The 72089-nt window shown below is 42.0% G+C and overlaps 3 protein-coding genes across 3 annotated transcripts; all 3 read right to left on the minus strand.

Moving 5' to 3' along the window:
- Positions 1–1449: 1449 nt before the first annotated feature.
- LOC115357848 (scavenger receptor cysteine-rich type 1 protein M130-like) lies at positions 1450–38595 on the minus strand. Its single transcript, XM_030049591.1, has 13 exons — positions 38489–38595; positions 38296–38384; positions 30982–31287; positions 30581–30886; positions 27149–27454; positions 26749–27054; positions 22856–23152; positions 22243–22554; positions 20067–20372; positions 3607–3912; positions 3197–3526; positions 1669–1754; positions 1450–1569 (listed from the first exon to the last, which is right to left on the minus strand). Exons 1-13 carry the CDS (start codon positions 38593–38595, stop codon positions 1450–1452), a joined length of 3177 nt encoding a protein of 1058 aa, XP_029905451.1.
- On the minus strand, positions 12548–14305 carry LOC115368523 (uncharacterized). Its single transcript, XM_030064650.1, has 3 exons — positions 13443–14305; positions 13209–13328; positions 12548–12911 (listed from the first exon to the last, which is right to left on the minus strand). Exons 1-3 carry the CDS (start codon positions 14235–14237, stop codon positions 12642–12644), a joined length of 1185 nt encoding a protein of 394 aa, XP_029920510.1. The 5' UTR covers positions 14238–14305; the 3' UTR covers positions 12548–12641.
- A 1083-nt stretch (positions 38596–39678) lies between the features above and the next one.
- On the minus strand, positions 39679–49756 carry LOC115357853 (scavenger receptor cysteine-rich type 1 protein M130-like). Its single transcript, XM_030049605.1, has 12 exons — positions 49729–49756; positions 47157–47462; positions 46756–47061; positions 46271–46576; positions 45870–46175; positions 44887–45183; positions 44259–44567; positions 43239–43544; positions 41597–41902; positions 41187–41516; positions 39898–39983; positions 39679–39798 (listed from the first exon to the last, which is right to left on the minus strand). Exons 1-12 carry the CDS (start codon positions 49754–49756, stop codon positions 39679–39681), a joined length of 3006 nt encoding a protein of 1001 aa, XP_029905465.1.
- Positions 49757–72089: the final 22333 nt, after the last annotated feature.

The following is a 72089-nucleotide window of genomic DNA, read 5'->3' on the forward strand; positions in this document are numbered from 1 at the left end:
CCCCCCACCCCACCGACCCACCCCCCCTCCAGCTTCCCAGTGAATGAATGGATGCTTTGTTTGAGGATCCTGTCCCAGTCTGGCTGCAGGCCTATAGAGAACAGGACTGCTGCTGCTGCCTTGCTTAAACCAATTACAACCTTTAAAACGTAACTCAAACCCAGTCAAATGTTTATTTCCAATGTGTACAAATTAATTTGAGGAAACAGTGGGCATATTTTAAAAGATGGGTATTTGGTTTGCATTTGTATCAGACTTGATGTAAAAGATGAACTACGGTGTTAACAGATAGGGCCCCACTCACCAAAACTCTGACTGATCAGTTTTCATTAATAAACATTGCCCCAAATTATCCTACAAAAAAAATAATTAAAAAATATAATTGCTCCCTTTTCCAAGACAGTAATGCAAATTTCCTTTCTATATGTATAATATTTACACAGCAAAAGGTTTAGTAAGCTGTGAGAGAAATTTCTGAATGGCTGCTCAGCCTACCTGAATCAGAGCACTGAAAGAGAAACTTTTTGTTTGTTTGTTTTTTACATAAATTTTATTGCCACATTGCAAATTAACATTCAATACATCTTTGTACATTACAGTATCAAAAAAAACCAAAAAACCAAAAAACAAAACAAACAAAAAAAAAAAACAGAACAGGATATATGACTGCAACATATGAACTAAAAAGATAATGTTAAACATAAAAAACAAACCAAACGCACAAACCATCCCAAAAGAGGCCATTTAGGTTACAGGAGCCATTAACAGCACATAACCTATTTCCAGCTTTCAAACCTTTCCATTTAAATGTTAACATTTAATTAGGCTATAGTCTATTATCTATGATTAGCTCTTTACAAGCAATGTGCACGAATAGGTGTTTTTTTTTTTTTTTTTTTTTAAAGCAGAAAACAAATTAATTACTTCAAACACAGATACCCCACTGGGCCTGCTGGTGGCGCAAGAGGGAAGGTCATCATGTCACCAAAATTGACAGGTTTTACCCTGTAGATAAAATAAATGTTGTAACCAAAGTTCAAGGCGATCCACCCAGTAGATTTGGAGATACAAGTGCTGACCCACTGACTCAAGTTTGTGCCCTGTGTTGCATGTCATCCCTTGGCTTTTTGTCTTTCCTCTCTCTCTCTCTCTACTGTAACTATCCAAAGCAGAAATGTTAAAAACAAGTCAACAAACTGCTCTTCTCTATGCACAGTTGATGCACATATTTCTAAGCATTGTTGGTAACTGAGTCCTGGACTTTTGTCACATCATCACTTTTTCCTGGCTATCTCCACTGTCAACTACTGAGTAAAGGCAAAAAAACAGCTTCATAACAATATGAAAAAATGAAAAATTAACTGGATAACTGTAAAATCCTCAACTGAGGTCATGGAGGGCTGTGTGTTGAGCAATCCATCTGGATGTGAGATGACTTCCTTGGAAATCCTACGTTGTCCCCAGAGCTGCTGCCGTGTCACCCGGCTCACCTTCAGCCTCAGCGCCACCAACATTATAGTAATCCAGCTCAATGTTCTCCACTGCGCCTGGCTGCTGCCCCCTGGTGGCCTGGAGAGACATGGCAGTACCCATTTCTCAGTTAGTCTAACCACAGTCCAACTACTTGGTTTAATCCAGTCTCCTATTGAGAGAGAATGTGTACTGTACCGTGGAATAGAAACGGAGGGCAGTGATCAGCAATGTCATAGCCAGCAGCAGGACAAGCAGTCTGATGAGGAAATCTGTTGGACTGACTGAAAAAGAATCATCACTTAAGATCATGTTACACCCCTCAAAAAAACAGTTTAAGTCATTTTAACCCTCCTGTCAAATTCAGGTTTCAAAGAATGTGCAGGGGTCTGAAACTAACTTCTTGCTGAGACAGCCACTCTGGCTTTTTCAGCTCTGGCTGTCTAAACAAGACCATGAATGGCATGAACATTCTTCATTCCCATGTTCATATGCATTTTCATTATTTTTATTTTTAAACTATGCTGCATGCGTGCAGCTACAGAGCTCGCTACCCAAATACACACCTTTCTGGCCACCGGCACAGTGGAGAATCTTGGGATCCTAGGAAATGTTTTTATAATAATCCAGCTTTGGACAACAACATCATGTTTCTGGGGCGGTGGCTCACCAGCTAAGAGCGTGTACCAAGTACCAGGGCTCAGTCCCAATTGCAGCGACCGGGGTTCAAATCCGACCTCAGGCCCCTTGCTGCATGTCATCCCTTGCTACACTGACCACAGATACTGCACACACTCATGTGGATCTAACACTGCAGATCTCTGCTTTCACTCTGTGTGCAGCTATGTGGCTCTCCAACAGGGGAGAACATGGTTGGCATGCAGCCAGTACACATCACAGGTAGCAGGTAAAAAATAATGGATGTGGCCAACGTGACAGGCCACGTCTGTGCCTGGTGTGTTTTATATGTTACATGTATATTTTGGGGATTTTGTGGCTGCTTGATTGCTGCAGGACAGTGTGTCTGGTAAACTCGCTCTATCTGCATCTGGCAGGTGGTCAGGTGCTACTTTCAGACCATGAATGTGGTAAACTGCACTCTAATGCCCCTTTTCCACTAGTACCTACTCAGCTCGACTCGGCTCGACTCTACTCGGTTTAAGAGCTTTTCCATTAGGTGGTAGTACCTGCTAGCAGGTCCCATTTTGGGACCTACTCAGCCGGGGTTCCAAGCGAGCTGAGTCGAGCTGAAAATGTGACGTAAACGCCATGCAGGCAACTGATTGGACAGGGAGTGACGAGAGCGACTCCTGCACGAAAACAAAACCCGACATTTAAAAAAAAAAAAAAAAAAAAAAACGGCAACAGCGGCCGTGCGCATTGATCGTCAGTGAAGTTGTCAAAGTCGGAAAATGGCAAGCAAACCGAGACTTCTGAGCTTGGTGGCGACCCAAAGAATCCAGAGGGAGCTGGACGGTGCGCTGCCTTGCTATGACAACTCCACCCACGGCGAGGTGCTACTCAATTGTAATGGAAAACCACCTAAACCGTGTCGAGGCGAGTAGAGTCGAGCCGAGTCGAGCCGAGTAGATACTAATGGAAAAAGGCCATTAGACATATATAATATATAGTTGATGGACATAGTTGTTTTCAGGAGTGGGAGAAAGCCTGCTTGTCTTGCTGAAATAATAAAACAGATTGTTGTCACATATTGGATTCTGGTTACCTAAGACGGTGAGAGAGAGGGGCCTGCTCTCAGAGGAGAAGTGATGAGAATAAACATCGATGTGATAAACACAGGTGTAGTTCCCCTGGTGCTCTTGGTCTGCAGCAGTAAACAGGAAGTGGGCAGAGTGATTGACAGCTGGCTTGGTTTGTCTGAGTTTCATGTTGGAGGAGGCGAGCAGGATGTGGAAGGAGCCTCCGGGGTACTGTGGCTGGACGGAGCAGCTGATGGTGAAGGCGGAGCCGATGAACACCTGACGCTCCAGCTGCTGGTCCTCATAGACCCCGTCCATGGAAGGAGACAGGGAGATGATTGGCTTAACTAGAAGATCTGTAAACAGAGAGGGAGATGACGAAGACTTCGTAGACTAGTGAACACACAAGTAGATGCAGATGTGATGTCAGTGTTACCTGAGCAAATCACCTCCAATATGTAAGAGGTAGAGGCTGAGTCCATCTTTAACATGCACTCCCTCAGTGCAGACTCAGAGCCATAACAGCGAGGTATTATTCTCCTTGCCAAGTGATCTGTAGGAGCCTCTCTGATTTCTGTAGAGACAGCAGAGCCACAGCCCAGCTGGCCACACACGACAGCAGCTGCCTTTAGGTTCCAAGGAGAGAAAAAGTCTATCACTGGTTGCCAGTCTCCATGTTGTTCCATCTCCAGTGTACCAGCACAGCGGCTGGGTTCTCCTGCCAATCTGACATCTTCAGGCTCTGGAGACAGACAAGACGGTAACAGAGACACTCACTGTCTTTACATGCACTTTAGTAATCAGCTTACTTGCCTTGCATGAGCAGTTCTGATTTCTCAAATGTCATCTAAACTAGAAAGCCGGTTTCATAGTTGAGTTAAGGAACTCAGAGGAATCAGCATATGGCAGCTAGATTACTCCTGGAGAAATTTGATTATTGTGCCACGTACAAACCATTGCAGTGATTTCTGAACGCCTTTTTAGTAGTGTGTATGTGCAAGGGGAGAGAGTGGATAAGGAAACTTGACAGGATAAACACAATAAATACACACATCCAGGAGAGTCACAGTCAGAGGGGGTCACAGTTCTACATTCATTGACTGACCCTTAATAATTAACAACATTTTGTCTGATGAAAACGTCAGGAAACAAAAAACACATTTGCCACCCCCATGTGGGAAATCCCCACAAGAGGCCAGCTGTCCGGTGCTCTCTGCTGGCTGCAGGTTGGCTGAAGCACCACTGTCACCATGGTAACATTGGGGGAACATCAAGTTCAACCTGGGTACTCACAGTAATCTGATTTCTGGTGTAAACATAGTAATTGTGATTATAAAAGGGAGACAATGCATTCTGACAGTTTACGATGGGGGGTGGGGGGTGGGGTCGTCTCTTCATTTTCAATTCAGAAGAAAATAGTAGCTCAGATGTCAATTTTATTTTCCAGCTGAATGTAAGACTAAAATATGTTGCTCAAAATTTTTTAGGGCAAGAAATAAATTGTACTGCTGCTGAGTCTTGACTGCATTTTCATAAAGCTAAGTTTATACAAAAAACATTTCTGCATAGACCTTGGGCTGCCACAAAATATGGAGCAGAATATGGTAATCTTTTGCTTGGGGCTGTGGATAGCACTGTGTTGTAAGCCTCAGTGCGTGTAAAATATAATTTTTATGTGGGATTGTCCTTCAGAACAAATTTCACAGGAAACAGGGTTTTGGGAGTCACTAGCCTAGCTCCTGTGGGCCGAGGAAAAAGCATCTTTTAGCATCCTCAATCATCCTTTAACTGATACTCCTTGCGTAATTACAAGTAAATATGAAATATTACAGACCTCATAAAACCCCATGGTATTTTACAGTTTATCATTTCCTGGAAAATGCTAAAAAAAAGGCTGATGACTCATCCTTCACTTGGGGGCGTATACATTGTATATCCAATGAAATGGTTTCTCGAATTTTTGGGTCCTTCCACTATGGCTAGAAATTTTGCCAGGTACCGACTGCCACACAGGACCGCCTACAAACTAGCCAGCAAGTATGGGTCACTGCTGTGTTTTTTGGCTGTGCAAATTCTCAGTCTTTTCCCCTTTCTTTCCATTCCTTGGTTAAGAACCAAATGGCTGGAGTTCACACAATTCAAGGAAGTGGTGCTTTGTGTGAACTCACAGATGTGTGACCGGCACTTTTCGAAGGACTTCTTCCTCAGTTTGAGAATGTTCACGGCAGGAATGGCTACCCAGCAAACAGGCCTGCAATGGCCCTTTACAGGCCCACTTTGGGCAGTCTTAAGGCCCCCCAGTGGGCAGCCCGCGCAGGTCCCCTGAGAATTTGCTCATTGGCAAAACGTTGGCCCGTCAGTGCTGGTCCCACATGGGCAGCCCTCATTAACCCCTAAGGAGGCCTGCACTGGCCCTGTATGGGCCCACTTAGGGCTGGCTACAGGGCGCACAGCAGGCAGCCTTTACCTAGCCTTCAGGAAGCCCTCACTGCCCTCACTAGGCCCACACTGATTTTGCAGTTAAATTAATCTACAACAATAAATCAGTTCCACACATAAATGTATCTCAACCCTGCTCTTAACCATTTCTTCTCCCGATTTGACACTTATGACTTCAGTAGAGAAATACAGGAACTCAGGCACAAATTAGCTGACCAGAACCACCTCACAATTGAAGAGGAAAATATTGAAAAGGTATTCTCTTCCATACATTCAAATAAAAGCCATGGACCTGACAATATCTGCGACAGACTGCTCAAGTTGTGTTCTAGAGAGCTTTGTCCAATTTTTCACTACATTTTTAATAAGTCCTTACAAAACCAGCATGTTCCAAAATGTTGGAAGGATGCTGTAGTTGTTCCAGTTCCCAAGACAAACTGCCCAAAAACACTGAATGATTTTAGGCCTATTGCACTGACATCTATTGTCATGAAAGCTTTTGAAAAATTAGTAAGAAATGAAATCTTAGAGAAGACAGAGTCTGATATTGACCCATTGCAGTTTGCCTACAGGCCACACAGAGGTGTCGAGGATGCCACAGTCACTCTGATGAACATGCTTCTTAAACACCTGGAAGGGAAAGGAACACATGCTCAGCTTTTATTTATAGATTTCTCTTCTGCTTTTTAACACAATTCAACCCCACATTCTAGCAGAAAGACTTTTAGGGCAATTTGACTTAAGTAAAAATCTTATAGGCTGGGTCTTATATTTTTTAACTAGCAGGACACAAAGAGTGCGAGTCAATGGAGTTCTGTCTGACCAGATCTGCTCCTCCACTGGCTCCCGCCAGGGCTGTGTTCTGTCCCCACTCCTGTTCATCCTTTACACGAACATGTGCCGCAGCAGCAGGAAAGACAGATTTATTTTAAAGTATGCAGATGATTCTGTCATTGTAAGCCTGCTACAAGGAAATGAAAGAGGTCATGGTCCAATTGCCCAGGATTTTGTAGACTGGTGCGATAGGTCCTTTCTACAGATGAATATCTCTAAAACAAAAGACATGCATATTGATTTTAGGAAACTCCCCAGGGCTAAGGAACCCACCATTATTAAGGGCCAGACAGTGGAGTGTGTTGAAAACTACAAATACCTTGGGACCATCATTGATAACCAGCTGAACTTCGAGGCAAACTGTGAAGCTGTATACAAGAAGGGGAACCAGCGCCTATATTGTTTGAGGAAACTGTCTTCTTTTCACATTGACAGTAAAATGATAACCATGTTTTACCGCTGCTTCATTGAATCAGTTATATCTTTTAGCCTGGTGTCTTGGTTCAGCAACTTATCCCTAAAAAATAAGAACTCACTGAACCAAATTGTGAGATGGGCTAGTAGGCTGAACGGAGAGCCACAGTTAAACCCAGAATCCTTATACACCAAGCAGCTACTGAGGCTAGCTGGGTCTATTTTAGAAAATGGCTCCCACCCACTATATGCTGAATTTCAGCCTCTACCATCAGGTCGCAGGTATAAAATGCCCGTCTGCAAAACAAAAAGATACAGAGGCAGTTTTGTCCCCTCAGCCATCAAAGCATTAAATAATATTTAGGCTATTGGTGGACTACCCATTAACGTATTAATTTATGGACTACACAGCCTCTCCTATTTATCTATTTATTCTAACCTAGGTTTTTTTTTTTTTTTTTTTTTTTTTTTTATCTGCCATGACGGCTCTTATTCTGCACTGTATCCCTTATCTTTTGCCTATTGATACTTGTACCTTTTGTACACTTTTTATCCTTGTATACTTTTTATCATTTGGTACTTTTTATCCCTGTATACTTTTATCATCTGGACACTTTTTATCCATGTCCTATGTTTGGAGCACCTTTGTCACTGTCACTGTTATGTCACTGTCTCTGTCGATGTTGTAAATGTTGTCTGTGTGTGTGTAAGCAGCCATCTCTTTTAACTGCAACCAAATCTACCCTTGGGTACGAATAAAGTTACTTACTTACTTACTTACTTACTACTAGTGTAGTTTCCTTTGGGAGTTCCATACATCTAAAATGAATGCGGTCATTGATATATGCATTGTCAAAAATGTACAATAGTCAAAAGGATTCAAATCAATTCATTTATTAAATACAAACACATTACACTGAATGAAAAATGTTCTTCTCTGCACATTACAGCCTTATTCATTTAAAAGGAACCCCGGCTATGATGACAAGTAGGCTTTATAAAATTAATTTTGGTATCAGTCATATTAATGTGATACGGAAATCATTCCAGATGTTTTCGTTTTTATAAAATTTGAAATTATAATTTCACTCGTACGTCGCCATTGTTGTTGACGTCGCACTGCATTCTGGGTAGTGACGTCAAATGGTTGTCCGCCTATTCCACTGGGCCCGTTTTTCTGACTTTACAGCGACAAAAATGTCATCTGTCCAGCCGTTTCAGTTTGAACCTGAACGCAATGTTTGCGAGGGTGACAACAGAGAAAATACTTCTCAATCCGAGCCTCCAAATGAAGACAATCAAAGGCATGATGAGGAGAGAGTGGGGCAAAATCTGTGGTGTATGTGCAACAACTGCGTCTCCATGACAACCGAGAGAGAGAGCGTGTGTTGTCGAGAGCTCCAATTTTTGTCAGCAGCTGTTAAAAGTAAGCATATAGATCCAGCTATCGATGTATGATTAGCCATATTCCAATATAAATTATTTCAGATTAGCATCCACCGCAGTCATGCATTACAGCCTACATTATGTGGATATGACAGTAAAACGCACTGACAAGATGCTTACGGGTTTGATCATTGTTGTAGATATCCCGTGCATCACAGCACACGAGAACTTTGATGCAGTTTGCATCAACAGAGACGTGTTATGGGCTGCCCTCGTCAGCCTCCATGACCGGGAGAGTGCTGGCCTGCCAAATCGGAACCAGGTCACCAACAGGTAGCCTAAATCAAAACATTAACCCGTGATCACATAATCCCGTGATCGTAAATTAATTACTTTTTTCATATTTTGTACATAGAATAAAAAGAATTTCACAGTGTTAAACGTGTACAAAGTGTATCATATATCATATATCATATCATATATCAGACCCGATTTTACAACGCCCCTCAGCCGTTGTAAAATCACTGTAATCCACAGCTTCAAGGGGCTTATTGCTTTTATTAAACGGTTACCCTACATATAGCATGAACGTTTGTTCATTATTCAACCTGTTGTATAATGACAAATAAACTTCCTTGTATCCTTGTATCCTTGTATATAGCCCATAAAATAAACACACAAGAAAAAAATCAATAATTTATTGGTAATAATGCAACAATAAAATTGAGAACTATTCATTCTTCCACCAAGCAAGATAGAGTGCACAGAATGGTTGCCAAGCAATACAGACGCTAAGATTGCTTTATCATCTAGCGACATCATCAGGTCACATCAGGCTATTTGGGCTCGTTAATGTTGAACTGGATATTTCCATTAATAGTGCAATTGTTAAAATAGTGTTCAATTATGTTTGGACTCCTCTTTGTTACAACGTCGGTTGTAACAATAACAATCATAATAAAAGTATACTTTTAACTTATCATACATCGGCGCTGTCACACTGTGTCCGCCTTGGGTGGAGATAAAAGGCAGGTGGATCAGGAGGCAGCAGGCAGAGGTAGGCTATTTCTCCAGGGAGGCCACCGGACACAGTGGGTTACCCGGCTGCTCACATATGAATCCCCGCAGGCTCTCTGTTTTTTTCGGCAGCATCTTTGTGATTTTTTTGTGCATTCGTTCAAAGACATAGTGACATATTTTAGGCCATTTTCGTCGTGGCGAATGCTGAAGGAGTCGGGCTTTAATTTGTGGTTGCCCTCGTTCGCCCTGCGTCCCATGAAGCTGCACGTCCAACCACACTTTACAGACAAGCCCCCTCCTGATCCACCGGCCTTTTATCTCCACCCACGAAACGCACGTGACATTGCTGTCAAATTTCATCTATCATTGTCAGCATTGGGCACGTTACTTTGAAAAAGTAATTCATTATATTTTAAAACAGTAACGCCAGTTTGTCCGGGTCGGGAATTGAACCCTCGGTCTTCTGTATGGCAGGCGGACGTACTATCCGCTCTGCCGTCGGGAAGTACACACGCATTGTGTAATTTGTGGTTATTCTACATGCATGTTGATGAGTTACGAAAAACTGCCAAGTCCGACCGGTTTGAAATTGACACACCGCTTTTTCTCCACAAGACGCACATTTTTTGAATAGGATAATAAAATAATAATAAGAATTATTATTAGTAGTAGTATTAAGTAACGGCTAGTAACGGCAACGCCGTTAGTAACCCCGTTTCTTTGTAACGCCGTTACTCCCATCACTGATTATGACTTATGTCTACAGGAGGACCACGTTATGTTTCAATATCAATAGTAATTGATGTTTACCTCAATCAGTAACTAAATCTTCAGACGAAAACCCATACAAATTACTGTGAAGTATTAATCAGAATTTTGAACTTTCTTTCTTCAGGACATATTTGTAATCCAAGACAATGGAGGACTGAGTGTTGTGTTACAGTTCACCTGTCCACACAGTATATTGTACAACTTAAAGAATTTTACCTGGATTGTGCCCTTTGTGTGAAGGCTTCAGTAGTTTTACAGTTTAAGGCAAACAGTTTGTTGTTGTCTTTCATTATTATTAGGGCCCGAGCACTGGAACAGTGCGAAGCCCTATTGTTATTGTAGTGTTTTTTCTTCTCCTTTCTTCTTCTTATTATTATTACGTCTAAGTAACCCTTAATTTGACCCCCTAAACATGCTCCAAAACTCACCAAATTCGGCACACAGGCCAGGTCTGGTGAAAAATTTGATAAAATGGACAGACAGACCCCCTAAGTGCAAAAATGGGCTCGGTAGCGCCACCTAGGCACACAAAGGCAGCCGCTGCGGCTCACAGGAATGTGATAGAAACACCAAACTGATGCCGAAATGTAGATCTCATCAAGCCCTACAAATCACGCGCTGACACCCCCGACCTAAAACCAACAGGAAGTCCGCAATTTGCGTTGGAATGTTCACGTTCTCGCCCAAAATTCCGCTTTGAACAAAATCTTTCTCCTCCCAGGGCGTAAATGTCAGCGGCTTGAAAATTTAACAGATGACAGAGGACACAGTGCTTAACAAAAGTTCTGAAGGATTTAATATTAATTCGAATCGTTTGGATTTTATAAGCCCTCAAAGTCGGAGTGGCCAGAGCCAAAACCTCATTTTTTCCCATGGAGTTTGGTGTGAAGAGGCTGACACTTGGCACTAATTAAGCCCCTGCAGTCTAAAGTAAAAGTCTGACGGCTTTGAAAACTATGCAGATGGAAAGAGGACAAAAATTCCTACAAAAATATGTAGTTTTGATGTGGATTGGACCAAGTTTGTGGGAGCTATGAAGAGTTTTCAAACATTTTTGACTCTGGTGTGCTCTGCTCTGCACTCTGCCTGGACATGTGACTCACTCTAGCTGCCTCAGGAATGCGCAATACACACCCATTGTAAGAGCTCAGAGGGAGCAGAAAACACTCTCAAACTAAAACTGCCATAACTCAAAAACAGTAAAAGATAGCAAAATCATGTAAATGGGAGATTTATAGATCCAAGTCTCGTGCCTCGTTTAAACTTTGAATCAAGTCTGTCACTTAAACGGTGACCGAGCTGTGACACCTCAAACAGGGGTGGGTTTTCTGGATTTCTCCACTGGATTGAATGAGGATTTCTCTGTCTGCCTGCATTTTGGTGTGATCACGCCACAGCTGCCAGTACTCAAGTCAGTCACACACTAGGACATGCTAAGGGCGCCATCTGCTGGAGGGGCGCTGCTAGTGGCCAGAGGGACACCAGCAGCGAATGTACTACCAGTGGGTTTTTGTTGGCGTCGTGTGTGTGTCTGTGTGTGTGTGTGTGTGTGTGTGTGTGTGTGTGTGCACGTGCGTATGTGTGTGTGTGTGTGTTTGTGTGACTGAGTGAGTGAGTGAGTGTGTGTGCCTGCATTTTGGTGTGATCATGCAGCAGCTGCCAGTAGTCCTGTCGGTCACACACTAAGACTTCCGCGGCCTTTCAAAATAAAAGCCCAAAACTCTTTCACAATAAAAGCACCAAAAAATACCCTTAAAACTGGAACACATGGACGAATTGTCTGTGCTTCGACACACGCGCCATCCCCGACGTGCACGGGGGGGCGAGGGCCCGTCCAACGCTGCTTGCAGCTTTAATTATTATTATTATTATTATTTCAGGTATTTAGCAGATGCCTTTAGCCCAGGGGTGTCAAACTCGTGCCATGGAGGGCCAAGAGGCTGCAGGTTTTCATTCCAACCAACAACTCCACCAGGTGATTTCACTGATCACCCTACCTCGAAACAGAGAGGCGGGACTAATCAGTGAAATCACCTGGTGGAGTTGTTGGTTGGAATGAAAACCTGCAGCCTCTTGGCCCTCCATGGCACGAGTTTGACACCCCTGGGCTTTAGCCCAACAGCTGTGGCTGCAGTGGGGCTTGAGCAGTCAACGTTCCACATTGTGGTCTAGTGCCTTAGCCACTAAGCTACACGCTGCCATAACTTCACAGTATTTTATTAAACAAATACTCTGGTTGCAGGTCTTACAGATATGCCTCATATCGTCAGTTCACATGGTGGATGCATGGCTGGCTGGGTAGAAGAATCCGCAGAGTCATTCCATCATGTGCAATCAACAAAATAAGAACCGTCTACCCCGAACCAAGTGGAATCTATACAGGGTTTCAGGATGTAGATAATGATGAAACAGAAATAGATGAATCATGGAGAGATTTTTAATAACATTTAAACTGTTACCAAGGCAAACATTTCAATGTTGTTTGAAATATGTCCTAAAATATTAACCTCGAATAGAACTCAGAATTAAAGTTGATGTTGATTTAAACAATGGGTTGCTTCTGTTTTGTAATGATATTACTATTACTGGCAACACTGAATGATGAAACTACTTGAAACGTGAGAACTGCTGTGTTTGAAAAATGATCTGTGCTCTGGATGGTCTCTCTTGTGGAGCCATGATGTGAGCTTGCTTCACCCTCAAGTCCATGCCCTGGTTTGAATCTGACACAGAGGAGAGAACATCTGCCACCATGGCCTTCATGTAGCTGTAGTCCTTCTGCACAGCCACTGGTCTTGCTCTGAATCTCTTGTGGACTTTGCTCCATGAGATTTTGAACTTGGGTTCCCCAACACTCTCCCCATCTTGAAAAACAGCCTGTTCAAAAACAGAAATATGAAAAATAGGTTTAGACAGACAGACAGACAGACAGACAGACAGACAGATTTACTTCCAAAACTGGGAAATTCCCAATATATCAGTGTCTGAATACTTTGTGTAATGTGATATTCAGACTCTGAATACTTTGTACATCAGAGTCTGAATATCACATTGTACAAAGTATTCAGTCTGAATACATACATTGTTTTGCCTTTGTCCCCTTAATTTCTGACACTGAGATTGATGCATAATATCCAGTGACACAAAGGAGAGAAATAATGATAGTTCACTCACTTGCTCCCTGTTTGTGTTGTGGTTATGATCCAGAGCAGCAAGCATGGAGGCATGGATCATCACATCATATCCGAAATGTGTTCTCTTCGGAAGGTACTTAAGGTACATGGAGTGGTACACCTGAAACAAATTTAAAATAAAATAAATACATGTGAGTCACATCATGCCATTAAAAAATACTGCCACATTATATTAAGGTGAAACATTTAGTAACACTTCTGTTTTTGAACATACCTCTAGTGATGTTGTGTGGATGCACTTCGTCAGGTGACCCAGGTCCTTCAAAAGCCGCTTGTCTTTTACTGTCTTCACAAGAGCTTTGTGGGCTTCAGATCCTGGCTGTAACCAAAGCTTATTTCTCTGGCTTGTCTCATCAAGGGGCTCATGAGCACATCGATGGTAGTGTCTGTTGCCTGGCCAGTCGTGTCTGTTGGTAACATGGTGTATTACTGATACCCACTTCTCTCTCAACAGATCGGCATTTCCCTCACAGGTTTGTGCACTCCACCAGAAATGATTTATAATGGAGGGAATCCACTCTCCCAGGCCCTCGCATTCCCTCCTTTTAGCTGCAGTGGCAAGTTTTTTGGACACTCCCTTTGCCACATGCCAGGGATCAAATTCGTGGCATTTCTGTGGATTAGAGACCCTCATTTCTTTGATAATTTGTGGATGTCTGTCTGTTGAGATGGCAGAGACCTTCACTCCATTTTCTTCGATGGTTTTCAGAGCTTCCTTGAAACCTTGAATTTCCATGGTATTAGAGCTTGAAACCTGGGTGCAGCTTACTACCTTGAAGTCTACAACCTTCTGACTCTGCACATGTAAAAAAGTGTATGTGCAGTATTTGGCCGAGTGGCCTGGAGAGTCACACCGGCCATCTCCACAGAGAAAAACTTCTGCTTCTTGAGATTTCATGGTACTGAATACTGCACTCTGGTCTTTGGCCCATGTTTTTTTAATAACAGGAAAAACAAATGTCTTCCTCAGTCTTGTGTACGTGTCTTCACATATTGTTCGGAGGTTCATGTTATCACAAAAACGTTCAAATTTAGCAAAATGTATGCCACTTAAGAAAACTGATGCTGCCAAAAGCAGGTTTCCTAGCCCTTTGGTCCCATCCAGAGTAGGCTGAGACTGCCATCTGTACCTACAGCCATTTGCACATGTGCGTTCTAGTGTCAACTGTGAACCTTCATTTTGCTGCTCCTTCACATCTTCATTAGCAATCACAGAACCACACTTTAAGCAACGCTGAAGCAACTGTTTTAACTGTTTCCCAAAAACTAGAAAAACTCTATCCTCTTTCTGAGACTCAGTTGAGGCATGAGATTCCTGGGAGCTTTGAGAGGGCTCACATGAACTTACAATGTACTCCGGATCAGACTGTCTGTGCCGTGGCTGACTCTCCTCGCTAATTTCATCGTCTGAAAGGAACAAATCCACGGACTGAGTGTCCCCCTCTTCTTGTTTATCCAACTCAGGCTCATGTTCACCTGCGTAAGCGTGGTCCGTGGATACCGGTTGGTGCACGTCCGCTGGCCACTGTACCGCTGCATCCGACGTGTCTTTATCCGTCTGAGTTGCTGCATCAGTCTTGCTTGGAGAACACTGTACACTTACGGATTGCTGAATGGGTTGATTGTCAGCTTCTTCCGCGATCAGTGGCGTGTATGATGGTTCGCCTTCAGAAGCTACAGCTACAGGAGCGGGTTGTTTACATCCTAGCAGGAGAGCGTCTAGCGTCTCCTGTCTTTGGCGTTTTACAGTGCGTGTTTCACACGCTTTCCGAGGGCCGTTTAGACGCCTTGTGTGGAAAAATTGTCGGCACAGCATCTGGCTTTAGTCTTCGTTTATAACCAGCAGCTCCTGTTAGCTCGTTTAGCAGCTGTGGTCGAGCAAACGCCTCAAACGCATCAGGTGAGAAGTGCCGCGAACAGAGCCGCGGGTCTTTAGGAAATTGTGTGCGCCCACAAGCATTTTCCCACTCCTTTCTCCTCTTCTTATCAGTTGGAAAGCAGTGAAGACTCACATCACTTCCCTTGTTGCCCTTTGATTGGAAATTACACCCAAACGCAGCACAATGTGGCATTGCTAACAGGAAATATACGCTATGCGAGTAGCTCTTCTTTAGGCGCCAGTAGCTCTTCTCCCCAGTGCAACCTTTTTACGTCACTGCCCCCAGGGTGCATTGCGCGGGTAAAATAATGGCTGCCTCCGTAGGTAAAAATATGTACTAAACAATGTGGATTTTTAAAGCAATCGTCATATTTTATCTGTTTCTAACAATATATTCAAGTATAAGAGAAAAATCGTGGTTTATTAAGGCCTACAAGTCATCATAGTCGGGGTTCCTTTTAAGACATCATCAAGTTCAAGTTTTATTTGTCACATGCCTGATGTACAAGTACAGTTGCAGTGAAATGCAATGGTGACAACTCCAGCACTGTGCAAGTAAAATGGATAAAAAAGAAATAAAAACAGAAAGTATATACACTCCTATATACAATCCTATATACAATATACAATTACAATTATGAACATAAGTGTGCATTAGTAATAAATAGAAGTAAGAAAGGAAATAGAAAATGAATGGATGGATGGGAACGTGAAGGCACTGACCCACATCCATTTGAGCTGCCAATACAATGAAGAGAAACTCACTCCGACGGAGGTTCAGGGTCAGCATGACACCATGAACCAAGTGGCAGAACCTGACGCCCGGTACTGGGATTCAGGAACTGTCCGACTTGATCCGGCCCTTCCCCTCCAGTCTTTGCGTGTTGCTATCTATCAGTAGTGTAGTGTGTAGTGTAACAGTTGCAGTTGCAGTCCGTTCGGGAGTGGGGGTGAGAGTGTCAGACAGCAGGGGGTAGTATAAGGTGAATATGTAGAGACTTACATACTGTTGGTGACCCCCTAACTCTTCCTACTAAACATGGTCAACGGAACATCAGAGGAACTGCAGTCAAAATTCAAATATGAATGATTCAAATTCAGTTACTAGTGGCACATTTTTCAGCCCATACTTCAAACAAAGAAAAAGGAAAAACTGCAGAAACTCTGACCTCTGATGCTGAAATATATTCTTGTGTGCTGCTAACATGTCCATACTTCTATTGAGGTGATGTGTTGATTGGCAAAGCTCATTCTTCCCCCAAGGTCTCTTGGGTAGTCAGCCGATGATGGTAGCGCTCCATTCGTCCACCCACTGTCTCTTGAATTCCGTAGCCAAACCTTAATCTCATCCTCAACTTCAAAATCCTGAGGACTTGGCTGGAGGGAGCATTTTCTTACAGCCTCTGAAACATAAAAGTAAAGGGGCCTATATAAAATACTGTGTGTAGTAAGCAGTATCTATATGCTATATGCAGGGTTTCCTCTAGGATTTTTTTGAAACTGTGGGGGAGGGCTTCAGCATCGTTGACACAACCCCCACCCTTCCCACTCCCTATTTAACAATATATTAAATTCTTCTTATTATTTTCTTTTTAAATGTAAATTACTTATCAAACAGACCTAACAATTCAGCTACCAATGAATGAGCAGTAGTATGCCTGTGATAACAGAGATTGAAAAATAAGCCGAAGTGATACCTCTTCACTGAATAGACAAGCTAAGCCAGTGTGCTGCTGTAAGCCAGTGAAAATAGCGCGGAGTTCGTTTTGTTTTGTTACACAATCTATGTCAGTGTGCTGCTGTAGCTGGAAAGTTTCTCTGCCTTTTGGACTCGTACGGTGCCGGTGCAGTTGTTGTAATGTTTTTTTCTTGGTGGTGCAGGTGCAGGTGAAACGACTGGAGGGGTTGTGCCACCCAGATTTGCTTCCCTCCATGTGATTTTCCCCAGACATACGTCCATATTCCATATTCCGGTGATATTCCGCGTTAAAAAATAGATTGCGTTTTATTTGGCAAATTTCGTGATCGCGGAAATTATGGGCCCTACAATGTAAACATTAACGATAACATTAGGGTCGTTTTCACAGGCTTGACCAAAAAAATTGATTAAATTTAATCTTGCCCAGGTACCTTTCTCTTGCCCTTTTCTCTCCCTCTGCGACCGCACAGCAGTAATAATCAAACAGGCGAGTGATGACAAAAGTTAATTGCAGTGTAATGTAACATTTCATGATATTTAAATTATCATTTCAAACTGATTATAATAAGTATATTTGCGCAAATAAAGGCTACATAGCCTATATATGTGTATATATATCCATTTAAAATTGTTTTAACATCTGGAAGAAAAAAAAAATCATCATTCCGAAGGTGTGGCGGCTTTTATTTTGCCGTGGCGGTGCGCCACGATGAATTACATGTAGCGGAAACCCTGTGAGAAACAGGATAAGGACCATTAGCCCAGGGGTGTCCAATCATGTGCCATGGAGGGCTGAGAGGCTGCAGGTTTCATTCCAACCAAGACCTCCACCAGGTGATTTCACTGATTAGCTCCTCCTTTCTGATACAAGGTGAGGTGATCAGTGAAGTCACCAGAGGCCTGTATCACGAAGCAAGCTTAGTTTTCGCTGGATTAGCCAGACCTATCAGGATACACTAATCGAGATCATGGTGATCGGGGATAAGCGGTATCACAACGCTGGTTATCAACTCGCTCTCTCGCGAAGAGAAGGCAGAATGCTTGGCAATCCAGCCCTGCGTTCCAATACCCATACTATCATACTATTTAGTAGGGAAAAAAAGAAAGAATTTAGTATGTCCCAATACATAGTATGTCAGACGCAGTATGCCAAGAGTACCAGGATGTTCTACTACATCCAGTCAGATTTCGCAGCATACTGCTCTGGCCATTCTGACCCACAATCCTATGCGCAGCGAACGTTACGTCGCACTGACTGAGTTGCGTGTACAAGCCACGCCCACATACGGACGACAACAAAACACACATATCGCACAAAACTCGCTTAGTGACAGCAGAAGCGACAGGAAGACAGAAGATAATAAATATGACAGAGGACAGCGCAGTATGAAACAGCACCGGCATTTTGACAACAACATTCAAATTTGCCGCTACTGACAGCGGCGGAAGTGAGCAAGAGGGCTGGACTTCAGGGATGATGTATGTAGTGTGTCCCAATAGTATGCATATGCAGGCATATTTCATACTAAACTACATACTTTGTAAGGGCAGCTGCAGTACATACTAAAAGTAAAAAGTATAAGTATGCGATTTGGAACGCAGGGCAGGTTTGCCTCATCAGGAGCCGTGAACGCGCACGTATAAGGGGCGGAGTCTGAGGCAGCAGACAAACATGAGCCACAAGGAAAAACGCACAGCGTATGTCACGGCGGAGGTGCAGCGTATTATACTGGAAAAGTATGAGGTGGAAAAACAAAATTTACATAGTAAATCGAACACCGTGGCTGCCGCGAAGAGAAGGCAGAATGCTTGGCAACGAATTGCCGACTGCATAAATGCGCAAATTACACATCAGTCCACAAGTCAAGTCAAATCAAGTCCACATCTGACGCTGAAACCCATGCACTGCACTGCACAGATGTGCTGCGTGTATGACCAGTATAATTGAAATCCCCCATGTGTAACCCCTCAGCTGTCAATCAGGCCCATTCTCTCACACAGGAATAATTTGCCCCCCCAAAATATTTAGAGCTAATTAATTGTGCCATTTTAAATGTCCTTAAAATGTTGTGAAACGCATCTAAAAATACTTTTGATTATCAAATTTCCTTTAATGATCTCTCGTGTGTTTTCCTCTCCTACAGAGTGTCAGCTGTGTATAGCAGCCAGGCTGAAGCTGCTTCACATTACATACATTACATTACATCCTTTCTCTCATACAGAGAATCGTCGGCAAAATCTAACGGGTTTGATCGGTCAAGGAAAATCCTTTCACGCCGTAATGCTCTCCGGGATCCTCAATGATTGGACAGGCCACGGTTTGGCAAACAGCTGATTGGCCAGGGGGCGGTGCTTTATGTAGGATTCAATCCTATCCTGAAAGTTAGCCTGCCCCGGAGCAGGCTCGCTTTCAGGATAGGATTAGGACAGGTTTTCTATCCCGATCAGAGGTGAACCAGCTTTGTGATACAGAAAATCCGGAGTTGAGCCTGAAGTTATCTCGCAAACCCCTTAATCCCGCTTCGTGATACAGGCCTCTAGTGGAGGTCTTGGCTGGAATGAAAATCTGCAGCCTCTCGGCCCTCCATGGCACATGATTGGACACCCCTGCACTAACCTAACCTTATATTTATTTTTCGCTGAGTCAAGTTTAAGCTAAGCTAAACGTCAACGTCAAGGTTTGCTAGCTGACAAAGATAGCTAACATTCGTCAACGTTCGAAAAAATGGCGAATGGTCGGAATCAACTACAACCATATTCAAATATAATCCCAGGAGAACACACACTATGACAAGATTTGCTGTAACATTAAACTTTAAGATGAAACATTACAATTAAAACTCACCTCGGGAAAACACCACCTTCAGCCAGGAGACGAAACGGTCGCGCTCTGTTCCGGTGGGGCATGTGAAGAGGCTCAAGTGCGTAGTGATATATGGCACCTCTTCAGCAAAAAATAGTTCCAAGCATGTAGCGCTCTGTCGCAGTCATTGAACTTTACATTTGTAGCGTAAAATAAATAAATAAATAAATAAATAATAAAAGCCTTTAATTTTGTTCCTAATATGCAGGGTCATATATTTCTTTTAAAACTGAGTCTTTTTGATTTTAATTCAGTTTTTTTTTTTTATTTATTTTTCTCTTTTTCTTTCTTTTATGTCTATGAGCCAATGGTTGTTAAGCCAGACATATTTTTACCAGCAGCTGTAAAATGGTAAACTGTTAATTTTGAACCCTGCTAAACCTTTTAAAACATCTACCTGAGCAGGTGAGTCCAACAGCTTTGCCAGGTGAGCAGCTGTTTCTAGCTGAGCCTGAGCTTCCACAGTGCAGGAGAGCAGACTCACGGCCTTCACACTGGAACTCTTTGGTCCACATTGGAGCCTTCCCTTCTCCATAGAGCGCCCCCTGGAGGACTGAGAGAGCCCCACAGCCAAGCTCCCGACAGACCACCTGTGCATCCTGATGGTCAAAGTCATCTTCACACACTGAGGACCACGACTGGTTAGACTTCAGCTCCACTCTGCCTGAACACAGGCTACTCCCATTCACCAGCTTCACAGACTCTGGAGGGAGAGAGAGAGAGAGAGAGGGAGAGAGAGAGAATTTTCTCAATACTTGCAAATATTGAGGAAACATAAAATCACTACCGGGCAGGTCGTTAGCTTAGCCAGGGAGGCAGGGGCCAACTTTGAATCTTGTGTTTACAAACAACAAATACTTTGGCCCTTAAGTGCCAAAGACATGGAGCTTGCTTCTCCTCTTTCCATAGGGAAGAATGTCTCTTTTTTTAAACACATCCCGCCTGTTGAATGACGTTTTATTATTTTAATTTTTTGTGTGGAAGGAAGACTTGCAAAGTAAGAATTTCATTGCACTGCATAACCACTTGTTTTACTGTGCATGACATCCACAATATCTCTTTCCCTCTCTCTCTCTCTCTTTCTCTGAAGTGATGTGTTCGTATCTGCGTATAGAGTGGGAAAGTGAGTCAGAGTGAGAGAGTTTTAGCATCATCTGCACAGTAAAACAGTCACACCATACAATTTTGATATTTTGATACTTTGATACTCCGTCCACATAAAAAAGCAAAGATAAAACAGTCAATGCAACAGGCATTGAACAAGAGGAGATATCCCTGCTCACTCCAGCCTCATCCAACTTTTGACATATTTCACATCTGTAAGTTATTATAGGATCAACATGATCATGTTGGTTCAGGCTCAGATTATTTAATCAACCTGAACGTGACGTTGGACTTGAATGTTTGAACGTACAGGTGGGTGGAGAATCTTCCACTGTCGTGGCTCTGATGTGTGTCAGAAATTACAGACAGGTTCCAGAAAAAAAAAAAACCCAGAGGATGGTTAAATGAGCATCAGGTGCACAGTCTGTGTGTTTATTCATTGCATAGCTACTACATGCACTTAAATTTTCATTTGATCCATTAGCTAAGAGTTCAGCTGCTGGGCAGAGTCAGGCAGGAGATTTTTCTTTTTCTATTTTCTGTTCTATTTTTTCTAAAATGTGCTGGTCTGGCCAGTGTCAGAGGTGTTGGGCACTGGAGCAGCCCATTCTTCAAAAGCCGACGCTCAGCTGGGGGGGTGGGGGGGTGGGGGGGGGGGGGGGCAACTTAACTAGGGCCCTATAATATCCGCGATCACAGAATCGCGGACGGAATTGTGGAATTAGCCAAATAAAACGGAATCTATTTTTAATGTGGAATATTGTGGAATTTGACATAATTGAGTGGAATATGAACGTATGTCTGGGGAAAATTACATGGAGGGAAGCAAATCTGGGTGGCACAACCCCTCCAGTTGTTTCACCTCTACCTGCACCACCAAGAAAAAATTACAACATCTGCACCGGCACAGTGCGAGTCCAAAAGGGAAGGAAAATTTCCAGGCTACAGCAGCGCGCTGACATGGATTGTCTATTCAGAGAAGCGGTATCACTGTGGCTTATTTTTCATATTCAGTCTATGTTATCACATGCATACTGCTGCTCATTCATTGGTGGTTGAATTGTTAGGTCTGTTTGATAAGTAATTTACATTTTTAAAACAAATAATAATTTAACATATTGTTAAATAATTTAACATTGTTAAATTATTGGAGTCAAGCCTACTGGTAAACATCTACTCCTTCAAGATAATTTATTATGTTCTACATCTCATAAACATACACTAACACTACATACCGAGTGTTTGAGCAACATATCTCCTCTGGGCTACAAAAGATCCGTGGTAAAAAGTACTCCATTGTTGTCAGCTACACAGCTAACAACTTGGCTGGAGTCTCTCATGACAACATAAGTGATGATTTACTATTGGACTGGCATATTAAAAGAGAGTAAATTATTCCAATGTGAAATTGCTCAAGAGAGAACTGATCTTTTTAGATTACTGTTGGCTGATGTCAATAAAGCTGTTACCTGAGCAGGTGATCTCCAAATTCATCAGCGAGGTCACACCGCCTGTTTCTAAACACTCCCTCAGTGTAGATCCAGAATGAAGACAGGAAAGACTGAGCACCCATGAGGATGTTCCTGCAAACTCCAGTGTCATTTCTACTGAAAGAGGAGGGCCACAATCCAGCTGTCTACATATTACAGCTGCTGACCTCAGGTCCCAGTCATTGTCTGATGCACTCCAGACATGCACTGGTCTCCAGACTTCATGCCTTTTCATCTCTTGTCTACCAGCACAGCGGTTGGCTCCTCCCACCAACCTGATATTATCAGGCTCTGGAAAGACACAACACAGAAGTTAAAGTCACTTTGTTTCAGGATCTGAAACTAGCACCCAACCACCCACCCAATGCAGGTAGATTATGTTGGTGTCAGCTGACTGCCAACAACTTGCTGATTTTAGCAATCACTGTACAATCATTGTTCATTTAATTGCATATGAAATGTATTTTGCCTTAAATAGGATGGAAAAAAGTGTCTGGTCAGTTTTTTCACTCATCAGACACAGTGGCTGGTTTAAACATAAGTTTGTTTCAGACCAGGTTGATTAGAACAGAAGTGAAGCCAAATCTTCTACCTGAGCAGGTGAGTCCAACAGGTAAGCAGCTGTTTCTAGCTGAGCCCGAGCTTCCACAGTCTGTGAGAACAGACTCACTGCCTTCACACTGGAACTCTCTGCTCCACACTGGGGCCTCCCCTTCTCCATAGAGCGCCCCCTGGAGGACTGAGGGAGCCCCACAGCCAAGCTCCCGACAGACCACCTGTGCATCCTGATGGTCAAAGTCGTCTTCACACACTGAAGACCACGACTGGTTAGACTTCACCTCCACTCTGCCTGAGCACAGGCTATTCCCATTCACCAGCCTCACAGACTCTGGAGAGAGAGAGAGATGGAGAAAGAGCAAGCTGCTGTTATTCTTCACAGCAATGCATATAGCTAACACTGGTGCTACTGAGTTTCTTCCCAAAACGCTTCCTGCTTCCTGTAGCTGGGTTTAATCTCAGTTGGTTCATGTTCACAACGCAAACTTATTTCTCCAGAATTCGTTTGTACATGCGCTGAGGGAGACCACCTCCTCCACCAGGTCTCGGTCCAGTTTTTAGTGTAATTCAGGTTCCACACCTACCCAAAACACACCTGACTGGTGTGTCTGCCAAGGGGGTAAACACACCAGAGTTCAACTCACCGGGCATTTGCCCGGTGGGCCCATGTGCTACGTGGGCCGACAGTCCTCCGACACTTTTTTTTTTTAAATTATCATTTAAATAGCTGACCTGCCCATACAACCAGTAGATCAGCGGCCCGATTGACACTGGGCTGGCCCAGTCACATTGCTAAACAACCCCTTTTGCATAGTTTGGTCCCGCCTGCATAATGATTTCGGCAAATAAAGTCATTGCAAGAGTTTGTTTACTAACCACCGGGCTGGCCTTTGAGACACGCTGCTCTGCGGCCCATTGGTTATTTATCTTCACTGACACGGGGCTGGCCCAATCATATCACAGCCTGTGGGTCGGTGCGCCGGTGTGCAGTGCAACGCGGGTCGAACATTATCTCATAGGATCTACTGAGATGGAGAGGAAACGCAAAGGTGGCGCAGAGAAACTGCGAGAAAAAAAAAGCGGCTGTCAGTTTTCAAACCGATCGGCCTTTTTCGCTTTCGGAGTTTTTCGTAATTTATCAGCATGAATCAAGTATGAGCCCAAAGTATGTAAAAGAGACATAATCCCCGATGGCAGAGCGGATTGTGTCTTCGTGTGCCATGTAGGAGATCAGGGGTTCAATTCCCCAAGAGAAGAGTGCGTTTTACTTTAGTACCTAACTTTGTTGTTAACCATGACAATGAAGTGATTCTTATTATTCTGCCTGTCATTGGCTAGATGACACACACAGTGGCATTTAGGGTTTCTGTAATTTTCATTTCTGTACTCTTTGTGAATTTGTTTTGTAACCCAGGTGCTAAATTCTTATCATTATTATTATTATTGTTATTATTATTTTCCCTTTTTTTTTTTTTTTTTTTTGCCTTTTTTAATGCCTTGTTCTAACTTTATGGGTGGATATATATACCAATCGAATCAGATTCAGATTTAAACAAGGATGTCACCATGACCTTCCTATGTGCAGTCTGGGCTCATTCTCCATTCATGCTCACAGGCACCTGCACTTATTAATCTGAAGTAGATGCCCAAAAGGCGTTGGCCAGTTGTGGCCTGTTCAATAGAATAAAAAAGTTCCAATTCATCTACTGTATTTTATTGTTCCACTATAGTACTATAGGCCAGTATGACTGGGGCAGCCAAGTAATTTGACATATTTGAACATTTTTTTTTTTTTTTTAAAGTAACGTAGTTGATTTTCCTGGTAATTAATTACGTTGACAACGATGTAACTAGTGGTGGGTTAGATTCATCGAAATTGCGATGCATCGCAATGTTTTCTTGCATCGATTTGCATCGATTTTTTCACGTCGATTCTTTTCCACCAAGCCCGGAAAAAAACAGGTACCCGGAACAAAAAGTAGGTAACGGGCGCGCCACCCGGACAGTTTAGCAGGTGGGACCATAGCGTTGTAAAATAAATGTAACTCACGGCTTCAAGGGACTTGCTTTTATAAAACGGTTACCCTACATATAGCCCATAAAATAAACACACAAGAAAAAAATCAATAATTTATTGGTATAAATGCAACAATAAAATTGAGAACTATTCATTCTTCCACCAAGCAAGATAGAGTGGACAGAATGAACAGAGCGCAGACGGTAAGATTGCTTTTTCATCTAGTGACATGTCACAAAAGGCTATCTGGGCTCGTTAATGTTGAATTGGATATTTCCATTAATAGTGCAATTGTTAAAATAGTGCTCAATTATGTTTGGACTCCTCTTTGCAGGGACGGTGGCGTGCGTTTCGCGACAGGTGTGTTTTTGCGCAGACGTAGGCTATGCCTAACGTCGGTTGTAACAATAATAATAAAAGTATACTGATAATTTACCATACATTGGCACTGTCACACTGTGTCCGCTTTGGGTGGAGATAAAAGGCAGGTGGATCAGGAGGCAGCAGGGAGAGGTAGGCTATTTCTCCAGGGAGGCCACCGGACACAGTGGGTTACCCGGCTGCTCATATATGAATCCCCGCAGGCTTTCTATGTTTTTTTCGGCAGCATCTTTGTGATTTTTTGTGCATTCGTTGAAAGACACGGTGGCATATTTTAGGCCATTTTCGTCGTGGCGAATGCTGAAGGAGTCGGGCTTTAATTTGCGGTTGCCCTCGTTCGCCCTGCGTCCCATATGAAGCTGCACGTCAAACCAGACTTTACAGACAAGCCCCATCCTGATCCGCCGGCCTTTTATCTCCACCCACCAAACGAACACCACCGTCAAGTACTTTCGCAACACGATAAATTATAAACCATAATACATACATACATACATAAAAGTCAATGGTGTACTGTAGTGCCTGTGTACCAAATTTTTTAATTACTTTGTTATGATGGAACTGGCTCATGCAATTCTTTCACTCCCAGATTACATAGTCAAAATATTTTGTGTCTTTGAAAAATAATTCCTAGTCAAATGTTCAAAAAATCTTTATTTTGAGAGTGACATGAGTTAATTTATGGGCTATTTATTTCCAAAGCTAGCCACAGATTAACACAAAATCAGTCTTGCATGGAAAATAGCTGTAAAAATCTCAATAATCGAAGAATCGTGGCACCAATAATCGCATCGAATCGACAAACACTGTAATCGCTATAATCGAAAAATCGAAGCTCCCATAATCGAAATTGCATCGAATCGTGAGGTACCCGCGATGGAGCACCCCTAGATGTAACTCAGTTACTTTTTAGTAGAAGTAACTAGTAACTATAATTAATTAGTTTTTCAAAGTAACGTGCCCAACACTGCTGATGACAGCTAACTAATTGCATGGCATTATGGCTTTAAAGAGTTGCACAGTTGGTATACACATTTAAGAGAGCAAAAAGACCGGAAAGGTGTGCGTGATCGAATGTGGTGGGCCGGACTGGTCCAAAATGCCCGGGCCGATTTTTTGTCCCAGTCCGCCCCTGCCTGTAAGTGAAATAAATAATTCGAAAATAACAGCGTTTTTTAAAACCATGGTACAACAGTCTGAGTTGACCACAAGTGGCGAAGATGAGTGCGTTTGCACTCCTCTGGTACCCAGTCCAAGTCAAATGGACACCCATACAGGCGTTTAAAGCACTATTGTTCAAAATAAAATGTTAAGTTTGATAAATATGACTTCTTAGTTTGTTCAATTTTCTATTAATACAGATGAGTTAATGAGTAAAAATCTGAAGAATATTGAGCAACTTATCAATATTGTCCCCACTCTCCAAAATGTTTGTGTACCCCCAAAATTTTTTGGGCACACGCTTTGCACATGCGCATTCCTCCACGCCAAAGCCAGAATCATAGGGGAAACACTGCTGTTGATGTTACCTGAGCAGGTGATCTCCAATTCAGACTGGAGAAACATAGACTTCATTGAACACTCCCTCAGTGTAGATCCAGACCGAAGACAAGAAAGACTGATTGCCCATGAAGATTCTCCTATATAGTTCCTTGTCCGTGCAACTGAAACAGCAGAGCCACAGTCCAGCAGTCCACACACCACAGCTGCTGCCTTCAGGGTCCACTCAGCACTCCAGATAACCACGTGTCTCCAGTCGTCATGCTGTTTCATCTGCAGCCTACCAGCGCAGTGGTTGGCTCCTCCCACCAATCTGATAATCTGATTATCAGGCTCTGGACAGAGACAGGACAAAAATTACTAAAGGTGTTAATGTTACTTTGGTCAGAACAGAAATGAAGCATGTCCAAGTTGCAGCTCCTCTTCTACCTGAGCAGGTGAGTCCAACAGCTTTGCCAGGTGAGCAGCTGTTTCTAGCTGAGCCTGAGCTTCTACAGTGCAGGAGAGCAGACTCAGTGCCTTCACACTGGAACTCTTTGCTCCACACCAGAGCCTCCCCTTCTCCATAGAGCGCCCCCTGGAGGACTGAGGGAGCCCCACAGCCAAGCTCCCGACAGACCACCTGTGCATCCTGATGGTCAAAGTCGTGTTCACACACTGAGGACCACAACTGGTTAGACTTCACCTCCACTCTGCCTGAACACAGGCTACTCCCATTCACCAGCCTCACAGACTCTGGAGGGAGGGAGAGAGAGAGAGAGAGAAAGAGAGAGACAGAGAGAGAGAGAGAGAGAGAGAGAGAGATGAGCTCTTTTCACACTTAGGTTCTTTAGCCCTGGGCTAACTAAGCCCTCAGCTAACTAGCCAGCTTTCCACTGTCACGCCAACCAACATGCTAGTGCTTGCCAAGGTCAGTTTTGTTTCCATTCTCACTTCTGGTCTTTGATTGTGCCTCGGCAGGGTTGTTGGGGCCAGTTCCCAGGTGCAAATGGCCCACTGAACATCAATGGGCCAGACAGGGCTAACTGAGGTCTAAGGCGGAATTCAGGGCTTAGATGTCAGAGCAGCAGCTCGCTTGTGGAAAAATAACAAAGAAAAGAAAAACAACCAGTAATACTGTTCAAATGAGGATATTAGGGCTTTGCTTACTGTCCAGGCAGAGGATAATGTCCAACATCAAAGTGATGCTGGATGTTGGTGTTTGCTGAAATGAGAATGTTATGCGGTTTATAGTGAGAGAGCTGGCAGCGGTGGGGATCCAACACAAAATGGGACATGTCCATGAAAAACTGAAAAAAATGGACATCTCTGTAAAAGGCAGTGAAAGCACACAATGCACAAAGTGGCGTCCAAAGCTAAAAAAAAGTTATTTCCTGCAGTAGTTAATTGGTGCCGGGCATGCAGACTTTAGCCACTCACTTCCTACTTTCACTCGTCTGCATTTACACCAACACGGGATGTGATGGGTGGGTTATAAGGCAAAACTGGGGGACTATCATAACCACAGTGGAAACGTGAATGTTGGGCATGGGCCATTAGCAGCACCTAGCTCAAAGATAGCCCTAGCTCATATTGGCATGACAGTGGAAAGACAGCTACTGTAGGCCAGGCCTTAGTAACGAAACAAAATAAATTCAAAGCTACATGAAAGTAAAGACTCCAATATTTTGGGCAAAATACCCTTTTTCCAACTTATCCAGACTGAAAAGAAGTCAGAAAAGGGTATTTTTCCCAAAACATTGGGGTATTTCTTTAAGACTAAATTTGTTCTAAACATTGCACAAAAAGTAAGGAAATTTGTGCTTGGTAGATTATTTCTTTGTTGTAACAATGCTTCTTGGCAATAAATCTCATACCATTGGAAAGCCTGTTCATTTCCCTTTTAAATGGTGCCACATTTGTAAGGAACATGCATTTGTGGGATGAGCATCAGAGCTGAGTATGTGGGCTGTGCCCATGAAAAATTTGCCAAATCCTTTATGCCAATGACAAACAGCTTACACTGGAAAAATGAGGCTTGTCATTAGGGCTGAACGATTTATCGTTTTCTGATTGAAATTGCCATTTCAGACAGTGCGATCTTGAGATTGCAAAAACTGCGTTTTTTTTTTGCAATGACCCAGGATCTGTTGTGTCAACTATTTTACACATACATGCTGTCTGCCTACCATCCCGCCGTCATGCCCTGTCAAGCTCACCAATCAGAAGCAGCATGCTACACGTCGACAGGTCATGCTAACCAATCAGAAGCGGCCACTGTCCAGGCGATGGCATACACGCTCAGTAACAACAAGCTGGTGTTTTGAAAGGGCTTCAGCTGAACTAGAAGCGGAGTTAGGGGATTTAATACCAAAAAAGCAGGACGTCGGTCATATGGGAGTATTTCTGGTTTGAGACTGCAGACGAGCACCAGAAACAGATACTGTGCAAAGCCTGTGGACTAAAAGTTGTAACATCCAGCGACAATACAACCAACTTAGACCGGCACTTGAAAAATGACCACAGGCATTTACATGATGAGTGCATGACCAAAAAGTCCAGTGAAAAGTCGAGTTAAAGTGATGCTCAAGCCCACTGCAGCAAACACACTACAATTACAGCGTCGTTTGCTGTGTAACTCTGTATGAAAAGAGCAGCCGCAGACACCGGAAGATAACGACTGCCATAACACGCTGTATTGCGAAATACATGGTGTCTGTTTACACAGTCACCAGAGATGGATTTCAAAACCTCCTCCGCACGCTGGACAGAAGATATAATTCCCCCCGCACCTACTTAAACCAGATTGCCATCCCACAACTGTACGCGGAGTGTGAGGAAAAAATTGTAACCGAGCTGAAAAATGTGGAGTGTTATTATTTATTTAACATCGTTTTTTTTTCCAATTGTTTTGTATTTTATTAAATTTTTTCAACTATACACAATTAAGGATTTTTTGCACTACTTTTTAAAAATAAGACAGTCAATATGGCTCTTTTAGTTCTTCAGTTGTAATAACTGCTGTTAGTCAAGGACTTTAAAGAATGTACATGCATGTTTCTTGGCAATAAAAACATGTTGGAAGCGATTCTTACCTTTTTTTATTCTTCAGAATAATGTTTTGATGGCACGATCTAAGTTTCTGTCATGTTTTAAATTTGTTACAGTACATGGTGAATATTGCACTGAAGCTTGATTTGAAGAAATATCACAAAATAAAATCGAAATCGCAATATCTGCCAGAAAAATCGCAATTAGATCTTTTCCCAAAATCGTTCAGCCCTACTTGTCATCATTGGAGGAATCAGCTTGGGCGTGCTGTTCGTGTCAGAGTGACCAACACAACCATGTTGGCTGACTTGAGACAAAGATTTTGGTTGTATTTCTGGGTTTTAAAGTTGCAGAGGCATAAATACTCAAATAATCATCATGCCTTGCACCACACACCTCGGTCAACTCTACTCATCTCTGTTTTCCACTTCACTGAGGGCTGAACAGTGAATATGGATGTGTTCTGCTACAAAATACAAGAGGCCTGTTCAACCACAAAAACACCTCCTGGAATTGACTACATCAAATGACGCAGTAAAGGTCAAAAATTCCACCATGTGTTTTACATGGTGTGACCCTCACAAGGATAAGTTGTTTGGAAAATGAATGAATTAATGCATGAATGAATGTTGTATTTAGGTTAACTGTCAAATACTGTGATATGTAATCAACAAATCAGTCACCTTAAATAAAAACACTTTCATCAGATCACCAGCTTTGCTATATCTCGTTTTTTAAGGCATGATGCCTAATTTCCTGCAGCGCAGTTTTACCATTCCAACACGTTTAACATGAAATTATGGTCATAGCTGATGTCATTGATGGCGTTACCTGAACAGGTGATCGTCAGGCTCCCTGGTCTGTTAAGTATGTGCTCTGTTACAAAACACTCTCTGACTGTATATCCAGACTGCAGACAGGAAGGATTGATAAGCAATACAGGTCCTGTTGGTAAAATATCATTCATTTCTACTGAAAGAGCAGAGCCACATTCCAGCAGTCCACACACTACAGCTGCTGCCTTCAGGGTCCAGTCAGCCTCCCCGTTGGCCACTGGTTTCCAGCCTTCATGTTGTTTCATCTGTAGGCTACCAGCACAGCGACTGGCTCCTCCCACCAATCTGGCACCAACAGACTCTGGACAGAGACAAGGCAGTAATTACTAACAATGTTAAAGTTACATTGGTCAGAACAGAAATGAAGCCATATCCAAGCTGCAGCTCCTCCTCTACCTGAGCAGGTGAGTCCAACAGCTTTGCCAGGTGAGCAGCTGTTTCTAGCTGAGCCTGAGCTTCTACAGTGCAGGAGAGCAGACTCACTGCCTTCACACTGGAACTCTCTGCTCCACACTGGGGCCTCTCCTTCTCCATAGAGCGCCCCCTGGAGGACTGAGGGAGCCCCACAGCCAAGCTCCCTACAGACCACCTGTGCATCCTGATGGTCAAAGTCATCTTTACACACTGAGGACCACGACTGGTTAGTCTTCACCTCCACTCTGCCTGAGCACAGACTATTCCCATTCACCAGCCTCACAGACTCTGGAGAGAGAGAGAGAGACAGAGACAGAGACAGAGACAGAGAGAGTGCGTTGACTTTCTGTGACGAGCAGCTCAATAAGCACTTGATGTCTGCTTGGTTTTACCAGGAAAACGTTTCTCAGAATTCAGAGGTAATTATGCTGTTCAATCAGAAAAATAGAATTTTGCCAGTATTTGCAAGCTGCTGTCTTTTATTTAACATTTAACCAAGAAAGGCTCTTTGAGATTAAAAATGTCTTTTACAAGAGCATCCTTGCCAAGAAAGGCAACAGCACAAATAACAGGCTTGCACACGTACAAGAAAAAGAACCATGCTAGTACTCAGCAAGTGGCTACAGTAGTGCCAGCTAGTACTTCTCAGGTATGACTGTGTGTACGAGTGTGAAGCAGGGAGTTCCTGCAAAAGGGCATCCATGCTCTGCAAACCTGGGTAAATGAAGGGAATCCAAGAGATGTTTCACACACTTGACACTAATATTTTATCCAGTCTATTGCTTCTGTTGTGCCGCTTGGCACCTTGCATGGCAGCCTCTGTCATTCGTGTGTGAATGTGTGTTTGTGAATGGGTGAATGTGAGGCAAAAATTCTACTAAGGGCTTTGAGTGGTTGGTAGACTAGAAAAGCGGAGTAGAGATGCAGTCCATTTATCATTTACATGACAAATCACCACAGCATCTGTCATAACATTAGATGGTAATGATCGGAGGAACTGCAGAGCAACAACGGAAGTTTTTCTCCAGGCATGAGAAGCTGCATCATTTCATATTCAGTTTAGTGCTCCAATTATCTCTGTGGTCAATTTGACCCCATTCAATGTTTAACATATTTCTTTTTGCTCTGTATTTCATGACGTTTCCTAACATAAAGGGGACACGTGAGTAAACCTGAAATTGCAGTTACCTGAGCAAGTGATTTCCAAGTGGAAAGAATCAAAAATTGGCCCTGGCCTCGTTTGTACACACTCCAACAATGTAGATCCAGACTGAAGACAGGAGGGACTGATCACCCAGAAAAACAGTGAGTTGAAATCATGTCTGCTTCCTCCATAATCTCTCCTTCCTACGGAAACAGCAGAGCCACAGTCCAGCTGTCTACACGCTATATCTGCAAACCTCAGGTTCCAGTCAGGGCCCCCCACACTGACTGGTCTCCAGTCTCCATGTTGTTTCACCTCCAGTTTACCAGTACAGTTGTTGGCTCCTCCCACCAACCTGACATTATCAGGCTCTGAACAGACATAAGACAGTGATAATGAATTAAAATAAGATTTGTTATTACATGGAAAAGATCAAACCAAATCAATTCTAATTCTTTTTATAGGTCTCCATGAAAATTTATTTTGTGTTTACCTGTTTTATTGTTTTCTCCTCCAGCATGGAGTCCTGCAAACAAAAAGCAGTCCTGAACTAGATTAGGTGTGTTATAGACTGGTCTGTAACTTCAGAATCATGTAACCCTGTAGGCATTTTTGAGGAAAAGCACTTTATCTGTTGTTTCTGTATGATTTTTTTGTGCTGAATCCATTTCTGCCGTATGCCAAGCTGTAAAAGTTACCGTTTAGTCATAATTATTGATTAATTAGCATGATTATTGATTAGTCGCCCAAAGTTAGAAATGGCTATCAGTTTCCTATTTGTCAATATTCTATATATGATTGTTTGGTATCATTGTAAAGGGGACCTTCTCAGCTTTCATTTAAGCCCATGGGTGTCTCTTTCTGACAAACACAGAGGTCACATGACCTCCTTAAACCATAAATTAAACACATTTTCCCACATTTTTCGCCTAAACTATATAGTTTCTTTTATCCCGGTGGGATCAAGGGATATCAAGGACCCAAAAGACAACAACCACAATACCTAATGGACTTTGAGGATTCAGGAAATGTATGATATACCCATACTATTTCTTTGTGAGAGGTTATTGTGAGCCTTAAAATAGCAGTAACTGACTCAGGCCCATTCACCTCCATTCATTCTCCAGCATTACGGAAAAACAACCTCACCAATTGTTTACTGTAGATATAATGATATTATTACTAATACAAATGTAATAATAATCAAAGGCCAGGTAGACATTTTTCATCAATTTAATGAATTAGTAAAATTAACTGAACGTGGCCACTAATTACTGTATTTCACCAATTAATCTCCCGGCCGCAAATAGCCGCCTGGTTCTTTTAAACGCCTGGTAGTCCAGTCATTTTATGAAAACACCTAGGACAAATTGCAATAGTAAAAAACTCAACTGATTTTGTATCCTCAGTTTGTCCTGAGTGAGGAGAAAAAAAGTCCCAAGAAATCCCATTAGTGGAAAGTTTAGAAAATCACCTCTATATGACCACATATTACCAAAAAACACTGTTTTTAACACACAGGGGAAAGGGGTTCCAAATTTTACTTTCAGATATCACTATAAAAATTCACAAGTTGATTACACACACAAAGACAAGAAAAAAAGTCAATTACAAGTTCTTTGAATTATTCTGTTTACACATGCATATCACACATTATCTGATTTGATATGCGCTAATAAGGAATATAAGGAATAAATGCCAGAGGAGACATTTAAACAGTGAATTAAATGGTTAATATATATATAGTAACCTTGAATTAAAAGGTTACTATATAACAGTGAATTAAAAAGTACACTTTTTGTCTTTATTTATATACTAAAATGGTAGTTTTTCATTTGTTGCCTCAGGGCAACAGTGTGCAGTTAGACCACTTTTGTTTGAACAATAACATGCTTATGGATGGAGATGTGTCGGGATGCATAGTTATCACCATAATCATTTTTTTTTTTTTTTGCTGTACTATCTACTATTAATCACAGGAAATGGGAATCTACACAGAGACCAGCCCTTTTTCACTTATTTCAAGTGAATTTTCACTTTTTCCACTGGCAAATTTTGCCAATGAAACAAGCAAATTTTTTGTATTTTCACTTGAAACAAGTGAAAATTGTCTAAAAACAATTTGCTTCTGAGGTGATCATGTCTTATTTTAAGTGTAACGAGATATTTTGACTAGTAATAAGACGTTTTTGACTTGAAATAAGACAAATAATCTTGGTCAGATTTTGCATTTTTGCAGTGCGATCCTGTAGAAATGGAAATTGAGGTTATAAACCTTCAAAATAATGTGCAACTCAAGGCTCAACAGCATTCTCAGCATTTCTGGAGTTTAGTAGAGCCAGGTAACTATAAGAATCTTCACCAAGCAGCTCTGAAAATGTCTGCTTTGTTTGGGTCTACATACCTCTGTGAGTCAGCGTTTTCTGACATGAATGTCATGAAATCAAAGCTCAGAACAAGACTGACAGATGAACATTTAAATGACTCGATAAGAGTGAACCTAAGTGGCTACACTCCATCATACACTTCTCTTGTTGACTCCATGCAGTGCCAGTCATCTCCCTAAAGACTGAATACATGTCACGCATACAACTGGACATATACTCTTGTGAAGTGATACAATGACATGCGGACAGATAACAAAATGACAAGTGAATAGGTAACAATATCTGTGTTTGTAATTGCATTGTTTTGTTTTGACAGCACTCAAGTTTTCAGTAAATGTGAGATACACTGGAAAGAAATCCATACTGCAATTCAAAATGCGGATGCAGGTGAACTAAATATGTTTGTGATGTTGTAATACAAAATTTGAGTTGTGGATACCAGCATTTAGTTAATGATCAGTCAAATAAGCTTTTTCAGGTTTTGAGTATGAGTAGCTCTCGGCCATTTTCATTTTGTAAAAGTAGCTCTCAGAGGTAAAACGTTTGGAGACCTCTGGTCTAAGGTTAGTATAGCTTTGAATTTCTTCATTAGTGTTTATATTTATTTCATTTTAACTTTGGGTTTTAGTTTCTTTTCAGTTTTGATTAGTTATTTTAAAGTGGGCTTGCTAGTTTAGTTATGTTTTTGAAAATACATATTTTTTTACTAGTGTCAATGTTAGTTTTAATCTTTTTTTGTAATATGGGTAATTTGTAAGGAGCTAGATTCAGAAAGTCAGAAAAAGTACTATGTCATAAACAAAACAAAACATCATACAATTAAAAAAAAAAAAAAATGTATTCACCCAAAAAAGACGTGTAAGATGCGTGACAGTCTGTCAGACTGTGTGTGTGTGATTAACCAGAAATTCAACACTACATAATGTGTAGATTATGGGATTAGGACATTTTCTCTATCATTTTATATTCGTGTAGTTTAGTTTTATAGACACACAATACAGTTTCAGTTTTTTGTATTATTTCTTGTAAAGCCTAGTTTTCATTTTATTTCAATTAGCAAAAACACTTTTTTCACCCCTGGTTTTCTTTACATTGTTACTTTTTGTTAATGATAATAACTTTGGTTATAGTCTCCATCTGGCCTGTACCTACCAATAGAATGTTCCTTCTGTTAGTGGGCATTAACCCTTTCATGCATGAATTATGAAAGCCTGAGTCCAGATTTTTTTCTTATGTGTTTTTACACTTTTTAGGGCATGAATATTTCTGTGAGTCTCCATACTTCTTTCAGGATGCAGGACTGGTATTACCATGTCATTCTAGTAGTATTAATGTTTTCAGCAACAAGAACTGACGGTCTCTGCATAAACCTCAATGGAGGGGAGCAGCAGAGAGCACTCTAAAAGCTGATATGCAATTCCGCCATAGAAACCATTGCATTTAGGAGAAAATGACTTTTAAACTGTCTTTTAAGATGTCCACTGTAGTGACTGCTATCTGCCAAAGGGTTAAGATTGCACTGCTAAATATCTATCTTGATAATAGATCTTTTAAACACAAGAATACTGGAACAGCAAAAAACTTCGCACATCTATTCCTCGAGCAGGTGCTTCGGAAAAGGACAAACCAGTCCAAAGTAATTCAAGTTCAAGTTCAAGCAAATCATTTTTTGCTTTTCTGATTTGCTTGAAAAAGGTCTATGACCGAAACGTCACAATAAACTCTTTGTTCTGGAAGTTGGCCAGTGTGTGGGAATTTATCCTTCAAACACCAGAATACTGCCATATCAAATAATTTAGATATTTTAATGATCACAGAATCACAGCTAAGTCATATTGGTGTTTTTCACTTATAAAGGCCCCTCCACCATGTGAGTCACACAGCCTTTCAACACTGTGTTAGTATTCCAGTTCCTCATGTCTAGGTCTTTTCCCTGGTCTCTTGTCTGTACAAATGCAGGCTCTTCTATAAAACACTTTGTAACACTGTTTTGGATAACTGGGATATACATCAAGTGCCATTGTTACCATTTTCATTGTTATCATCATCATCATCACCACCATGCTTTGGATCAGAGTCCTACCTGAGCTGCAGAGCAACATGAACAGGATCAGTATGTGATACATGGCTGGTCAGCTTGTCTTAATGTGTCGTGTCTCTTTGTTTTCTATGTCTTCTGTGACTTTATACTTGACATGCAGCTCTCTTTTAGTAATATGTGCTGTTTCCTGCCCTCCAGTTATCTCCTCATCAGATGCATGTGGTTTCTTATAAAAGTCCCACTTCGCTAACTGGAAGTCCTGATGAGCAACTGTGAGCATTAACCACAGCGACTTCCTGTAGCCTGATGATAACTCTGAAATCTAAAGCCCACTGTCCAATATAGGGCACTGCAGTTCCACTTAGTTGTGAGGGAGTTGACCCGTATCACTATCCATTCCCTTTGGGCCGTATGAATTCCCTGTTGAGCCTCCTGGAAGAGCCAGAGACTGGATAATCTAACAAACTGACCGCAGCCTTCCACTCACAGCATCAGAGCCAGGTTCTCTAGATGTACATGCAACAACAATATGTGTGTTGCGAATACCTCAGGTTTCTCCTAACATATTAGCTGGGCTAAAACTGCTTCTGCTTTTTGCATTTTTTAGCAATTCCACAATGTGGAATAGGTCATGCTAAACTTAGGTTAAACTGTGTTACAATTACTGTGTTTACGTGCACCTCAATTATCAGATTATTTGCACTGTTGAGCAGTTATCCAATTTTTCAAGCATCATGTAAACGAAAAAGCCAAATTCCATATTCAGGATAAGGGATTAACAGAAACCAACATAAGGTAGCTAGATTTCTCCTGGACAAACCAGATAATTGTACCATGTAAACCTTTACACCGATTTAGACATTTTCCGTGTGTGCATGTGTAAGAAAACAATAACCGCACACTGTACAACGCACAATGCCTGGGAGAGTAAAAAGTATGTGCTTGATTAAAGAAGTGGTAACGAATGTAATTTCAAGGCAGTGCTGTCTCTCATGAAAACAGAGGGAAACAAAAAACAGCTGCTTCCACAAAGCTCAGGCGAATCTCAGGGAATTCCCCCCAAGAAATCCTGGCTGGAAGGACACAGGCTGATTTGAATTGTTCCATTTTGCCCAGGAGGTCGTGGTTCAGCCGAATGCTCGGCTTCTCTATGGCAGCTGCCTCTGTGACCCAGCCTGTTGTTGGTCAGGGTTCCTCCCAGCGCCTCAACCTCTGGGTTTGATGGTCACAGCCAGGCCTCCAGGGCTCTATGATGTGCAGTCAGGGTTGCATTTCTTGCCGTCTCTGCTAGATGCTGGATTGGCTGCCTTTAAATCAGAAGTCTATCTGGCAGCTACTTCTTTAGGCCATCAGAGGCTTCCAGAGGGCAAGCAGGGAAGCCCCCTGATAGACAGATACAAGTAGATGGATGGATGTCCTTTATTGATCTCAAACTGGGAAATTCTTGTGTTCCAGCAGCAGGATGTCTAGACATTTCACAGCAACAATGGTAGACTACACATAATATAACTATGAGCACTAGAAGAGAGAGAAATATATATCTTTATAAAATTAAAACAGCAAATAATAAAATGAATAAAGTGGATCAATTGAAAGAATGCGAGAAAACTAACCTTTGCATATTTACTCTTATTTACTGGATGCTTCTGTAAGTCACACACACAGGTTGAGACACAAGACTAACCATATCTTTGTTTACCACTGTGTGGCGCCCAGGGACCAACTGCAGATCTCCAGCCCGTGCCTTGATCCTCCATGCGTCTTTTGATAGCGGAGGACACCAGAGCGCTCGCAGGACACCAGGATTCTCACTCTGCTGAGGACAGAGGATTTATTCAGTGACTGATACACATCGCTTGCTGCTCACAGAAACTCATCTTGTTTCAGTCTTGACCCCCATTGGACTTTGGTCTTCACTTTGACTTGGACTCAGTGATGTGCAGCCTCAGAGCCACACCAGGTCCAGGCAGCAAACCGGGCAGCAAACCAAGAAGACGGCCGCTCTGCCTGCTGAGCCACGCCATCTTTGTGATGATGTTAAATCTGTGTTACTGCAGCAAAAACATAAAGTAAAATTTATTGAACTTAAAAAATGTAAAAAAAATAATAATAATAAAAAAAAAAAAAACGCACACAAAACGCAACACATACAGAGCAGTCAGCCCCACTGGGCAGATTAGGCACAGCACCTTGAATTTTATTGCCAAAGTGGAAATTAACATGCAATATACCTTGGTCCATTACAGTATCAAAAACTGGGAAAAAAAGGGATATATTACTGCAACATATGAACTAAAAAGATAATGTTAAACATATGAAAAAAAAAAACAAAAAACAAAAAAAACAAAACACAAACCATCCCAAAAGAGGCCATTTAGGTTACAGGAGCCATTAACAGCATATAACCTATTTCCAGTTTTCAAACCTTTCCATTTAAATGTTAACATTTAATTAGGCTATAGTCTATTATCTATGATTAGCTCTTTACAAGCAATGTGCACAAATAGGTGTTTTTTTTTAAATTTCTTTTAAACAGAAAACAACTTCATTACTTCAAACACAGATACCCCACTGGGCCTGCTGGTGGCGCAAGAGGGAAGGTCATCGTGTCGCCAAAATTGACAGGTTTTACCCTGTAGGTAAAATAAATGTTGTAACCAAAGTTCAAGGTGATCCACCCAGTAGATTTGGAGATACAAGTGCTGACCCACTGACTCAAGTTCACGCCCTGTATTGCATGTCATCCCTTGGCTTTTTGTCTTTCCTGTCCCTCTCTGTACTGTAACTATCCAAAGCAGAAATGTTAAAAAAAAAAAAAAAAAAAAAAAAAAAAAGTCAACAAACTGCTCTTCTCTATGCACAGTTGATGCACATATTTCTAAGCATTGTTGGTAACTGAGTCCTGGACTTTTGTCACATCATCACCTTTTCCTGGCTATCTCCACTGTCAACTACTGAGTAAAGGCAAAAAAAAAAACAAAAAACAACTCAATAACAATGTGAAAAAACAAAAAAATAACTGTGTAACTGTAAAATCCTCAACTGAGGTCATGGAGGGCTGTGTGTTGAGCGATCCATCTGGATGTGAGATGACTTCCTTGGAAATCCTACGCTGTTCCCAGAGCTGCTGCCGTGTCACCCGGCTCACCTTCAGCCTTGGCGCCACCAACATTATAGTAATCCAGCTCAATGTTCTCCACTGCGCCTGGCTGCTGCCCCCTGGTGGCCTGGAGAGACATGGCAGTACCCATTTCTCAGTTAGTCTAACCACAGTCCAACTACTTGGTTTAATCCAGTCTCCTATTGAGAGAGAATGTGTACTGTACCGTGGAATAGAAACGGAGGGCAGTGATCAGCAATGTCATAGCCAGCAGCAGGACAAGCAGTCTGATGAGGAAATCTGTTGGACTGACTGAAAAAGAATCATCACTTAAGATCATGTTACACCCCTCAAAATCACTGTTTAAGTCATTTTAACCCTCCTGTCAACTTCAGTTTTCAGAGAATGTGCAGGGGTCTGAAACTAACTTCTTGCTGAGACAGCCACTCTGGCTTTTTCAGCTCTGGCTGTCTCAACAAGACCATGGATGGCATGAACATTCTTTGTTCCCATGTTCATATGCATTTTCATTATTTTTATTTTTAAACTATGCTGCATGCGTGCAGCTACAGAGCTCGCTACCCAAATACACACCTTTCTGGCCACCGGCACAGTGGAGAATCTTGGGATCCTGGGAAATGTTTTTATAATAATCCAGCTTTGGACAACAAAATCATGTTTCTGGGGCGCTCCGGTGGCTCACCGGCTAGGAGCTCGTACCAAGTACCAGGGCTCAGTCCCAATTGCAGCGACAAGGGTTCGAATCCGACCTCAGTGGGCGTTATGGGCAGCAGAAAAGGAAACCTTATGGCAGAACAGTTGTATTGAAACGTAACACTCAAAGTCAGCCCATCCTCCCTGGCTAAGCTAACCTCTGGCAGCAAGTTTTTGTTTCCTAGGATCGTGATGGAATGAATGCCATCACTGTCCTAGGGAAAAATTTGGCCCACCAGCACCTACCTGTCCAACAGAAAACAGGCCAAGAGCTCGTTGTTCTTCATCCTGTCCCCCAGTGCTGCCAGCGGGTGCCGCAGCAGAACGTGTCCATTATAATCAACTGAGCTGCTACACTGACCACAGATACTGCACCCACTCATGTGGGCCTAACGCTGCAGATCTCTGCTTTCACTCTGTGTGCAGCTACGTGGCTCTCCAACAGGGGAGAACATGGCTGGCATGCAGTCAGTACACATCACAGGTAGCAGGTAAAAAATAACGGATGTGGCCAACGTGACAGGCCACGTCTGTGCCTGGTGTATTTTATATGTTACATGTATATTTTGGGGATTTTGTGGCCGCTTGATTTCTGCAGGACAGTGTGTCTGGTAAACTCGCCCTATCTGCATCTGGCAGGTGGTCAGGTGCTACTTTCAGACCATGAATGTGGTAAACTGCACTCTAAGACATATATAATATATAGTTGATGGACAAAGTTGTTTTCAGGAGTGGGAGAAAGCCTGCTTGTCTTGCTGAAATAATAAAACAGATTGTTGTCACATATTGGATTCTGGTTACCTAAGACGGTGAGAGAGAGGGGCCGGCTCTCAGAGGAGAAGTGATGAGAATAAACATCGATGTGATAAACGCAGGTGTAGTTCCCCTGGTGCTCTTGGTCTGCAGCAGTAAACAGGAAGTGGGCAGAGTGATTGACAGCTGGCTTGGTTTGTCTGAGTTTCATGTTGGAGGAGGCGAGCAGGATGTGGAAGGAGCCTCCGGGGTACTGTGGCTGGACGGAGCAGCTGATGGTGAAGGCGGAGCCGATGAACACCTGACGCTCCAGCTGCTGGTCCTCATAGACCCCGTCCATGGAAGGAGACAGGGAGATGATTGGCTTAACTAGAAGATCTGTAAACAGAGAGGGAGATGACGAAGACTTCGTAGACTAGTGGACACACGAGTAGATGCAGATGTGATGTCAGTGTTACCTGAGCAAATCACCTCCAATATGTAAGAGGTAGAGGCTGAGTCCATCTTTAACATGCACTCCCTCAGTGCAGACTCAGAGCCATAACAGCGAGGTATGATTCTCCTTGCCGAGTGATCTGTAGGAGCCTCTCTGATTTCTGTAGAGACAGCAGAGCCACAGCCCAGCTGGCCACACACGACAGCAGCTGCCTTTAGGTTCCAAGGAGAGTAAAAGTCTATCACTGGTTGCCAGTCTCCATGTTGTTCCATCTCCAGTCTACCAGCACAGCGGCTGGGTTCTCCTGCCAATCTGACATCTTCAGGCTCTGGAGACAGACAAGACGGTAACAAAGACACTCACTGTCTTTACATGCACTTTAGTAATTGGCTTACTTGCCTTGCATGAGCAGTTCTGATTTCTCAAATGTCATCTAAACTAGAAAGCCGGTTTCATAGTTGAGTTAAGGGACTAAGAGAAATCAGCATATGGCAGCTAGATTTCTCCTGGAGAAACTCAATTACTCTGCCACATAGGGTGAGGAGCTCAGAGTAAAGCCGCTGCTTCTCCACACTGAAAGAGGCCAGGTGAGGTGGTTTGGGCACCAAGTCAGGATGCCTCCTGGCCGCCTCCTGGTGGAGGTGTTCTGAGCTCATCCACCTGGGAAGATGCCCTGGGGCAGACCCAGGACACAATGGGGGCCTGGGAACGCCTTGGGATCCCCCAGGAGGAGCTGGTGGATGTGGCCAGGGAAAAGACCATTTGGGTGGACTTCCTCAGCCTGCTGCCACCGCAACCCGGTTAGGGATAAGCGGCTGAAAATGGATGGATGGATAAAAAACCCTTACACCAATTTCTGAACAGCCTTTTAGTCGTGTGCATGTGCAAGGAGAGAGAGTGGATAAGGAAGGATAAACACCACAAATACACACGTTACAGCAGCCCCCCAGCCCCTGTGATTTACCCTGGCTATGAAGTCCAAGTATTGGTTTGTTGAGATGTTTAAATACTGAGCAGGTAGGACCACAGCAAGTAGCCAGAAATAGGCATAAGGGCAATTAGAAAAAAAAAATTTAAATCCAGGTTTGTAAGTCAATAAAAGACCATTTAATTTTATGATTTATTTTCATTTCATCTCCCCAATTTGTTACAGTTTTCAGTTCATGAGTTAGCTTGAAAATGACTCAACATTGCCATCTACACGAATCACACCACTTTTAAGGTGGCCTGGAAAATTCCAATCAGAAGCTGCAATTCGGATGCATTCTGAGTCCTGGCAGCAAAGATTGATAACAAATTTAAAAGATGTGTTCTTTTAAAGTTACTTTGACTAGAGCTCTTCTACCTGAGCGAGTGAGTGCAGCAGCTTTGCCAGGTCAGCAGCTGTTTCTGGCTGAACCAGGGCTTTCACAATAACAACTAGCACCCAACCACCCACCAAATGCAGGTAGATTATGCTGATGTCAACTGACTGCCTACAGCTTCCTAATTTTAGCGATCATTGTACAATCATTTTTCAGATAATTTCAGGTGAAACGTATTTTGCCTTAAATAAGATGGAAAAAGGTGTCTAGTAAAATACCTTCTAAGTGTCTGGTCAATTTTTTCATCTATCAGACACAGTGACTGGTTGATTAGAACAGAAATGAAGCCAAATCTTCTACCTGAGCAGGTGAGTCCAACAGCTTTGCCAGGTGAGCAGCTGTTTCTAGCTGAGCCCGAGCTTCCACAGTCTGTGAGAACAGACTCACTCCCTTCACACTGGAACTCTTTGCTCCACATCGGAGCCTCCATTTCTCCATAGAACGCCCCCTGGAGGACTGAGGGAGCCCCACAACCAAGCTCCCTACAGACCACCTGTGCATCCTGACGGTCGAAATCATCTTTACACACTGAGGACCACGACTGGTTAGACTTCACCTCCATTCTGCCTGAGCACAGGCTATTCCCATTCACCAGCCTCACAGACTCTGGAGAGAGGTAGGGAGAGAGAGAGAGAGAGAGAGGGAGAGAGAGAGAGAGAGAGAGAAAGAGAGAGAGAGAGGTGTGTGTGTGTGTGTGTGTGGTGGTGGTGGTGGTGGTGGTGAACCAGCACACTCTAAAATGCATGAGGGACAGGGAATAATTTTCATTTCATGTCCAGGCAAAAATCAGGTGAGGTGCCTTTACTGCCTGCACCCCTCCTCGATTTAAGTCCCCCAGCCTCTGACTACCCCACCCACTGGCACATAGGCCACTTTCAATGAGCAGCAAAGCGCAACAGGCTTTCCTGCACTATACTGACTTCTAACACCTAAAGCAAATACCAAGTATTAGCGGGTGCGCAGTATTAGCAGAATGTCTTCCTGGGGTCCGTATCTTCATTATCTACCTACAAAATGGGCTATTACATTAAATCTCACATAATACATACAAAACTGTTACATGACAATATATTTCACTCCAAAAAATGACATTGATAATTATCATTATTTAATCTCTATTCACCGTGGAAAAGATCATGTCAAGTGGTGGCTGGAGTCTCTCATGAGCACATAATACATACATTTTGGGTTTTTTGTTAAAGTGATGATTTACTATTGGACTGGCATATTAAGAGAGAGTAAATTATTCAAATGTGAAATGGCTCAAAAGAGAACTGATCTTTTTAGATTACTGTTGGCTGATGTCAATAAAGCTGCTACCTGAGCAGGTGATCTCCAATTTCATCAGCGAGGTCACACCGCCTGTTTCTAAACACTCCCTCAGTGTAGGTCCAGAACGAAGACAGGAAAGACTGAGCACCCATAAAGGAGCTGATGAAATCTCCAGTGTCAGTTGTACTGAAACAGCAGGGCCACAGTCCAGCTGTCTACATATTACAGCTGCTGACTTCAGGTCCCAATCATCTGATTCACTCCAGACATGCACTGGTCTCCAGACTTCATGCTTTTTCATCTCTGGTCTACCAGCACAGCGGTTGGCTCCCCCCACCAACCTGGCATTATCAGGCTCTGGACAGAGACACAATTATGAAAGCATTAAAGTTACTTTGATTCAGCATCTGAAACTAGCACCCACCCACCCACCAAATGGTCTTGATGTCAACTGACTGCCAACTGTTGCTAATTTTAGCAATCACTGTATAATTATTGTTAATTTAACTGCATGTGAAATGTATTTTGCTTTAAAACAAAGATGGAAAAAGTGTCTGGAAAAAATGCCTTCTAGGTGTCTGGTCAATTTTTTTTTTATCTATCAGACACAGTGGCTGATTTAAACAGAAGTTTGTTTCCCAGTTGTTAAGAACAGAAATGAAGCCAAAATGTCCACCTGAGCAGGTGATTTCAACAGGTAAGCAGCTTTTTCTAGCTGAGCCCGAACTTCCACAGTCTGTGAGAACAGACTCAGTTCCTTCACACTGGAACTCCTTGCTCCACACCAGTGCCTCCCCTTCTCCATAGAGCGCCCCCTGGAGGACTGAGGGAGCCCCACAGCCAAGCTCCCGACAGACCACCTGTGCATCCTGATGGTCAAAGTCATCTTCACACACTGAGGACCACAACTGGTTAGACTTCACCTCCACTCTGCCTGAGCACAGGCTATTCCCATTCACCAGCCTCACAGACTCTGGAGAGAGGTAGGGAGAGAGAGAGAGAGAGGGAGAGAGAGAGAAAAGACAAGATCACAGCATGTGGAATAATGTGGTTAGAGTAGTTCTGCATGGATTTGGTGTCCAAATTAGGATACATGAGGATACACTTTGGTTGATGGAGCTTTAGTTAGCTGAATACGATGGACACTCTTGAATTGTATTAGCCCATGTCTACCACAAAGACGTAAAGTCTGTGCTGGTTCAAGAATTGCATGCCAGGTTTCATCTAGGGGAGCCTTCATCTGAGCGGCTCTTTGTCAAAACACCAAAGTGATTTCTAATGTGATGTGAGCTAATAAACTTCACTTGACAATTTGGGAAGTGCTACCCTTTCACACTTTTTTGAATATTGGAATTTAGGATTAGCACTCCACTGAGAAATATTTTGTTTAAGTGTAACCTTCCTCTCCAATCATAACTCATACTTTGTTGCACTGTGCATTTGCTTTGGTTTCATAATTCAAAACAGTTCTGGTATTAATTGGGAGTCCATAATAGGCATCTGAGCTACCAGTTCACCAGAGGGGTAAACACACCAGAGTTTAATTCAATCGAAAATAATAATGTAGGTGTGAAAACACCCAGTCTTCTTGTAGTGGCCACCAAAGAGCTAAACTACAGCAATGTGTGTGGAGAGGGGATTTCCATCACGTGATATTACCTGAGCACGTGATCTTCAATTCAGACTGGAGAAACATAGACTTCATTGAACACTCCCTCAGTGTAGATCCAGACTGAAGACAAGAAAGACTGATTGCCCATGAAGATTCTATTGCAGAGTGCCCTCTCAGTGCAACTGAAACAGCAGAGCCACAGTCCAGCAGTCCACACACCACAGTTGCTGTTTTCAGGGTCCAGTCAGCTCTCCAGATAACCACGTGTCTCCAGTCGTCATGCTGTTTCATCTGCAGCCTACCAGCGCAGTGGTTGGCTCCACCCACCAATCTGATAATCTGATTATCAGGCTCTGGACAGAGACAGGACAAAAATTACTAAAGGTGTTAATGTTACATTGGTCAGAACAGAAATGAAGCCATGTCCAAGCTGCAGCTCCTCCTCTACCTGAGCAGGTGAGTCCAACAGCTTTGCCAGGTGAGCAGCTGTTTCTAGCTGAGCCCGAGCTTCTACAGTGCAGGAGAGCAGACTCAGTGCCTTCACACTGGAACTCTTTGCTCCACACTGGGGCCTCCCCTTCTCCATAGAGCGCCCCCTGGAGGACTGAGGGAGCCCCACAGCCAAGCTCCCGACAGACCACCTGTGCATCCTGATGGTCAAAGTCATCTTCACACACTGAGGACCACGACTGGTTAGACTTTACCTCCACTCTGCCTGAGCACAGGCTATTCCCATTCATGAGCCTCACAGACTCTGGAGAGAGAGAGAGAGAGAGAGAGAGAGAGAGAGAGAGAAACACTTTTATCAGATCACCAGTTTTGCCATGTCTCGTTTTTTAAATCATGATGCCTAATTTTCTGCAGCGCAGTTTTACCATTCTAACACATTTAACATGAAATTATGGTCGTAGTTGATGTCATTGATGCCGTTACCTGAACAGATGATCATCAGGCTCCCTGGTCTGTTAAGTATGTGCTCTGTTACAAAACACTCTCTGAGTGCATACCCAGACTGCAGACAGGAAGGACTGATCAACCATGCAGGTCTTTTTTGTAAAAAATTGTTCATTTCTACTGAAAGAGCAGAGCCACATTCCAGCAGTCCACACACTACAGCTGCTGCCTTCAGGGTCCAGTCAACCTTCCCAATCGCCACTGGTTTCCAGCCTTCATGTTGTTTCATCTGTAGGCTACCAGCACAGCGACTGGCTCCTCCCACCAATCTGGCCTCAACCGACTCTGGACAGAGACAAGGCAGTAATTACTAACAATGTTAAAGTTACTTTGGTCAGAACAGAAATGAAGCCATATCCAAGCTGCAGCTCCTCTTCTACCTGAACAGGTGAGTCCAACAGCTTTGCCAGGTGAGCAGCTGTTTCTAGCTGAGCCCGAGCTTCTACAGTCCAAGAGAGCAGACTCAGTTCCTTCACACTGGAACTCTTTGCTCCACACTGGGGCCTCCCCTTCTCCATAGAGCGCCCCCTGGAGGACTGAGGGAGCCCCACAACCAAGCTCCCGACAAACCACCTGTGCATCCTGATGGTCAAAGTCCTCTTCACACACTGAGGACCACGACTGGTTAGACTTCACCTCCACTCTGCCTGAGCACAGACTATTCCCATTCACCAGCCTCACAGACTCTGGAGAGAGAGAGGGAGAGAGAGAGAGAGAGAGAGAGAGAGAGAGAGAGAGAGAGAGAGAAAAGGACAGAGAGAGATACACTATAATAAACTTATACTTCAGAATCACAATTCTGAAAACCCATTCACAGAAGAACACGAGTGTATCTTACCTAACACAGATTGCCATGGGTCCTCAAAAAGTGCTTTATTTAATTATTTTTCCCACTGGCTTTTTAAACATTCTAAATTGTACAAATTAAGTAGAGTGTAGATTTTGCCAATACTTCCTTTAGGGTATGAACTGAGCTCCAGAACAGATTCAAAGAGAGAACTGGGTGGTAACGTGAGGATATAAAGCTGCAAAGTTTCAAGTATCTGAAGAAGTGAGAGTTTGGGGTTTTAAATTTGAGTCTCGGCTGCTTAAATGAAGTTAAATTATCACTGACATATAAATCTTTTAATGTGACTAATCCATTCATGGTCAAGACACTGACGGATCCATCTATAATTGAGGGTATTAACATAATATCTCTAGCGATAGGGGTGTTAATTTATAAATTATTAAGTGAAAAGGCTCATCTGAACTGTGCCGAAACCTTCAAGAAGTGCTTAACCACTGGATTCATAGAGTATCTGGGTATAGGTTAAGGCAATGGGAGCTTGGAGCAGAGTAAGGCATGTAATGAGGGGGATCCACATGATATATTAGGGTTACAGGCAGTCAGAATAAATGTTTTTATCCATTTCAGCTGCCTGAAGCTCAACCTGCTCTCTAAGGGTTTAAATAGGACAAAACAGCATTGGTCTTCCTCATGCCTGCAGTTAGTCACGTTACTGGTGTTTCACCAGACTGCCCAGTCTGATTTTATTCTGTCACTGCAGAATTCAATAGAAAATGCTAAAACAGATTCAGTGAAACTCTGCAGAATCAGCCTCATTATTTTACCACAAATAGGTTGGGTGGGTGGGTGAGGGGTGGGGAGTATGCCATCAAAGTCAATATCATTGATGTGGTTACCTGAGCAAGTGATCTCCACGTGGTAAGATTCAACAGTTGATAAGGACCTTATGTGTACACACTCCAACAATGTAGATCCAGACTGAAGACAGGAGGGACTGATCACCCAGAAAAGCAGTGACTTGATAGGATCTCTCCTTCCTACAGAAACAGCAGAGCCACAGTCCAGCTGTCTACACACTATATCTGCAAACCTCAGGTTCCAGTCAGGGCCCCCCACACCAACTGGTGTCCAGTCTCCATGTTGTTTCACCTCCAGTTTACCAGTACAGTTGTTGGCTCCTCCCACCAACCTGACATTATCAGGCTCTGAACAGACACAAGACAGTGATAATGAAGTAAAATAAGATTTGTCATTGTTACGTGGAAAAGATCAAACCAAATCAATTCTGATTCTTTTTATAGGTCTCCATGAAAATTTCTTTTCTGTGTTTACCTGTTTTATTGTTTTCTCCTCCAGCATGGAGTCCTGCAAACAAAAAGCAGTCCTGAATTGGATCAGGTGTGCAGGAGTAGATATGAAACAATCATTTGCAGAACAGGTGGTCTTTGAGGTCTGGGTTTGGGACGCTGCTTTAATGAAATGCTAAGAGCTCCCATGTCACTGCACATTCTATACTGCCTCTTTAAAATTGTTTCATGTTAAGTTGTTTAAGCTCCCCCAGTTTATATTAACACATCACAAAATCAGCCCCTTTTTTGATGTAACAAGATAACTATTTCAGCTTTCTGAAAATAGTTTTTCTGAGGAAACAAACAAAAAAACCCATCAGCCCACTTTATCTGAATCAGCATGATAATTATCTCAGAATTCTGAGAACATTTTCTTGATAAAACCGAGCAAACAGGATGTACTTGTTGAGCTGTTTATTCTGACTGAACTGAACTATGGTGTTTTTCCACTTTTTTTCTTTTTTAAAATGGGGAGGTGTGAAACCAGCAAACACACTCGAGTGTGGACCAAAACAACTTGACTGAGATCCTGTTGGGCAGGTGGTCTTACATGAAGCACTGTACATTTTGGCTTGAAGGAGCTTGCAGTTAGCAACACAGGATATAAAATGAATGGAGAGTTGACACAAGGAAACACACTGCCTTTTTGGCATTTAGTGCAAACGAGCTCTGCAGTAATCAAGAAATGCCAAAGCTGCTGATGGAGATTGGATTGGCCAAATGTGTTTGTACAATCAAGGGAGAGGGGAAAATAAGATCCCTGAAGAAAGCCTTTCCTTTCTCTGCCTGTCAGTCTATAGCGATCTGTCTGACCCTGACCATTGAGCAGGTTTTCCGGCATCTTTTAGCGCATGCTGTAAATATGAAAAAATGACCTAAACATAAAAGCATGGAATTTTGACCTACCCATATGTACCTGAGGAGCTATAATAATAAAGACACTTTTTGTCTTCATTTATATACTAAAATGGTAGTTTTTCATTCGTTGCCTCAGGACAACAGTGTGCAGTTAGACCACTTGTGTTTGAACAATAACATGCTTATGGATGGAGATGTACAGGGATGCATAGTTATCACCATAATCATTTTTTTTTGCTGTACTATGTACTATTAATCACAGGAAATGGATGCACAAACAGTTTAGGGGGGTGGGGGGGTCTAATGACTCTAACGACGGTCGTCGCAACAGCCAGGAGTATTGACTAACCAAGTGGTATCAACGACCCTGTTAATGACTCCACAGAGGAAGCTTCTTGGATTATAGGTGAAACATCTTCGGCGTCTTCATGGCTAGATGACTGAGAATCTACACAGAGACCAGCCCTGAGTTCCAATACCTATACTACCGTACTATTCAGTATGCAAGAAAAAAAATTAGTATGTCCCAATACATAGTATGTCAGATGCAGTATGCCAAGAGTACCAGGATGTTCTACTACATCCGGTCAGATTTCACAGTATGCATGTCAGCATGCTCCTCTGGCCATTCTGACCCACAATCCTTTGCGCAGCAGAAGTTACGTGGCACTGACTGAACTGCGTGTACAAGCCACGCCCACATCTGGAAGACAACAAGACACACACATCACACTCACCTGGCTCAGTGACAGCAGAAGCGACAGGAAGACAGAAGATAAGAAATATGACAGACGACAGCACATTCAAGTGTAAATGTGGCGCTTTGGGTGGCAACGTAAGTGAGCAAGAGGGTTGGAGTTTAGGGATGATGTATGTAATGTGTCCCAAAAGTATGCATACGCATGCATACTGCATACTACACTACATACTTTGTAAGGGCAGCTGCAGTACATACTAAAAGTAAAAAGTAGAAGTATGCAATTTGGAACACAGCCCTATTCTGATTTTGTGCTTCCTAGTTTCCTTTGAAAACAGATGGCCTGTCTGATGACACTGAGTCTGTGGATGAAGAGGAAGAGGAAAACGAAGACGATGTATCAAAAGAAAATGATTGCTGTTGTTGATGATGCTGATTCTGAGAGGGTCAGGTGATAATTTTTTTTATCAGTTGGTTGTTTTTATATGGAAAGACAAATTTTTGACAATGCATAAGCCTGAGCAATTTTATCGATTCTGCGATATCTATTGATATTTTGTTTCCCCAGAAAGTATCGATTTTTCAGCCGTGAGTATCGATACATTAAGCCCCATTCAAATCCCCCGTGTTCTGTCTGGCACTCTGCTTGCCGCCCATTGCAGGAGAGCGATTAGGTCAGCCAGCCGCTAGTGTAGATGTAGAGCATTTCTAGCAAGTTACCCGTCTAGATACTCTCTTTACACAAACGCCGACGTCTTTCTCTTCTTGTTTACGCAGTCAGAGCTAAGAGATTCAGGAGAGAGGCGGCAAATACAAATCCAGCACCTTCAATCCATGTCAGTGGCAGTGCGCTACAGCAGCGCACTGACACTGACATGGCAGTGCGCACAATCCACTGACATGGATTGTGTAACAAAGCGAAGAGTTGCCACTCTGCTCTATTTTCCCTGGCTAACAACAGCACACTGGCTTAGCTTGTCTATTCAGAGAAGAGGTATCACTTCGGCTTATTTTTATCTCATTTTATCTATGTTATCACATGCATACCACTGCTCATTCATTGGTAGCTGAATTGTTAGGCCTTTTTGATAAGTAATTTACATTTTTAAAATAATAATAATAATAATAATGATAATAATAATAATTTAACATATTGTTAAATTATTGAAGTCAAGCCAAACTAATTTTCTCATCACATCTTTGATTCATTTTGTCCAGCATTTGCAAACTGTAGACTCTCTGTCCAGTCAGAGCCATATATTGTTTAATTGATTGATCCTTTCAGTTTTCAGTTCAATTAATTCAATTAAAGTCAATGGAACACTCACAAGATGTCACCAAAATCACTCTGTCCCTTTAAAATCTTTCAGAAAATGATGTAAGTGTATCGAATTGTATCAAATCATATCGAATCGTATCGTTGGCCGAATATCATGATATATATCGTATCGTGAGCTGAATATCATATTGTATCGTGAGATTAGTGTATCACTACAGCCCGAATAATGCATAGTTTTTAGTGTCTGATTTATTTTAGTCTTTTTTGTAATATGGGCTATTTGTCAGAGGCAAGACTAAAAAAGGTCAGAAAAATTACTGTGTAATAAATCTCCACAAAACATCATACCAACGTATTCACCCAAAAAAGACAGGAATAAAAAATGTGTGTCTGTCGGTGTGTGTGTGTGTGTGTGTAATTACCCAGAAAAATTCAACAACAGTACATAAAGGGTAGATTGTGGGATCATGACATTTTCATTTTATTTATGAGTTTAGTTTTATAGTCTCCATCTAGCCTGTACCTACCAATACAATGTTCCTTCTGTTTGTGGGCATTAAGATTATACTGCTAAGTATCAGATTTCTTGATAACAGATCTTTTAAACACCAGAGTACTGCCATATCAAATAATTTAGATATTTTAATGATCACAGAATCACGGCTAAGTCATATTGGCGTTTTTCACTTATAAAGGCCCCTCCACCATGTGAGTCACACGGCCTTTCTACAACACTGTGTTAGTATTCCAGTTCCTCATGTCTATGCTGTGTTTTCCCTTGTCTCTTGTCTGTACAAATGCAGGCTCTTCTATAAAACACTTTGTAACACTGTTTTGGTTAACTGGGATATACATCAAGTTCCATTGTTACCATTTTCATTGTTATCATCATCATCATCATCATGCTTTGGATCAGAGTCCTACCTGAGCTGAAGAGCAGCATGAACAGGATCAGTATGTGATACATGGCTGGTCAGCTTGTCTTAATGTGTCGTGTCTCTTTGTCTTCTATGTCTTTATATTTGACATCCAGCTCTGTTTTAGTAATATGTGCTGTTTCCTGTCCTTTGGTTATCTCCTCATCAGGTGCCTGTGGTTTCTAATAAAAGTCCCACCTCACTACCAGGAAGTGCTGATGAGAAGCTGTGAGCATTAACCACAGCGACTTCCTGTAGCCTGATGAGAACTCTGAAATCTAAAGCCCACTGTCCGTATAGGGCACTGCAGTTCCACTTAGTTGTGAGGGAGTTGACCCGTATCACCATCCATTCCCTTTGGGCCGTCTGAATTCCCTGTTGAGCCTCCTGGAAGAGCCAGAGACTGGATAATCTAACAAACTGACCGCAGTCTTCCACTCACAGCATCAGAGCCAGGTTCTCTAGATGTACATGCAACAACAATGTGTGTGTCGCTAATGCCTCAGGTTTGTCCTAACATGTTAGCTGGGCTGAGGCTGTGTTTCTGCTGTTTGGATTTTTTTAGCAATTCCAAAGTGTGGAATAGGTCATGCTAAGCGTGGGTTAAACTGTATTAGAATTACTGCGTTTACATGCACCTCAATAATCAGGTTATTTGTCCTTGTGAGGCAGTTATCCAATTTCTCAAGGAGAATAAACACACACTGTACAACACCTGAGAGAGTAAAAAATATGTGCTTGACATGTTAAAGAATTAAAGAATCAGTAAGGTTAAGTGTTGACAACAGCAGGTCTTTCTCTCTCGCGGGTTCTAGAGCCTGGTGGTACCTTCAGTTTAATCTTGCTCTTCTCCTTGTTGAGGAGGTGATCAGAGATGTGACCGAGGATGGTGCTGCTCCGCAGGTCAGCTGAGCTGAATGGAGAGCCTGTCTGCCCTGTCAGTACAGACACACAGACACACACACTTTTGTTTTTCCACTGTGCTTGCCTGATTGACTGAGAACAGCAATCTGAGGAGAGGGGAGGACAGGGGCATGCGCTCCTGAGAATCTGTCAGCAAAGCCTAGCCAAGACCATTTTCGTCTAATTTTTGCACATTCCTGCCCAAACTGTACAACTTATCCATTTCACTTTAGAAACAGATACATTGCTGAGATTTTTAAAAAATATTTTTTCACATTATGTATTGTAAATGTTACATTTATGTTTCTTGACTTTTCAATTTGGAGTACTTATTGTGTATTTTACTTACTTTCCTATTTTTTTCTCCATGCTTATTGTATGCACCTCCATACCAAGGCAAATTCCTTGTACTGTCAAAACTTACTTGGCAACAAACATGATTATAATGGAAGACCTGCCATTTTATGCTGTCTCCCTCTCGAATATTTTATCCTCCTTGCTTAACTCCTGATGACTAAATTTATTATTATGCTTGATAAAATACTTAATAATCTAAAATGGAAAGGGAAAAAAATTAATACTTTGTCTTAATACTTTACTCAATACTCAATAGTTTTGACTGTCATTTCCTAGTAAAATGCACAATTTCTGGACCAAGTTAAAAAAAAAAAAAAAAAAAAAAGCTGGTATTTATTGATTTATATTACCTGTTTTGATTAACATTATTCAAACAAAAGCAACAGAAGACTTGAGGCAAAGAAGAGCTAGACTTGGTAGGGCAAAGAGGTAATTCTTCAAACTGCAAATAGTTAGAGTCTGTTTCCCTGTTATGCAAGTACTGTCATCAAACAAAAAGTGATATTATAGCAATACTCATTCTGATTTTATTTAACACTTGATTACCTTTCTCTCAGCCGTCTTTCTCCATGGTGCTTGCCTGCATTGACTGAAACTGGTGATCTGCGTTGACAGGAGAGGGGATGAGATGAAGAAGAGCACACGTTTGTGCCAACCTGCAAACAGTTACCTAACATTAGCCTAGACCAGGGCTTCTCAAACTTATTAGTCAGTGGTCTGCATCTGATATCTACTCAAGGTCAGAGGTATGGAATGATTGGCGATAACAGTGGAGCAAGATTAAAATTATATTCTTTGTCACAACAAAAAAGTCTGAAAATAGTCACATCTCAATTTTGACCATGAGTGTCAGTACTGATTTGTATCCTATTTATCCCCACACAATAAAACACTAATGGCAGCCAAGATTACCACTCCCCTCACCTCAGTCAGGCATACTCAGAGGATGGTGCTGACTGCTGTTACAGATCAACTGGTTTTCCTGTTAACTGGTTACCTTTGTTTGTAAACGTCAGGCATTTCTCATGGCAACAGCAGCTGTTCCAACCACAGGGAAGGAACATAGCTGACCTTGCAAATGCCATAATGAGTATAATTCAATCTCATTTATAATTTTCTAGACTAGGCTATCCATCTGCTGAATTTAGCTGACTGGTGATTTATGTAGTTCAGTGAAATGGTGGATCAGAAGTCTACTCTATATTTTGCTTAATTTTCCTCTAAACAAAAGCTCTCCTCCCAGGGTTCGATACCGGGTGAGAAACCTAAAGGAAAAATTACATGACTTCACTTAGACTATGTGAAAGCCCCGTAATACTGGAATTAGGCCGTATCATACTCCCTTGGAACATCATAAAATAAACAGGCTTCCTTCACAAAATGTGAACAGTGATGTGATACTTCTATCTTCCTGTTCGGTTTGGAATTGGCCATGATAGTCCTCCTTTCATCGCACTGTAACATCAAACACTAAAGCCCTGGTTATACTTTGTCGTATGACAGATACGCAACGCACGGCGAACATAGCTGATGTACAAGCCCACAGGCGGTGTGTCGGGAGGGAGGCGTTGTGGGAAGCGGTGTGTCGGGTGTCAGGCTACACACCACCTCCCGCTTCCCGACACTACCGTGACCGGTGTGGGCTTGTATATCAGCTATGTACCCACTTCAGATCAGTAGATCAACAGGTTCATGACACTAGCGCAATAGCCAATGCATTATCGCCCTCTTGTGGTTAAAGATAGAAATGAATTGTCCACAGACTGAAAGTCAATAATTAGATAGAATAATATTTTTATTGTATGACAGTGGCGGGCCGCATAAAAATGGCGCACGCGCGCACACACACACACACACACACACACACACACACACACACACACACACACACACACACACACACCGACCGGAGCAGAAGAGACCGTCCCGACTGACTTACCGTTCTAATGCGGACAAACGTCCGAACTTTGAGCATTTTCATCGAAAAGTAAGATATTTTAAAGCAATTCTCGGTGACTCTTGATCTTACTGTGGCTGTCCGGCATGATATAGCCAATAAAGGAATCAGGGTGGAACAAAAGATCCCTTATTTATCTATAATATTTATTTTAAGTCTGTTTTAAGCTATCGAATTAATTGCAGCTAGCTAACACTATCTGACAAAGGCTTTTTGCTCGACATAACAAAAAAACTGGTCTGAATAAACTGTTGGCTAAATCCCTTCTACTCAATGACAATCCCAACACTACATTGGTGACATATATTTGCTGTTAAACGACAAAATTTGAGGGAAAAAAATGTTAGTTAAAATGTTCCGTTACCTCCAGAGAATGTTCCAGAAAGAAGCTCCAGCGAAACGCCCGCCAATCCTCCGCCGCTCGCGAGCGCGACAAGGCAGCAGGATATGGGAAGAAGCTGCGGTGCGTAGTGATAAACAGGCGTTCTTCGGCAAACAAAATAGTTCCAACAAGGCGATACAAGCATCGGGAAAACAGGGGTAAGCGTGGCCTCAGAAATGCCCACAGGCTACGTCTTATCTTGTTTACTTCCATTCAAGATGAATGCTGCTTTCACTGGCCTCTAACAGGCGTAGAAAATCTGTCTTATAAATTTTCACATCAATGCTATGTTGTGCAAATTTTAAATGTCTCTGACTTTTCAGTTTCCACTTATCATCGCACAAGACGAAATTTGGTCAGATTGTTTTCTTTTCACCCTTAATTAAGAAAATGAAAAGCCATTCTTTTAAGAAATAGTCACTTAAATTTTGAATTTATTTAGCAGAAGTATTAAAATGTGAAATTGAAATGGACTGTTGGTTTGTTAAATAGCTTATGTGTTTGACTGCACATAAGCACACACACACATCATAATTAACACTGTGTTTTAATGTTTTAATTGGTGTAGAAATAAAATAAACTGTACAAATTAAATAAAATGCACCCCCACTTCACTCAAAAAGGTGCTAATCACAAACATCATACTGTTTCAATTTATTTTTTTTAAAGTACAAAAAAGTATTTTTTTTTTTTAAAGAATGATGAACATGAAAACTCTAGTTCATTCATTTTCATTAGTTTTTAAAAATTTAATATTAGTTAATATATCTAGCTAATATCAGCGAATGTTAGCTGTTTCATAAAGTTAACCATGGCATTTTCCTAACCTTAACCAAGTAGTTTTGGTGGTGACTTATGAAGCTAATGTAGAAAATGAAAGTGGCTGAAGTAGCTAACGAGCTAATGTTAGCTAGTGCCTGTACATGCTAAAGTGTTAACAGTAACATAACGTTGAAACCACAGTGTATTCATTGATTTACAGAAGCATAAAATGGCAACATTTATTGAGGCAACCAGACTGAACGTTTTGTTGCAAACTGTCCTCTAGTGTCACATATGGATGGATTTACTTAACAGAACACCATAAGAACAATATATAACATTTTGGCTTATTGAATGTGTATAAAGTAACAGAGCCCACAGCATGAATAGCTCACATTCCTGTGCCAATACATTGTGCTGTTGAGTCTTGTCACCTACTAGCCTGTAGCTAACTGTTAGTTTAAGCTACATGACTTAAAAGATAGAAATTATGGCGGAGCAGTTGCACAGAACTGCATTAGACTGTGCAGGTGGACAATCTAATCTGGACAGTATAATATCAAACAGGTATATATGGTAGGTCCATATACTATATAAATAAATTAATAAATAATAAAATGTCACAGACAAACAGGTTGCTATATCTTTGTTTGCCACTGTGTGGCGCCCAGGGACCAACTGCAGATCTCCAGCCCTGCCTTGATCCTCCATACATGTCTTTTGACAGCGGAGGACACCAGGGTTCCCACTCTGCTAAGTACAGGACAGAGGATTTATTCAGTGGCTGAACAACTTCATATGACGCTGTTTTGCTTTGCTCTTGAAATGAAAAGAGAACGTGACCTGGCTCATTTATGTCAGGTGAAGCTGTTGTGGTTGGTAGGTGTAGGTGTAGGTGTGTGTGTGTGTGTGTGTGTGTGTGTGTGTGTGTGTGTGTGTGTGTGTGTGTGTGTGAGAGAGAGAGAGAGAGAGAGAGAGAGAGAGAGAGAGACCATTATCACCAGTGTCAGTTTGCTCTGCTGTCATGGTTGCTAGAGCAGTGTTGGGTTTCTCTGCCCTGGATCCCTTACAGAGCTTTTATCACTAGAATAGCACAGAGCAGAACAGAATAGAATAGAATAGAATAGAAAAGATGAATGTATAAAACAGTAAAAAGGATGAAAGTAACACAGTACAATATAGTAGTGTAAAATAAAGCAAAGTACAGTGGTGGAGAAAGTAGTGTAGGGTAATCCAGAATAAAAGACCAATAAAGAAAAGAAAAGAACAGAAAAGAAAAGAAAAGAAAAGAAAAGAAAAGAAAAGAAAAAAAGAAAAAAGACAGCCAGCCACAGATCCAGTATCAGTTTACCTTCTCTGAATGCAGTCCAGACCTGCAGACTGGAGGTCAGTGTGTCTGTCTCTGCTGCAGGTAAGGCTGCTGCTGGCTGTTTCTTACAACTTCACACTAGCAAAAGAAAATGTGAGTGACTTAGAGCACTGTTATTATCTATGACAAAAATGACTCATCCATGACATTCTCTTAGTACAAGTCATTTTGTGTCAATCATTTTGATCAATGTACAGCACAATCTCTGCTGCGTTTTCAAAGGCAGCCACATACTCCACCGGCTTCCTTGTAATTTGAGAGGTCATGGTGGCTGTGAGCCATTTTTTTTTTTATTGTGACATGATCTCAAGGAAATTGAATCAGGATAAGGGGCGAAATGTCTTCTAGACATATAACTAAGTCCAGTTGATCTGATTCACTTTCCTTGAGATGCCTATGACCCGGACAAATGAGAATATGCACAGACATTGTGACATGATCTTGTTTTGGCTCTTGTGCCTTCATCTGCACTACAGTTATCACTATTGTTTCAACACTGTGATAGAACTTAACCCAAATACTAACTGAATATATTTTGTGTGTGTGTAATTTTGACGCAGGTTTGTCTCAACCTTGATTTTTCTGCACCTAGCTAAAAAATACATTTGATTTAATTTAATTTAATTGTTTGTTTGTTTGTTTTTTAAAATTATTTATAGCAGATAGATCTACAGTACATCTGTGAAACTCCCTCAGCGCTATCTGGAAACACATGTTCACTTCTTTTCCACATGTCCACTTTTTATTGAGGTCAACTGGACTTGTTTGTAGATTCTCAAAGATGTTTCAGTCCTCATCCAAGAAACTTCCTTGGGTCTGACAGACTGGTGGGGAGTCCCAGCTATTCAACCTGTGTGAGGATGTTATCCAGGTCGCTGGCTCATTAGTCCTCCTCCCTGTTGTGACAACCGTCTTTAGTGTCATTAGGGTCACCTGACACCTGACTCCAGGAGTGAACAATAATTGTTGGGGTCACCTGGTAGTCCTGTGTGACTCGAGCGACTGTTGTTCACTTCTTGAGTCAGGTGACCCTAGAACGTAAGAACAAGTCCAGTTGACCTTGTTTTTTCTTAGTCATGAATTAGATTTGATCCACTCAGGTTTCAGTCTCCACTCAGTCTTGACCCCCGTTGGACTTTGGTCTTGACATTGACTTGGACTCAGTGATGGCAGGACCTGGTGTGGCTCTGAGGCTCCACGAGTTCAGAGAGTCTGAGGGCTGCAGCCGGCTCAAGTGAGTCAAGAACTGAAACCTAAAATATTAGAATTTTTCCCAAACGGGTGTTGAAAAACATACAGCGGATCCCATCTTTGAAAAAGTTTCCACCTTGTAAATGCAGTGTAGTGTCCTGTCATGACAGCCATGCACCACTAGATGGCGATTGTCCTACCTGTCATGATGCCACATCCTTCTTATACCCATTTAGCACAAGCAAACTGGCACTGTTGTGGGGGTGGGGCTGGGTGGGGAGTGAGGGAGGGGAGTGGTTTATTAAAATATTTCCAAGGTTATGAATGTAGGTCAGTGTGTAACCCAACTCATTCAATATAATATTACTCCACAAAGATAGCGTCAACCACCGCTGGCATAACTAGCAGTGGAGAATTATGTAAGTGCCAAAAACCATTAGAGCATGCCATGGGCAAATGAGTACTATCTACTCTGAAATTGCTAACACCACTTTCACATTAAACAGCTTTTTAAACAAAACTGTGAGAATGGAGACCATAGCCAGTGTGGAGAAAAGTCTTTACTGACTTCTAAACGGTCTTTAGTGCAGTGGATAATTAAAATATATTCATGCTTGAGTCTCAATTCAGTGCAAATATGTATCCCTGATATCCTACTTTGACCTCTGCTTATGGTCCTGTGTTTACATGCAAATGAGGAAGCCCATCTCCGTAATCGTGGTAAGGGATTAAGAGAAATCAACATAAGGCAGCTAGATTTCTTCTGGAGAAACACAACTATTGTGCCATGTAAACCCTGATGCTGATTTTGGAACGTCTTTTTCCTTGTTTGCATGTGGCAGAGAAGAGACTGGACAAGGAAAGTGACATAAACACACACACACTGCACAATGCCAGGGAGAGTAAAAAGTACGTGCTTGACATGTTAAAGAATTAAAGAATTGGTAAACAATGCTCAATAATTTTAAAGCAGCGTTGCCTCTGATGAAAATATAAGGAATCAAAAAATACATCTGCTTCCACAAAGCTCAGATGAAGCTCAGGGAGCTCTGACTGCAGCAGCCTGGGTTTGAATCTTAGCCCAAGCCATGTGCTGCGTGTCATCCCCTCTCTCTCCTCTGCCTTTCCTGTTCCTCTCTACTGTAACTGTCAATTAAAGCAGAAATGCAAGAAAAAAAAGTGTTTAAGGAAAAAAAAGAAAAAAAACGGCCTCAACAATCTGATCTCTCCTGTGCATGTAAACATCCAGAGTGTGTGCAGCCACTGAGTATTAACACTGAACTTTATATTTAAGATGTACTGCAGATTAATAACGGCCCACTGCAGTGTAGTACAGTCAGAGGTGAAAGTAACAAATTACATTTACTCAAATTACTGTAATAAAGTAGCTTTTGTGTAATTGTATTTTTTTTTTTTTTTTTGAGAATTTTTAAGTCAGCAATTTTCCTTAAGTAAACTTTTGCTGAAATATTGTAGCCTAATTTTAATCACCTCCATTACAGAGCACCGATTCTGCATGCTCTTTGAAAGCATCAGGAACTAGACCTCAATGAATTTAAAGATTGTGGGGCCTTTCACAGTAAATGGCCACTTAGCAAAGATTAGAAGAGTAATAATCTGTCTTTACTTTTTTAAAATTTCCAGTTAAATGAATCTGGTTGTGCTCTCGTCCTTTTAGAATTTAATTGAAGGAAATCTCATCTAACGAAGTTATCATTTACATTTTATCATAACTTTTTACCGTCACTTAAAGTACATTTTACAGCAGTACCTCTACTTGTATTTTAGTAAAATATCATCACAGTAACAGTACTTCTACTTGACTAGCATTTTGTAGTACTCTTTCCACGAGTGAGTGCAATAAATCTGCCTGTTTTTTTCCTGTTCCTTGCAGAGCGTCACGGCAGGGCAGCGATGTTCGAGGTTTATACCCAGGACAGCTGGGCAGAGTACATGTTGTCAACGCAAAGGATTGTGGGTACGATTGTAGGAAACATATGCTTGTTTGATTTTGCAGTGGTGGGCCTACAGGCTTGCTGTGGCAATATGGTCCTGTGTATTTTGTACTCCATTATTTTATCTGTTTTCATAGCACTTGAGCAAGAGAGTGACAGTATAAAGTTGGCCTTGAACGTCAAGTCTCTTAAAGCAGACTTAATATTATGAGATAATAAATGCAGGACTAGGAAGCACTGAATATTAGCACAGCTTTGTTCTTCTTTATTTTTAGTGCGCAGAATGTTGCAAATTGATATTAAGTTGAAACCATGCTTTTTTATCATAGCTTCACAATAAGCACAAGAGGCAACAGTTTACAAACCTCATTATCTTCTGTAATTTCAAAATTGAGAGCGCCTGCAGCTTTGTATTTCACATTGGCCTCTAAAGAGGATATTCTGGTTCTGTGGTTCACCCCAAACCTGCAAACCTCCACAGCCGGCAAACTAATCTCTGCATGAAATGTTTCTGCACTGGCCAATCCAGTACAGACAGAAAATAGCTGAACTACTTCCTGGTGTGTGGGTGTTCAGGCAGCAGCCTCCTATTGGTTCGTGCTTGTGTGACTTTTCTTGTGCCACTTGTTGTGTGCGTGTGCATGAGATTTGCCTGAAACCTTAGACTCTTTTGGCTTTACACATTACAAAATCAGAGAGCACAAAACAGAAACACAAAACATAATGAAAATTTTAAAAAGAAGGAAAAAAACAACCAACCAACCAAAAACTAGCTATGCCAAGGAGTACATACTGCAATTCCCATGAGTATAGTGTGTAGCAAAAAGAGGTACAGACCAATAAACAGTCAACAGTTAATATTATAATGATGTGAACAGAGAAAAGATAGACAATCTTAGTGATCATAGTGAAGTTGGAATCAGCAAATGTTTGTGTTTTTTACCTGAAAACGAAAACTATCAATCAATTATCAAAATCATCATCCATTTCCTGTCATTTCATCGTTTCAGGACAATAAATCCTCAAAGTGGAAGGTCTCTATCGCTGAACCAGCCCCTCAGCTCTCAGACAGCAGAATACCAGCGGGGTTTTGACCTCCACACCTTGCAGGCCCTGAATGCACTTAGCCACAGCCCTGCTGCCCTGGCACAGCGCCCCCTACAGACCACCTACCAGGAGGAATTCGGCCTGCAGTCACATCTCTTTCATCTGTAACCTGCCACCATGTCTTCTGAAACATCTGCTGAGTGAAGGTTTCAGTAGAAAATTTGGGGATTAATAGATCACTTGTGCAAACATACCCTGCTGTAAGAGCCATTTTCTTAATTTTGATTTGTTTGGTAAACCTCCCACCACTAGGGGGAGGAGGGTTGCTGTCAATTTAGCAGAGGTAATGTAGTAAATTGGTTGCTTGTCTTGGAAGAAGCAAACTGTGACCAAGTGTTATTGGTGTGAGTGTAGAGTAATGTTTATTTAGTGATGATTGGGAGTATACTTACCTATGCATACTTACTTACACTGCGTGATTCTGGGCTGTCCTAGACGAAAGACAACCAACATGGAAGAAATATGGCGATATCTTAGGGTCGTGGCTCTAAAACAGCAGTCCTACATCGCACTGTGAGAGAGGTTTAAAGATGGTCGTCGTCACTGTCCTGCGACCAAAGATAGCTTGGGACGAAATTCTGACTGTCAGAAATTTAGGAAAACCATCTCAAAATGTGACCAATGCTACAACCTACATCTACTAACCAACCAATAGGAGTACAGCATAAAATGACGTTCTGATCAACACAACACTGGTGGTAAAACCAATAATGGAGGTAAAACAAGCAAAACAAAATGTTTAGGATTCCAATGAAGAAGAAAACGACCAGGCCCACATTCTCCTCCTCCTCCTCCTCCTCTTCTTCTTTTGAATTTTGTCCAAACACATTAACATCAGTTAATATTAATAATGAATATGAGTACATTAATATCACTACTGAAAGGCGCAGACAGGTCATATACACATTGACCTGCGTCCTATAAGATTCAGTCAGTGTGATCATCGCACAGTCTACATACATCAAACTTGATCCACGTTGTGCATTGTGGCTTGCAATAAACTTATAAGATTGCAAAAAATTTCACAGTCTGTAGGCACCTTTAGACATGGCTGACCCGACCCTTTCATCATATTTTGAGACACCTTGAGACACAAAGTCTAGATTTGGTAGCCTCTCTTGAGACACCTTAAGATACTCCTTTGACAGCAAAATCCGGCAATAAAATATTGAACAAGCAGTTGAAGTCTTGTGTGTGTTTGTGTTGTTTCATAATTCAGTATAGCTTCAATCACAATTTACTTTCTCATGTACTTTATCAGATGAACTTTTCATAAGGGTGTCGGACACTTATAATAACAAGCTCAATCTGTGTCGAAACAAACACTTTTAATGGACATAATTTGTTGGGTGAACTGCCAGCTGAGGCATTCTTGCACAATACTGAGCCAATTCCAAAAATCTTTTGTCCCTGTCAGTCAGTTTGGACCCCAAAAGGTTGAAAAGTACCGGAATTATCTTTTAAATTCCGATTTTAATGCTAAAAAGGAAGAAATTGTGAAGGAAATTTTGTATTCATGCTTAATGTATGCTTCCGTTTATCATTAAAATCATGTAACCACTTTTATTTTATATTTCATATTCATATGTAGTCCAGTAATTTTAGGCCAAAATTGGGGTCAACCTAGGACAAATTGCAAGAGAAGCAAACTCAGCTGATTCTGTATCCTCAGTTTGTCCTGAGTGAGGGGAAAAAAGTCCCAAGAAATCCTATTGGTGGAAAGTTTTGAAAATCACCTCTATATGACCACATATTACCAAAAAACACTGTTTTTAACACACAGGGGAAAGGGGTTCAAAATTTTACTTTCAGATATCACTATAAAAATTCACAAGTTGATTACACACACAAAGACAAGAAAAAAAGTCAATTACAAGTTCTTTGAATTATTCTGTTTACACATGCATATCACACATTATCTGATTTGATATGCGCTAATAAGGAATATAAGGAATAAATGCCAGAAGAGACATTTAAACAGTGAATTAAAAGGTTACTATATAACAGTGAATTAAAAGGACTACATATGAATATGAAATACTGAAGATACAAAATCAGTTGAGTTTTTTTCTCTTGCAATTTGTCCTAGGTTTTTTCATAAAATGACTGGACTAATGAGGATTTCTGCAAGTGTAACTCCGCAATCAATTATATTTGCCAATTTGTATCTTATGACCTAATAAAGGATTTTGTTTTGTGTCCAGCGACAGCTTTAACCTTTCAGGATGTGACTAAACCAAAATAATTTCATCTTTTTGGATTCACTGGAGACTTTTAGTTTGCTGTGATGCTCTAAATGCTGTTTCAGTGTTTTTTTTTCCCACTCTGACAAGAACAAAATCCTGCAAGAAACACTGAATACTGGTGCAAAATAGTTGCACATGGCAGCTGATAATATATTAGTGGGATCCAAAGTGCGTAGCAATTCCTGCAACTCTCAGGTTCCTTTCCCTCCACCTTTTCACGCAAAACATTTCCTTCATTATGTAAAACACTGCATGAAACACAATGGAAGCCTGTGGGTGTTGTTAGTTTTTAATTTCTCGGCATGATCTCTTCCTTCTATGAAAAAAATATAAAGACTATTCCATTGTTTTATGCCCTCTCATGTTTCAGGTAACTATTAAAGGTATGCAGGTGGTCAGACAGGTGTGACGCTTTGGCACACTGAAAACGTGCAGTAAGTGAGATAGTCAGTACAGTGTGGGAGGAGGTACAGGCCAGTTTGTGACTGCAGGATCCAGCCACAACCATGAGGCTCAGCAGAGAGTTTATGTTTAACTAGAAAAGTCATTAAGCACCATACCTGAGAGATGGTCCCTTGGCAATAATAAATAAATAAATAAATAAATAAATAAAATTATGCTGTGCTCTTTTAAATCCACCAGGTGGAGCCAGAGATAAAATGATACAGCACTGACTGATGTCTGTGTTCTTCTTCTTCATCTTCTTCTTTTCTAGACTTCGCTCAGTGTTTTGATTTCAGGAATATTACTTATTTATTTTATTGACATTGTAGGTTTGTTTCCAGTGAGAAATTGTAGTGACTTCTCTGTTGTAAACAGCACTGTTGCTGCTGTAGAAACATTTAGTTACACTTAAAATATAAATAAATTCTAATCCTGTTCTGAATTTATTATGTAGAGAAAAATTAAAATAGCAGTTATTTAGTGATGACGATGAACTGATAAGTGTATTGATAAAGAACCAAACCAATAAGGAGTACCAAGTGTAAAAGTGTCAATAAGATCTAAATGATAATGTTGATGCTGAGTCATAGGCAGACACGGCGCCCCGCACACGCTTATCACGCACTGCGCGTAGGGCACCAAATGCCTGGGGGGGCACCAAAAAAAAAAAAAAAAAAAAAAACAAGCTCGTGAAAAATCATCATAATAATAGTAATCATAATAATGATATATTTAAAATTGTGTAAAGTGTGTAAAGCATGTTAATAGATATAAGCAATACAAAAATAACATAGGTTTATTTGCTCGAGAAAAACATGAATCTCCTGTGCGGCCCTCTCCCCAGTCCACCTTTGGTGCCCCCCTCCCCCATCCCCTAGTGGTTTGCTCCATTACGCTTCAATCGCAAGTTTGGCAGACCTTTATTTTTGGACATGTCATCGAAAAGGCAGCAAGAGTCGGGGGCGGAAAAGAGGAAAAGAAAGAAACAATGAGATGATGCTCGCGCGTCACTTGCAGGTAAGACAATAACAAATGTTAATTTTGTTACTTTTAGCCCTAGTATGCATGTCTATGCTCGTGCCAGATAATACTACCGTCAACAACCTTTGTAACGTTAGCTCCCACTAGCCATGTTCAGACGTAAGTGTTACGTTTCAAATAATTGATGCTGGGCTAGCTAGTTATTTTTAGTTGTGTATATGGATATGGATCTGGAGTTGAGATGTCTGTATTTGGCGTTTGTTATGTTCTATGAACCAACGAGTATGTGATTGTGTAGTGAAAAACAAAAATAATGAGTTGATGAATGGAAAACGGGTCTTGGTAACCTGAACTTTGATGTGATATGCCAAATTAGACAGGTGATTGATTATCAGCCCTCTTACACCGGCGATGTCTGCGCCGACAGGATTCGGCATGCCGACGTTACATAACGGTGTCTCCGTGACCGTTTAAGATATTCAGAAATTTAAAAAAACATCTGAAACCGGAGCTTTGCGCCTATATAGAGTGCCATTACGGTAGCATGTAGGACTACTGACACTTCGACCGTCCAATCACAGAAGATTCCCAGTTTGTAATGTGAGCTTGGCACTACCGTAAATCCTGAACCAATTGTGCTATCGAAAAAATTACGACGGTTTCCAAAAGCAGAGAGCCGGAGCTTTCCGATGGAGTGCGGATACACCAGTCATTACGGTGACCCACTGGCCGGCAGCTCACACATTTTCGTGAGGTTCATAGGCCAAGAGCGACATCTGCTGGTGAAACTGTAATTTGAAAAAATCAATATTAAAGTTGTGTAGATTTCCCCTCTTCATATTCATAGTTTTCAAACTATGTACAGAATTTTTATTTTGTGCCCCATTAATCCTTGTCTATAAAGGTAAAATAATAAATTTTTCATGTACCAGTGTTTTAAGTATAGGCCTACATAATACTATAATTAATTTTGAAATATTTTTGTACCATGGTTCAAAACTGTATTTCACTGTAGAATCCCTGAGTATTTTGTCTTGTATTTGTGATTACAGGCTCAATGCTTCGATATGTGCAAGGAGGAACACAAAGCCAAGTGGAAGATCCAGATGATCAACCATCTACAAGCAGACATCAACCATCCACAAGCAGACGTCAATCACCAACCAGTTCCTTATTCAAGGATACTTAGTACTGTTTTTACAGTTTTGACAGATCTTTATTTAATAGTGGTGTCATTTATTTTTTATTTTAAATTATTTTATTTTATTTATTTATTCAAGTGTTTGGTGCCATATTTAGTTAGTGTTTAGTCAGGGTGTTATAAAAAAAATATTATTTATCTCTTATTTTTTCCAACAGTTTTTGAAACATAAATGTTGAAAAGTTATTTTGTAAAATAAAGAGAAACGCAATGACAAATACTGAATTATTGTTCATTTCTGGTGGCAGTGGCGGTGGCGGTGGCGGTGGCGGCGGCGTGGGGGGGCACCACAAAGCATTTGTGCTTAGGGCACCCAAATGGCTAGCGCCGGCCCTGGTCATAGGGCTCTAGTTTCGCAGACCTGGCGAGGCGCGGGCGCAGCGCAGCGCAGCTGCGCCAACTGGGTGTGTCCAAGTGGATTTTGCAAGTTTGGCACGCCGTGCGCCTTGGCGCAACTACTGCGCCGTTCCTCCTACCGGCGCAAGGGAGGAGAGAAGGCGTGGTGTGGGTTTGACACAGCCGATTCACTTTAAACCAATCAAATGAGCCCCTGTCCTCGCCTTTAAAATGCGCTGCGCGAAGGCGTAGTGGTAGTCTACACATTTGACATGGATGAAGAGAGCAGCCGCATCACACTCTGAACAGTGCTGAGGCCAGTCTTGGATGCTGCAATGTTGCTGGAGCTACCTGCCATCCATCTGTCCACCCATCCATCTAACCACCCATCCATCCATGCATCTATCCTTAAATTCGTCTTCCTGAGTCCCCTGTCTTTCCATTACCTACCTGCCTTGCATCTCTTTTTTTTTCCAGCTCTGTCACCGTCTGTTAAAGTTATTGATTTTTACGAGCAAATATAAATTTTACTGTAAAGCCCCCATTTTTAATGAATGTTTTTACCTCAAAGGATAATCATCGCCATATTCATATAAATAGCCTACATGTTTGCTTTGCAACTTTCGACTCAATCACTTACTGATGCAACAACACACTAGAGATTAAAACAAAATCTGGTTCATGAAAGCTTTTACATTTGCTGTTCTAAACGCCCAGTGTCTGGCAAGGAACCGATGCATTTTACATTTTCGATATGTGTGGAATCAGGGTTTCCGTTAGAAAAAATTGGCACAGGACAACGTGACCGGCAGGTTTTCAATTTACCGGACAAATGTTTGAAATTCCGGTCAAATATTATCAGAATTTATTGAGCTTAAAATTATATGCAGGCTATATAAGAATGATATCAAGTCATGTCAATTTATAGCGTAATCTTTTTATTGAAAAGCAGGCTGTATCAAATTAAATTAGTGCCGTCAATTGACTCACGTGCGTAACGTCTAAAATAAATAAATAAATAAATATTGCACAAGCCTGTGCTCTTTTAACATGAACGTTGCATACAATTGCAACTACAATTTGCAAACAAAAAAACTGGCTCATATCATTTTAATAACGCGGCGTGCTGCCAACTTGAAATCAAATAGATGCAATAAAAACTTAATTCATCAGCTGAATTAAAATCAAAAGTCTCAAGTGTCTCTCTGCAACTTGCAATGCGCATCAGTCTTGTGACCTTGTTCTCCCCCAGGCGACTTCGCTGCTGTTTTGATCCGGTTCTGCAGAAAAAAACCCTCTCTCTCCCTCTGGTACACCGGAGACAAGGATCACGCAGTCTATTTTTTTTTTTAAATTATAAATAAAATTACGTGGAAATTGACTGTTTTAATAAAATTCAAATTGTGAATATTTTCACCGGACATTTAAAAATTACCGAACTTTGGCAGATTTTACCAGTCATAGTCCGGTGATTACCGGATAACAAAAACCCAGAGTGGAATATTTAAATATATATGGAAGAAAAACTGTGTAGTTAACAGGGGCAGCGCCAGACACCATGGGCTCTAGTTTCCCGGCGCAGCGCAGGGTGGCGCAGTGAGGCGCACCCCGCGCAGAGCTAGTTTCGACCAGCGCAACGCGCGAGGCGAACGGTTTCCAAGTTTCGCAGACGGATCTGCGCCGAGATGGGAGTGGCGGCGCAGCAGGGGGAGGTGTCGACAGATTCAGCTTGGCGCAGTGACAGTTTCGTGCCAAAAGGCTTCGCCGAGGTGCGCCAAAAGCTCGCCTCCTGAAACCACGTCTACTTTCGGCGCAAGGCGCAGCGTGGCTGGCGCAGTGGAAGTTTGGCTGACAGGCGGGCAGTGCGCACACGTCACCACAACCTCACAGGCAGGTTTCCAGAATGTCAGGCACATTAACAATGCAATAAATACCCACAGAAACCACTATTCAATGCTACTATCTCAGTCAGCACATAAACGTATCTCCATATCGACTGTGCCGTCACAACTGATGTCAGATCAAAGGAGATTGGCACCGTTTGGCAGCGTAATGGAAACCCAACCTGATCACCTGTCAGTCAAACAATGTGTCCCATACAGTGATGTCTTTTTTCCAGTTATGGTGTCTGGCGCTGCCCCTGTTAACTACAGTTTTTCTTCCATATATATTTAAATATTCCACTCTGGGTTTTCGTTATCCAGCAATCACCGGACTATGACTGGTAAAATCTGCCAAAGTCCGGTAATTTTTAAATGTCCGGTGAAAATATTCACAATTTGAATTTTATTAAAACAGTCAATTTCCACGTAATTTTATTTATAATTTAAAAAAAAAAAAAAATAGACTGCGTGATCCCTGTCTCCGGTGTACCAGAGGGAGAGAGAGGGTTTTTTTCTGCAGAACCGGATCAAAACAGCGCGGAGAACAAGGTCACAAGACTGATGCGCATTGCAAGTTGCGGTGAGACACTTGAGACTTTTGATTTTAATTCAGCTGATGAATTAAGTTTTTATTGCATCTATTTGATTTCAAGTTGGCAGCACGCCGCGTTATTAAAATGATATGAGCCAGTTTTTTTGTTTGCAAATTGTAGTTGCAATTGTATGCAACGTTCATGTTAAAAGAGCACAGGCTTGTGCAATATTTATTTATTAATTTTAGACGTTACGCACGTGAGTCAATTGACGGCACTAATTTAATTTGATACAGCCTGCTTTTCAATAAAAAGATTACGCTATTAATTGACATGCCTTGATATCATTCTTATATAGCCTGCATATAATTTTAAGCTCAGTAAATTCAGATAATATTTGACCGGAATTTCAAACATTTGTCCGGTAAATTGAAAACCTGCCGGTCACGTTGTCCTGTGCCAATTTTTTCTAACGGAAACCCTGATTTGCCCTGCGATGGACTGGCGACCTGTCCAGGGTGTTTCCTTGCCTTCGCCCTGTGAGCGCTGGGATAGGCTCCAGCACCCCCCGCGACCCTAGTGAGGATAAGCGGTTTAGAAGATGAATGAATGAATGAAACCCTGATTCCACACATATAGAAAATGTAAAATGCATCGGTTCCTTGACAGACACTGGGCGTTTAGAACAGCGAATGTAAATGCTTTCATGAACCGGATTTTGTTTTAATCTCTAGTGTGTTGTTGCATCAGTAAGTGATGGAGTCGAAAGTTGCAAAACAAACATGTAGGCTGTTTATATGAATATGGCGAGGATTATCCTTTGAGGTAAAAACATTCATTAAAAATGGGGGCTTCACAGTAAAATTTATATTTGCTCGTAAAAATCAATAACTTTAACAGACGGTGACAGAGCTGGAAAAAAAGAGATGCGAGGCAGGTAGGTAATGGAAAGACAGGGGACTCAGGAAGACAAATTTAAGGATAGATGCATGGATGGATGGATGGGTGGTTAGATGGATGGATGGACAGATGGGTGGCAGGTAGCTCCAGCAACATCGCAGCATCCAAGACTGGCCTCAGTGCGTGTGTGATGCGGCTGCTCTCTTCATCCATGTCAAATGTGTAGACTACCACTACGCCTTCGCGCAGCGCATTTTAAAGGCGAGGACAGGGGCTCATTTGATTGGTTTAAAGTGAATCGGCTGTGTCAAACCCACACCACGCCTTCTCTCCTCCCTTGCGCCGGTAGGAGGAACGGCGCAGTAGTTGCGCCATGGCGCACGGCGTGCCAAACTTGCAAAATCCACTTGGACACACCCAGTTGGCGCAGCAGCTGCGCTGCGCCCGCGCCTCGCCAGGTCTGCGAAACTAGAGCCCCATGACTGGAAAAAAGACATCACTGTATGGGACACATTGTTTGACTGACAGGTGATCAGGTTGGGTTTCCATTACGCTGCCAAACGGTGCCAATCTCCTTTGATCTGACATCAGATGTGACAGGACAGTCGATATGGAGATATGTTTATGTGCTGACTGAGATAGTAGCATTGAATAGTGGTTTCTGTGGGTATTTATTGCATTGTTACTGTGCCTGACATTCTGGAAACCTGCCTGTGAGGTTGTGGTGACGTGCGCACTGCCCGCCTGTCAGCCAAACTTCCACTGCGCCAGCCACGCTGCGCCTTGCGCCGAAAGTAGACGTGGTTTAAGGAGGCGAGCTTTTGGCGCACCTCGGCGAAGCCTTTTGGCACGAAACTGTCACTGCGCCAAGCTGAATCTGTCAACACCTCCCCCTGCTGCGCCGCCACTCCCATCT

This window comes from Myripristis murdjan, chromosome 1 (genome assembly GCF_902150065.1).
Source record: "Myripristis murdjan chromosome 1, fMyrMur1.1, whole genome shotgun sequence".
NCBI classification, from domain to species: Eukaryota; Metazoa; Chordata; class Actinopteri; order Holocentriformes; family Holocentridae; genus Myripristis; species Myripristis murdjan.

Excerpts from the sequence above, each read along its gene's own strand:
- LOC115357848 (XM_030049591.1), bottom strand. The coding sequence starts at position 38,595 with ATGGCGTGGCTCAGCAGGCAGAGCGGCCGTCTTCTTGGTTTGCTGCCC. Across the intron at positions 22,555-22,855 it reads TGTTGGACTCACCTGCTCAG|AGCCTGATAATATCAGGTTG; the intron begins GTAGAAGATTTG and ends GTGTCTTTCCAG. Across the intron at positions 3,913-20,066 it reads TGTTGGACTCACCTGCTCAG|AGCCTGAAGATGTCAGATTG; the intron begins GTAGATGTTTTA and ends GTCTGTCTCCAG.
- LOC115357853 (XM_030049605.1), bottom strand. The coding sequence starts at position 49,756 with ATGCCGGAAAACCTGCTCAATGGTCAGG. Across the intron at positions 47,062-47,156 it reads TGTTGGACTCACCTGTTCAG|AGTCGGTTGAGGCCAGATTG; the intron begins GTAGAAGAGGAG and ends GTCTCTGTCCAG. Across the intron at positions 39,984-41,186 it reads CCTCTCTCTCACCGTCTTAG|TCAGTCCAACAGATTTCCTC; the intron begins GTAACCAGAATC and ends ATTCTTTTTCAG.
- LOC115368523 (XM_030064650.1), bottom strand. The coding sequence starts at position 14,237 with ATGAACCTCCGAACAATATGTGAAGACACGTACACAAGACTGAGGAAG. Across the intron at positions 13,329-13,442 it reads TCCACACAACATCACTAGAG|GTGTACCACTCCATGTACCT; the intron begins GTATGTTCAAAA and ends AATTTGTTTCAG. Across the intron at positions 12,912-13,208 it reads ACAACACAAACAGGGAGCAA|GCTGTTTTTCAAGATGGGGA; the intron begins GTGAGTGAACTA and ends GTTTTTGAACAG.